At 50.5% G+C, this 70,913-nt stretch overlaps 2 protein-coding genes across 5 annotated transcripts; one reads left to right on the top strand and one right to left on the bottom strand.

Annotated features, from left to right (window-relative positions):
• Positions 1-28,855: 28,855 nt before the first annotated feature.
• LOC121272194 (chromatin complexes subunit BAP18-like) lies at positions 28,856-41,812 on the bottom strand. 4 transcript variants are annotated; one of them, XM_041178715.1, is made up of 6 exons: positions 41,404-41,812; positions 39,051-39,145; positions 35,024-35,125; positions 32,674-32,876; positions 30,786-30,931; positions 28,856-29,186 (listed from the first exon to the last, which is right to left on the bottom strand). In XM_041178715.1, the coding sequence occupies exons 1-6, from the start codon at positions 41,422-41,424 to the stop codon at positions 29,178-29,180; spliced, it is 576 nt and encodes a 191-aa protein (XP_041034649.1). In that variant the 5' UTR covers positions 41,425-41,812; the 3' UTR covers positions 28,856-29,177. The 4 variants fall into 4 exon arrangements, with proteins under 4 accessions (XP_041034649.1, XP_041034650.1, XP_041034648.1 ...); XM_041178716.1 differs by having other exon boundaries at positions 28,856-29,182; positions 30,827-30,931; positions 41,404-41,809; XM_041178714.1 differs by having other exon boundaries at positions 30,827-30,931; positions 41,404-41,801.
• Positions 41,813-46,698: 4,886 nt separating this feature from the next.
• Positions 46,699-56,970, top strand: rnaseka (ribonuclease, RNase K a). The gene is made up of 3 exons (XM_041178709.1): positions 46,699-46,856; positions 52,931-53,010; positions 55,481-56,970. Exons 1-3 carry the CDS (start codon positions 46,779-46,781, stop codon positions 55,623-55,625), a joined length of 303 nt encoding a protein of 100 aa, XP_041034643.1. The 5' UTR covers positions 46,699-46,778; the 3' UTR covers positions 55,626-56,970.
• The last annotated feature ends 13,943 nt before the right edge of the window (positions 56,971-70,913 follow it).

The raw sequence follows: 70,913 nt of genomic DNA, 5'->3' as shown, positions 1-70,913 counted from the left end.
TATCCAGGGCCGACAAATGGTCTCGTATTGATCAAGCAAAATAAAGTTTTATATGATAATGTACACCATGAGCTGGTACCCGTAGTCTTGAATGTATCCGGTGTCGCCCAGCCCCAGGGGTGCCCAACCCACACCCAAGCACTTTTTACGGCTCTGACCAGCCAGTTGATGGCTGAAGCAGTCCAGTTTAATGGGCAGGTGCGATCAGGCCCATAGGGGGACCAAGCTAAGCGCAGCCTGATAAATGATGCTGCCACATTATTCAATACAGGGACATCAATAGTTAATTCCATTGACCTAGCACATGTAGATCAGAAGGTCCGGACCCTGAGCTTTAAGCTTAAGGAGATTTTAGGGTGGGGATAGGGGATCTAGGATACACAATTAGATACGGACCAGGATGTGACACGGTTAATCCAAAGTCTGGCTACCGTGCTCAAAAGCCATATGGGGACTATCAATAAATTAGTTGAAATAGGGAAAAATATTTCAGATGAAGCGAGCAGAAATGATGTTTGCAGCACCTATGGATCGTGGGCACTGGACCAAGCCCGAGAAAATTTAAGACAGTTTAATGAAGTGGGTAGTTCCTTTATGGGTAACTAATGAGCATTTATTGAATCTCTCATGACACAAGAATCATGACTTGACCGGTTGCCAGCTCAGAGGTTTGACACGCGTTTATAGAATGAATGTTGAATGCATAGTGAATAGTAATATGCTAATAGGCATTGTCTTAGTAATACCTGTCATATCTATGTCAACACCCGGCAGGACATTATATACAGTAGAAAATATTGGGGTTATACAGGGAGATTACTATATTAAGTATCACGATATTCTGCCATACGGAGTAGACATAGAAGGAAATATAGTTAGCACCACATTAGAAGGGTGTAGCATAGAAGTCACCGCAGTAGAATATGCACATCCGATATATGAGACGAAGGAAGTGAAGTGTGGATTTAAAGCAGCAGCAAACTGTACTTATCTGGTAGGGGAGAGACCTTCATAGCGTTTCTGCCAGGGAAAGAGCAATGGCTATAACCAGTCGAACTCCTTACCATGGGGTACCTAACACCATCCGAGTCATGGTGAAGGGCAGTGAGCAAGGAACAGGAATGGATAGGACCTTCTTCACCAAGAGGATCCTATTCAAGCTGTGTGGTTTCGAGGCTGCGGAGATCTACTGCCTACAGGATTTCCCCAGCGCTGGATTTTTTGATGTGACTTTCAAGCAAGTGGGAGCTTGTGTCAAACTCCTGAAGGTGTTTGAGGAGAAGAAAGACCTGCCAGAAATGAAGATCCTGACGGCGGAGCCGCTCTTTGCTCTGCCGTTGCAACGAGAACGGGTTGCGACGGTGCATCTGTACAACCCCTACGTCCCTGTCGCTGACGTGCTCACCTTCCTTACCAGGTACTTCGATAAGGTTGGGAGCTGCACCGCGGTTAGAGATGATTTGGGGATCTGGACATGTAAACGCCAGGTTAAGGTAACGCTCAAGACCGACGGTAAGAGAGCCGTCTTCCATCCCCCTTCCAGATTTGCTATCGGGGGAAGCCGTGGCTACCTTGTCTACGCTGGGCAACCCAAACTTTGTCGCGCATGCGGCAAGTCTGGTCATGTGGCGGCCAACTGCAGTGCCGTCCTCTGCAAGAACTGCAAACAGGAAGGGCACCAGACAAAAGACTGTAAACAGGCTAAGTGCTGCAACCTGTGTGGCGAGGCAAGTCACCTCTACAAGACCTGCCCCAAACGTTGCCGTACTAATGCACAGGCAGCCAAAGCCAACGAGGGGGAAGCAGAAGAAATGCCTCATGTCACTCCAACTACCAAGACCTCTAGGGAGAACAACGGGACAAAGGATGACACAGAGAGAGACAAGGTGGAGGAAAAGATTGAGGCAGCAGACGGCCAATCAACAGCACGGCCCCCTGAACCTCCCACTCCTCAGGAGAGCGAATCAACGGAGGAGGAGGAGGCAGCAGTGGGAAAGCAGCAGGGGAAGTGGCAGCTGGTGAAGAGAGCCAAAAGGAAGAAGGGGCTAAAAAGAAACCAAGCCACTTCCCATGCAAGAGTCAAGAGGCGTCTCCTATCCGCCACGGATAACAAGAGCAGCAGCTCTTCGGACGAAGAAGGGCCAGGGCGGCGCCAACAGAAGAAGCGGCAAAACGCTAGGGAGTTGGAGGATGAGACACCCGAGCTCCAGAACATTGGAGACAATGAGGTGACCAGCGCACCCCAACTTTGCCCACAACCCGAAGAGGCCAGTGTACCACAACCCCAGGAATCTGGGAACAGTGAGGCACTCAGCGCACCCCAGCTCCGGGAAGCCGGGAGCAGCAACGCCCCAGAGGGGGAGAGGATTGGAGAAGCTTCTCCAACAGAGGACATTTCAAACCCCGCTCTCTGCACAGACCCCCAGATGCCACCCGAGCAGAACACCGCCAATGGGGAGGTTCAGGACGCTTTCCTCAGCCCATCCAAAGTGAAGCAATTTGAGCACACTACGGGCATGAAGAAGCAGACCAAAGGTCTGGAACTCTCAGAGACAACAGATTTGGTAAGCAACTAACTGCTTTCAAATGGGTGTAAAGATTGTATCCATAAATGTGCGTAGCATTAAATCTACTACGCGATGTGTTGCGACCTTGGATTACCTTGCCAAGGTCAAAGCTGACCTGTTGTTTCTGCAGGAGTGTGCGATACCGCACCTCAGCTCCTACAGGCAATGGTCACGATGGTGGTCCCATGGGCCATCGATCTGGTCGGGAGGAAACGACTCTCGTTCCTCCGGCCTGGGTATTCTGCTGCGGGGAGACAGCTTCACCGTCTCCCAGGTTAAGGAGGTGGTGGGCAGGCGCCTCCTCGTAGCAGATGTAATGTACAAGAATGCTCCACTCCGGTTAATTAACATCTACGCCCCGTCACAAGGGGCTGAGCGGCTGGAGGTTTTTCAGCAGCTCCCACTGCTGCTGGCAACCTTCAGGCCGGTCATTCTGGGCGGTGACTTCAACTGCATCATCGATGCGGCTGGACGATCCGGCAGGGCCGACAGCAGATTGGACGCTACGTCCAGATCCCTGATGGAAACAGTAAAGGATGCCAAGCTGCACGACGTCTTCAGCAACCCTGCAGACGGAGCACAGCGTAGATACACCTGGTCGCGGCCTGACGGGTCTGTCTGTTCCAGGATAGATTTCCTGTTTGTGTCCTGTGCATTCACAGTCAGATCCACCGACGTCAAGCCGGTGTTCTTCTCTGACCACTGCCTCCTACTGGCTGACTGTCACTTAGAGAAGGACCAGAGGGTTGGCAGGGGGGCATGGAAGCTAAACATGAAACTGCTGACCCCAGAGAACATTGAGGAGCTCAAGAGGGATTACAAAGGTTGGAGAACCATGAAACCCCACTTTGAATCACTGACACACTGGTGGGAAGCTATCAAGGGAAACATCAAGAGGTTTTTCATCCTCAAAGGCACCCAGAAAGCTAGAAAGGAACAGAGCGAAATGTCCCGACTCCAGAAAAACATGCAGAACCTGCTCTGGCTGCGGTCGATGGGGGTTGATGTCGAGGAGGAACTCCAAGAGGTGAAGAGCCAGCAAGCCTCGCTCTTTGCTTCGGAGACCTCCAAGATCATCTTCCGTTCCAGAGTCCACTCCGTGGAGCAGGATGAGATGCGCTCATGTTTCTTCTTCCAAAAGGTACACAGAGAGAGCTCTGTGATCAGCAGCCTGAAGGAAGAAGATGGCTCAGTAAAGTCATCACTGTCCGAAAATTTTGAGGATCAGCAAATCCTTTTATGCCGGACTGTATGACGTGAAGCCCACAGACAGCACGGCCTCCCAGTCCTTCCTGTCCTCTATCACGGAGGTCTTAGACAACAGTACAAGGGAGAGACTGGACAAACCGCTAACTCCTGACGAACTGACTGAGGCCCTTGAGTCCTTCGAGAAGAGTAAAACTCCCGGAAGCGACGGCTTGCTGGCCGAGTTGTATTCGGCTCTGTGGGACTGGATCGGCCCAGACCTGCTAGAAGTGTACGAGAGTATGCTCCTGGCCGGCAGTATGTCAGAATCCATGAGAAAGGCATTATCACCCTCATCTACAAGCACAAGGGGGAAAGGGAGGAAATTAGAAATTGGCGACCCATTTCACTGTTGAATGTGGACTATAAGATTCTGTCCAAGGTCATCGCCAATCGGGTCAAATCCACCCTGGAATTGGTGATCCACCCTGACCAGACCTGCGCTGTGCCGGGCAGGAAGATCTCTGACAGCCTCGTGCTGCTCAGGGATACGATTGCCTATGTACAGGACAGGGGTGTGGACACCTGCCTCATCAGCCTGGATCAGGAGAAGGCCTTTGACAGAATATCGCACACCTACATGGTGGATGTGCTCTCCAAAATGGGGTTTGGGGAAGGAATTCGCAATTGGATCCAACTGCTCTACATTAACATCAGTAGTGCAGTCTCAATCAATGGGTGGGAATCAGATAGCTTTCCTATTAAATCTGGAGTCAGGCAGGGCTGCCCTCTCTCGCCTGTTCTTTTCGTGTGTTGCATAGAACCCTTTGCTGAGTCCATCAGGAAGGTCCGGGCATAAGAGGAGTGACGATCCCAGGCAGTGGAGGCACTCAGGTCAAAGTCTCCCTGTACATGGACGATGTCGCCGTTTTCTGCTCGGATCCGCTGTCGGTGCACAGACTTATCCATATCTGCAACCAGTTTGAACTGGCCTCGGAAGCCAAGGTAAATCGTGGGAAGAGTGAGGCCATGTTCTTTGGGAACTGGGCTGACCGATCCTTTGTCCCCTTCACTATCAGGGCTGATGGCCTGAAGGTGCTGGGGATATGGTTCGGAGGGACCAGGGCATGTGTTAGAAACTGGAAGGAGCGAGTGTCTATGGTGAAAAGGAAACTGAGCATGTGGGAGTGACGCTCCCTCTCTATTGCGGGTAAGAACCTGGTCATCAGGTGTGAGGCACTCTCCCTGTTGCTGAACGTGGTGCAGGTCTGGCCCATTCCAAGCTCCTGCGTGATGGCGATCACCCGAGCCATCTTTTGCTTTATCTGGAGGTTGAAAATGGATCGTGTCCGCAGGGACGCGATGTACAAGCCTCTAGATAAAGGGGGAAAAACGTGCCCAACATTGCCCTCATACTGATGGCCACCTTTGTGTGCGGCTGCATCAAGCTGTGCGTAGACCCTCGGTACGCAAACACCAAGTGTCACTACGTGTTGAGGTTCTACCTGTCCCTGGTGTTGCGAAGGATGGGTCTGGCGACTCTGCTGCAGAATGCTCCAAGTAGTTGGACCGTGCCGTACCACCTCCCTCATGGAAAAATTTATGCAGAGAAACACCTTTGACCACAAGTCCATCAGGCAGTGGTCAGCATGTAAAGTCTTAGAGGTCCTGAGGGAAAAGGAGAGGGTGGATCCTGTGGGATGGTTCCCCGAGCAGACTGTCAAAGTTATTTGGCAGAATTCCTCATCGCCAGAGCTTTCCAACAAGCACCAAGACATTGCTTGGCTGGTGGTGAGAAAGGCCCTCCCAATCAGATCCTTCCAACATGCCAGGAGTCTCACCCCCTCTGCACGTTGCCCTCAAGGTGGCTGTGGTGGGGAAGAGACCGTTGTTCACCTCCTTGTGGATTGTACCTTTGTAAAGAAGGTCTGGAGAGAGATGCAGTGGTTTCTGTTGAAGTTCGTCCCGAGCAGTTCTGTGACACAGGACTCTGTGCTCTACGGGCTGTTCCCAGGGAGACACACTGAAACAAACATCAACTGCAGCTGGAGGATCATCAACTCAGTGAAAGACGCTCTTTGGTCTGCCTGAAACTTGTTGGTCTTCCAGTGCAAAAAGTTGTCCTCGACAAAGTGTTGCAGACTGGCACATTCCAAAGTCCAGGACTACGTGCTGAGGGACGCACTAAAGCTTGGGGCAGCCGCTGCAAAGGTGCAATGGGTCTGAGACCTTTCTGCCATAGGGCACCGAGGGGCTGGGAACTGTTGAGAGCCCCTCGGGCTCTACAGCTCAAAATGAATGTGAATACTAATTGTATTATAAATGTATTGAAGCACCTCAGAGTGCAACATGATGTATGTTGATAACTCCAATACTATTGTCTAATTGTCTGCATTGACCATATTGAAATGATTGTAATATTCATTGATAGTATTGATGCACCTTGTGATACATGTTGTAAAAGTTGAATCTGATTGTACTTATGTGATGGTGATTTTGAAATGGTTTGGAATGTTCTTCCAGATATTTTATGAATAAATTATATTTTTCAAAAAAAAAGCAAACTGTACAGTGGAAACTATATGGGCTGCAAAAGAACCGACCCATATTGCATATACAGGGAATGGGAGATATTATATCACATGGCAGAAAAGAATCCAGTATGGGGGTAACCAGATATGCCCCATCCACAATCATTCAGTGTGCCTACACCCACAGGTGCCAGCAAGGGTGGGGTAGGTGGAACTGGTTGAAATATGCAAGAGAAGAACAACTACTATTCAGGTCAGGGAAAGCCTTAAGGATAACCTGACACAATGTTTGAACCAGTTTTCCTACGAAATTCTCCTATTACCAGAGCATCTCACCGCGATTCGGGGACAGGCTCAGCAGATATACAGAACTTACTCTACATTGCAGCAACAGGTTAGACCTTAAAGACGGATATCGAACAAACAGATGCTTCCACCTGGTGGGAGGCTCTGTGGAATTGGGCTCGAACATACAGATACATCCCTGGATTCGGATCATCTCCCATGTCCCAGTAATACTACAGTTAATATTGGTTATGTATCTAAAGTACTTGGTATACCGCACCCGGAGGTCACAAAAACGGTAGCGTTGGGGGGGGTTTTAGTAGGTGGAGAAGGAATCTGGTAAACCAGAGGTTCAGATTAAAGGACCAGATGATATAGATGGTTTGACCAGTACCTGTACCCTTTACTTGCCAAAACTGGATACCTGTTCAGTATCAATGGGCGGTGGTATGTAAAGTGGGGGGAATGGACAATACCACTGTAGTTGGCTACCTTGGGCTAAGCCAAGGGTCAAAAGGGGGGACTGTTAGGGGGAAATATAAGGATACAGTATAGGGATGCAGTAAGAACTTATTGAAGGAAAATCAATACTTAAAATATCCAAGCATGCAAAACCTGTCTGCGTAAGCAGTTAACAGTTAAAGGCCAGGCTGGACGGAGAGAAATCTGAACCTTGCACATTCTCAGGGCTTGTGAGTATCAGCAAGGCCATACTGGACAAAGAAGAATGTAAATATGATAGATTGGACATTTTGGGGAGTCAGACTGGAGCCTTAGGTTGAAAAACAACTAAGATTGAGCCTGTTTACAGCAGATAGGGAAAGAACAGAAGGTCTTTGTTTAGGTAGGAGGGAAGGTCTCTGCCTGGGTGAGAAACAAATAGGGGACATAGGGTGCATGTACTTGTCACCAGACTTGTCTGTTTAATGTAAACCCATATGTTGATAAAATCGGAATCTGGAAGCTGTTCTTGTACGTGACCAATAATGTATAAATATGTTGAATACTTGTAGTTTAGCAGAGTACTGTCTCAAGCTGCATTGAGATGGTGCTTTCCTTGCAATTGCTCGAATAAACGATCGAAACCTGTACCTGAGACTCCTGTGGTCCATTCATCAAAGACACCACAACAGTTACGTTTGAGAAAATAAAATGTTGTTTAAGGGCAAGAAACCAAAGAAGCAAAACATGCTAATGCCAGGGATCAAACAGAAATGTTTGATTTTTGTACTAAAAGTAGTATGAGAATACTTTATTGGGCTGTAAAGTCTCTCGAGACAACCTGAACGATAAGATGGTAACAACTGCATGTGAGAAACAGCATGAGGAATGATTAAGGGTAGGAGATAGAGTTAGGGAAAGAGGACATATTAGGAGAACTAAATTTGATAATACTACTTGTATTATAATTATATTGAAGCACCTCAGAGTGCAACATGAGGTATGTTGATAACTCCAATCCCATTGCACTGTCTGACTGTTTGTAATGACCATACTGAAATGACTGTAATATTCATTGATTGTATTGAAGCAACTCATGATCTATGTGTAAAAGTTGAATCCGATTGCACTTTTTGTGATGGCCATTTAGAAACGTTTTGCAATGTTCTTCCAGATATTTTATGGATAAGGTATATTTTTTAAAGAAAGTAAGACCACGGGATAGATGACAGGCAGAGTTATACAGCTTCCAGAGAGAACCAACACTGGAAGTGAAGATATTGAGCCATTGAAAGATAGGATGAGAAGGTGCACTGTAGAGTTGTGTAGACAGCTTAAGGAATTGAGGCTGGAGGTGAGACAGCAGCAGGAGGTAGCGGAGCAGGAAAGAAGTGAGGGGGAGCAGCTCCTCCCAGGACATGCCAGAGGTGGGGGATAAGATAATGGTTAAGGGGGCACCAGAACGACCAGGATCTACCTCATGATGGCAAGGACCTTACTGGATAATGTTGACTAGTGACGCTTGTGTATGTTTGGGAGCATTGGTCCCTGGTGAAACCTTGTATCTCACTGTCTGTTTCTGTCAGCAGGAGAGCAACCAGCAGCTCACTTTCAGACAAATCCTCAGAGCAACAGCCATCTGGAGGAGAGCAGCAAAATCACCCTCTTAATATTGCCCGCTGTGAACATCAATAAAGCCACATGACTGCACCCAGGACAATAGGTGCATCTACCTAAAGGAGCGAGCGGAGAGCGGATAAGGAAACTGAGCATTTGGATTTCTGGAAGTGTTTGGTGGGGGCAGTGTAGAGGGAGCTTTTCTCTGTATCTAACCCCGTGCTGTACCTGTCCTGGGAGTGTTTGATGGGGACAGTGTAGAGGGAGATTTACTCTGTATCTAACCCTGTGCTGTACCTGTCCCGGGAGTGTTTGATGGGGAGTGTAGAGGGAGCTTTACTCTGTATCTAACCCCGTGCTGTACCTGCCCTGGGAGTGTTTGATGGGGACAGTGTAGAGGGAGCTTTCCTCTGTTTCTAACCCCATGCTGTAGCTACCTTGGGAGTTTTTGATGCAGAGATCATGGGGAGGTGTGGCATAGTGATATTGTCACTGGACTAATATTCCAGAAGATCCAGGATAATTCTCTGGGAACCTGGGGTCCGAATCCCACTATGGCAGATGATGAAATGTGAATTCAATAAAAATCTGGAATTAAAAGTCTGATGACCACAAAATCATTGTTGATTGTCATAAAAACCCATCTGGTTCACTAATGTCCTATAGGGAAGGCCTGGTCTGGTCTACATGTGACTCCAGACACACAGCAAAGTGGTTCGTTCTTAAATGCCATCTGAACATGGCAATTAGGGATGGGTAATAAATATGGCACCCACATCCCTTGAGCAAATAAAAAAAAAAGATTGTGAAGAGAGCTTTCCTGGGAGTGTTTGAGGGGAAAAAGTGTAAAGGGAGCTTCACACTGTATCGGCCTGTGCTGAATCAGTCCAGGGATTGTTTGAAGGAACTGTGTAAATGGAATTTGACTCTGTATCTAACCCTGTGCTGTTACTGTCCTGTGAGTGTTTGATGTGGATAGTTCTACACACAAAGACTGGAATTTTATGGCCCCATCGCAGGGGTTGTTGGGTGGTGATTGTGGTGGGGGTGGTGGAGTGGGGGGTAGGCAGCAGAGGGCAGTAAAATGTGGCGAGCCGTTCAAAACCCCATTGACTTCGGCTGGACCGTAAAATCCCGCTGGCGTAAAATCCCACCCAAAGAGTCGTAGAATCTCGGAACTGTTTTCCCCAAGTGGCAATTGATGGTGAGTCAATTTTTAATTGTTAAATCGAAGATAGACCTGATCTGATGCCTTTCAGAAATCCAAATATTATTCTCTCCCTCTCTGTCGCTTGCTCACTGCCTGTGTATGTGTGTGCGCGCATGTGTGTGTATGTGCATGTGTCTGGTGTGTGTGCGCGTGCACGTGTGTCTGTGCGTGTGTCTGTGCATGTATGTGTGCCCCTGTTGCTCACTCTGACCCTCTGTAAGCCTCCACTTACATCATTTGCTCATTTTAAGTTGGCTCATGGTGGTTATTTTCACATCAAATTCCTGTTTCATCACAGCAAGTCTTCCTTAATTCTATACACTAATTGATGGGACAGTGTAGAGGGAACTTGACTCTCTGTGTTATCCTGTGCTGTACTTATCCTGGGAATGTTTGATGGGTGTAGTGGGAGCTTTACTCTATCTAATGCTCTGCTGCATCTCTCCTGAGAGTGTTTGATGGAGAGATTATAGAGGGAGATTTACACTATATCTAATTCTGTACTGTAAATATCTTGTGATTGTTTGTTTGTGAGATTTTACAAGGTGCATTACTCTGTATCTAACTATGTGCTGTACCTACCCTGCAAGTGTTTGACGGGAACAGTGTCAAGGATGATTTATTCTGTATCTAATCCCTTGCTATTCCATTGCTGGGACTGTTTGATGGGACAGTGTGTGGTGTGCCTGTCCTGGGAGTGTTTGATGCACAGTGTAGAGGGACCTTTACTCTGTATCTAACCTTGTGCTGTACCACACCTGGGGAACTCCACTACAAACCTTCCTCCAGCCCGAAAATTATCCGTTAACCATTAATCTCTGTTTCCTATTGCTCAGCCAATTCTGTATCCATGGGCAGGGCTTTTCCTATGGCGGGCGGGCTGGGTGGGAGTGGGTGGGGAGGGTGCGGAGTAGGTTGCTGCCTGCGATCGGCTCTGCACCGCCATTTTATGCGGGCGGGCCAATTAAGACCTGCCCATCATGCGCATGAAAGAGCGCTTCAATCTCCGAGGCACAGAACTGCCTCGGGGAGATTGAACATATATTAAAATAATGAAAGAAATGATTTAAGAGTTTATTTAAACATGTCCCCTCATGTGGCTGTCTCACATGACTGCGGACATATTTTTATATTTGTGTAAATTTATTTATTTAATAAAAGCTTCAGGAAACCTCATCCTGTGAGTGTTTGAATGTGAATGTGTGTGTGCACGTACGTGCATGAGGAAGTGGGTGTGTTTGAGAGAGAGTAAGTGTGAGTGAGTGCACATGTGTGAGTGAGTGTAAGGGTGTGAGTGAGTGTGTGTAAGGGTATGAGTGTGAGTGAGTGTGTGTGAGAGATAAGAGTGTGTGTAACATTTAAATAGTGAGAGATTGAGTGGGTATGTGATTGTGTGAGAGTGTGTGAGTGAGAATGTACCAGCCCTAGGAGTGTTTGACAGTGACCGTGTAGAGGGAGCTTAACTCGATTTGTAAGCTGCCCTGGAACACACACACAGACACAGACTCACACACACACACATTCTGACCAAGGGACAGAGAGTGACTGATGAATATTTGGATTTCCAAATACGAAAGCTCGGTCTAAACTGTCCCTGGAGAGTTGGATTAGCCAGGGTCACTCACACAACCAGGTCAGGATCAAGGTTGATGTTTTGAGTCCTCATGACCCTTCAACAGAAGTGTTGAAGGGTCATGAGGACTCGAAACATCAACCTTGTTCTTCTCTGTCGATGCTGCCAGACCTGCTGAGATTTACCAGGTAATTCTGTTTTTGTTTTGGATTTCCAGCATCCGCAGTTTTTTGTTTTTACCTCAGGATCAAGACTCACCTTCCACAGTCACTCAGACGCTCCTGTATCACATGCCTTATTGTAATCAGATGCTGTGTTTGGGGGCAGAACAGGCACACGGGATTAGCACAACTGCTCAAGTGGAGGATAAGCACCAGGAATCTATCAGAGAATCCGAACAGACCAGGGAGAATCAAACAAGGAAACTCATGTTGAATTTGTGAGCCTTGCTTTGTGGAACGCTTTAGTATTTGTTGGGAATCTTGACCCAGTGACATTTTGCCCATATTATCAGGATATATATTGTAACATCTTCTTGTAACATTAAGGTTCCCTGCATACTGAGTGTAACAACATTTGCAGCTGTTCAAAATATTGTCTGAATCCAGCTGTGAATTATCTGTAAATTTTACTATTTTCCCACTGACAGGCAGGGGAATAGAGTTCAGTCTCTCAGTGATTTTCCAGATTTAACAATTAAATGTTTTAAATAGAGGGCAGGGGGAGCAGTAATGAGGGGGGAACCTCCCAAATCTAGAGACCCTTGGATATCAAGGAGCAGACAGGACAGGAGAAGGTAAAAAAATGAAGCTTATATCAGACCGTGAGAGCTCACATACACAGATAAAAACAGACACAAAACACGCTCACACACACATACTCACTCTCGCATGATGGTGTAGCCAATCATTAGGAGGGCAAATAGACTGAATATCTTTATTGCCAAAGAATTGGAGTAGAGGAGTAAGGAAGTGTTTGTTGTGGACAGTGTAGCGGGAGCTTTGCTCTGTATCTAACCCCGTGCTGTACCTGTCCTGGGAGTGTTTGATGGGGACAGTGTAGAGGGAGATTTACTCTGTATCTAACCCCGTGCTGTACCTGCCCTGGGAGTGTTTGATGGGGACAGTTCTATACACAAAGAGCGGAATTTTATGGCCCCACCGTGGGGGTGGAGGGCTGTTGGGGACGGGGTCTGTAAAATGCGGCGAGTTGTTCAAAACACCATTGACTTCGGCGGGATTGTAAAATCCCACCCAAAGAGTCGTAGAAGTTTGGAACTGTTTTCCCCAAGTGGCAATTGTTGGAGAGTCAATTTTCAATTGTTAAATCGAAAATTGACCTGATGTGATGCCTTTCAAAAATCCAAATATTATTCTCTCCCTCTCTGTCCCTTGCTCTGTGTGCATGTGTGTGTGTGTGCGTGTGTGTGTCTGTTTTTCTCTCTAACCCTCTGTAAACCTCCACATACATCATTTGGCCATTTTAATTTGGTTCATGGTGGCCATTTTCACATAAAAATCCTGTTTAATGACAGCAAGACTTCCCTAATATTGCACACCAATTGATGGGACAGTGCAGAGGGTACTTGACCAACCATGTGATCCTGTCTGATGGGACCATGAAGAGGAAGATTTATTCTGTTTCTTACATGTGCTGTACCTGTTCTGAGTGTGTTTGAATGGGGGAGTGTGGATGGAGCTTTACTCTGTACTGTCATTGTTCTGGGAGTTTTTGAGAGGAGGTTGAGAAGGGAAACTTACTCTGTTACTCACCCTGTCCTGCTCCTGCTCTGGGACTCTTTGATGGGGGCAGCATAGAGGGAGTGTAACTCTGTATCAAATGTTCTGCTGTACCTCCCCTGAGAGTGGTTGATGGAGAGATTGTAGAGGGAGATTTACTCTATATCTAACGCTGTACTGTAGCTGTACTGTGAGTTTTTGATGGTGAGATTTTAGAGGCAGCTTGACTCTGTATCTAACCCATCATCTCTCTGTCCTGGGAATGTTTGAATGAAACGGTGTAGAGGGATATTTACTCGACGGCAAACCCCATGCTATACCTGCCCCTGGACTGTTTGATTGGGATAGTGTAGAGGGAGCTTTACTCTGTATCTAACCCCGTGTTGTATCTGCCCTGGGAGTGTTTGATGGGGACAGTGTAGAGGGAGCTTTACTCTGTATCTAACCCGGTGCTGTACCTGTTCTTGGAGTGCTTCATGGCGACAGATTAGAGGGAGCTTTACTTGGTATCTAATCCCATGATGTACGAGGCCTGCAAGTTTTTGATTGGAACAGTGCATTGGAACAATTTTTCTGTACACAATTGTACCCCGTGCTGTACCTGTCCTTGGAATGTTTGATAGGGACAGTGTAGAGGGAGCTTTACTCTGTATCTAACCCCGTGCTGTACCTGTCCTGGGAGTGTTTGATGGGGGCAGTGTAGAGGGAGCATTACTCTGTATCTAACCCCGTGCTGTACCTGTCCTGGGAGTGTTTGATGGGGACAGTGTAGAGGGAGCTTTACTCTGTATCTAACCCCGTGCTGTACCTGTCCTGGGAGTGTTTGATGGGGGCAGTGTAGAGGGAGCATTACTCTGTATCTAACCCCGTGCTGTACCTGTCCTGGGAGTGTTTGATAGGGACAGTGTAGAGGGAGATTTACTCTGTATCTAACCCCGTGCTGTACCTGTCCTGGGAGTGTTTGATGGGGGCAGTGTAGAGGGAGCTTTACTCTGTATCTAACCCCGTGCTGTACCTGTCCTGGGAGTGTTTGATGGGGACAGTGTAGAGGGAGCTTTACTCTGTATCTAACCCTGTGCTGTACCTGTCCTGGGAGTGTTTGATGGGGACAGTGTAGAGGGAGATTTACTCTGTATCTAACCCCGTGCTGTACCTGTCCTGGGAGTGTTTGATGGGGACAGTGTAGAGGGAGCATTACTCTGTATCTAACCCCGTGCTGTACCTGCCCTGGGAGTGTTTGATGGGGACAGTGTAGAGGGAGCTTTACTCTGTATCTAACCCTGTGCTGTACCTGTCCTGGGAGTGTTTGATGGGGACAGTGTAGAGGGAGATTTACTCTGTATCTAACCCCATGCTGTACCTGTCCTGGGAGTGTTTGATGGGGACAGTGTAGAGGGAGCTTTACTCTGTATCTAACCCTGTGCTGTACCTGTCCTGGGAGTGTTTGATGGGGACAGTGTAGAGGGAGCTTTACTCTGTATCTAACCCCATGCTGTATCTGTCCAGGGAGTATTTGATGGGGACAGTGTGGAAGGAGCTTTACTCTGTATCTAACCCCGTGCAGTACCTGTCCTGGGAGTGTTTAATGGGGACAGTGTAGAGGGAGCTTTATTCTGTATCTAACCCCGTGCAGTACCTGTCCTGGGAGTGTTTGATGGGGACGGTGTAGAGGGAGCTTTACTCTGTATCTAACCCCGTGCTGTACCTGCCCTGGGAGTGTTTGATGGGGACGGTGTAGAGGGAGCTTTACTCTGTATCCAACCCCGTGCTGTACCTGGCCTGGGAGAGTTTGACGTGAATAGTTCTATACACAAAGAGCGGAATTTTACGGCCCCGTAACGGGGGTGGAGGCTGTTGGGGGCGGGGTCTGTAAAATGTGGCGAGTCGTCCAAAAATCCATTGACTTCGGCTAGACTGTAAAATCCCGCTGGCGTAAAATTTCACCCGAAGAGTCATAGAAGCTTGGAACCACCTTTCCCAAGTGGCAATTGATGGCAAGTCAATGTTTAATTGTTAAATCGAAGATAGACCTGATCTGATGTCTTTCAGAAATCCAAATATTATTCTCTCCCTGTCTGTCCCTTGCTCACTGCATGTGTGTGTGTGTCTCTGTGTGTGTGTCTGAGTTTGTGTGCGTATACACGTGTGTGTGTAGTTTTCTGTGTGTGTGTGTGTGTGTGCATGTTTGTGAGATGCCTGAGAATGTGAGTTTGTGTGTCTTTTTTTTTTATTCATACATGGGATGTGGGCTTCGCTGGCTGGGCCAGCATTTATTGCCCATCCATAGTTGCCCTTGAGAAGGTGGTGGTGAGCTTGAACCGCTGTGGACCATGTGGTGTACGTACACCCACAGTGCTGTTAGGAAGGGAGTTCCAGGATTTTGACTCAGTGACAGTGAAGCAATGGGGATGTATTTCCAAATCAGGATGGTGAGTGACTTGAAAGGAAACTTCTAGGTGGTGGAGTTCCCATCTATCTGCTGCCCTTGTCTTTCTAGGTGGTAGTGGTCGTGGGTTTGGAAGGTGCTGTCGAAGAAGCCTTGATGAATTCGTGCAGTGCATTTTGTAGATGGTACACACTGCTGCTACGTTGTGTCAGTGGTGGAGGGAGTGAATGGTTGTGGATGTGGTGCCAATCAAGCGGGCTGCTTTGTCCTGGACGGTGTCCAGCTTCTTGAGTGTGTTGGAGCTGCACTCATCCAGGCAAGTGGGGAGTATTCTATCACATTCCTGACCTGTGTCTTGTAGATGGTGGACAGGCTTTGGGGAGTCAGGAGGTGAGTTAATCATCGCACTATTCCTAGTCTCTGACCTGCTCTTGTAGCCACAGTATTCATATAGTCCAGTTCAGTTTCTGATCAATGGTAATCCCCAGGATGTTGAAAAGAGCGATTCAGTGATGGTAATGCCATTGACTGTCAAGGGGCGATGGTTAGATTCTCTCTTGTTGGAGATGGTCATTGCCTGGCACTTGTGTGGCACGAATGTTACTTGTCACTTGTCAGCCCAAGCCTGAATATTGTCCAGGTCTTGCTGCATTTGGACATGGACTGCTTCAGTATCTGAGGAGTCGTGAATGGTGCTGCACTTTGTGGAATCATCAGCGAACATCCCCACTTCTGACCTCATGATGGAAGGAAGGTCATTGATGAAGTTGCTGAAGATGGTTAGGCCGAGGACATTACCCTGAGGAACTCCTGCAGTGATGTCCTGAAGCTGAGCTGGCGATAATAGGCCAGGTTGGATTTGTCCTGCTTTTTCTGTACAGGACATAGCTGGGCAGTTTTCCACATAGCCGGGTAGATGTCAGGGTTGTAGCTGTACTGGAACAGCTTGGTTAGGGGTGTGGCATGTTCTAGAGTACAAGCCTTTAGTATTAAATCTGGAATCTTGTCAGGGCCCATAGCCTTTACACTATCCAGTGCCTTCAGCTGTTTCTTGATATCATGTGGAGTGAATCGAATTAGCTGAAGACTTGCATCTGTGATGCTGGGGTCCTCCAGAGGAGGCCGAGATGGGTCACCCAGTCGGCACTTCTGGCTGAAGATTGTAGCAAATGCTTCAGCCTTATCTTTTACACTGATGTGCTGGGCTCCTCCATCATTGAGCATGGGGCTATTTGTGGAGCCTCCTCCTCCAGTGAGTTCTTTAATTTTCCAACACCATTCAGGATTGGATGTGGCAGGACTGCAGAGCTTAGATCTGATCCACTGGTTGTGGGATCGCTTAGCTCCGTCTATCACTTGCTGCTTATGCTATTTGGCACGCAAGTAGCCCTGTGTTGTAGCTCAGCATGTTGACATCTCATTTTTAGGTATGGTGCTACTCCTGGCATGCCCTCCTGCACATTGAACCAAGGTTGGTCCCCTGGCGTGTTGGTAATGGTAGAGTAGGGGTTACGCCGGGCCATGAGGTTACTGATTGTGTTCAAGTACAATTCTGCTGCTGATGATGGCCCACAATGCCTCATGGATGCCCAGTCTTGAGTTGCTAGATCTGTTTGAAATCTATCCCATTTAGTACGGTGGTAGTGCCACACAACACGATGGAGGGTATCCTCAATGTGAAGGTGGAACTTTGTGTGGTAGTCACTCCTACCAATAATGTCGTGGAGCAGATGCATCTGCAGTGGGCAGGTTGGTGAGGATGAGGTCAAGCACGTTTTTCCCTCTTGTTAGTTCCCTCACCACCTGCCACAGACCCAGTCTAGCAGCTATGTCATTTAGGACTCGGTCAGTAATGCTGCTACCGAGACACCCTTGGTGATGGACATTGAAGCCCCACACCCAGAGTACGTTCTGTGCCCTTGCCACCCGCAGTGCTTCCTCCAAGTGATGTTCATCATGGTGGAGCACTGATTCAGCAACAGGAGGTTTCCTTGCCCAAGTTTGACCTGATGCCATGAGACTTCACGGGGTCCAGAGTCGATGTTGAGCGCTCCCAGGGCAACTCCCTCCCAACTGTATTCCACTGTGCCACCACCTCTGCTGGGTCTGTCCTGCTGATGGGATAGGACGTACCCAGGAATGGTGATGGTGGTGTCAGGGACATGATCTGTAAGGTATGATTCCGTGAGGATAACTATGTCAGGCTGTGAGACAGCTCTTCCAATTCTGGCACTAGCCCCCAGCTGTTTTCATTCCTTTTTTGTGATTTTGTAGCGGTTTGATACAATTGAGTGGCTCGGCCATTTCAGAGGGGCATTTAAGAGTCAACCACATTGCTGTGGGTCTGGAGTCACGTGTAGGTCAGACCAGGTAAGGTCGAAGGGCATTAGTGAAGCATATGGGTTTTGACAACAATCGGCAATGGCTTCAATCATTAGATTGTTAATTGCAGATTCCAGCATATGCAGAGCATTACTCTGCATCTCTAGATTACTAGTCCAGCAACAATACCACGAGAGTGTGTTTGTATGTGTTGGTTGCTCTCTCCGACCCGTTGTAAGCCTCCACATACATCACTTCACCTTTTTAACTTGGTTCACGGTGGCCATTTTGACACCAAAGTTCTGTTTCATCACAGCAAGACTTGCTTCATTTTGGACACCAGTTGATGGGACAGTGTAGAGGGAACTTGACCCTCAAAATAACCCTGCTTTGTACCTGTCCTGGGCATGTTTGATGGGGAGATTGTAGAGAGAGCTTTATTCTGTACTGTACATGTCCTGGCCGTGTTTGATGGGGTGATTGTAGTGGGAGCTTTACTCTGTACTATACCTGTGCTGGGAGTGTTTGAGAGGAGATTGTAAAGGGAAATTTACACTGCAACTAACCCTGTGCTGTTCCTGCCCTTGAAGTGTTTGTTGGTGGTTGAGGGAGCTTTCCTCGGTATCTAGCGCTCTGCTGTACCTCTCTGGAGAACGTTTGATGGAGAGATTGTACAGGGAGATTTATCCTATATCAAAACCTGTACTGCAACTGTCTTGTGAGTGTTTGATGGTGAGATGTTACAAGTGTTTTTCTCTGTACCTAACCCTATGCTGTAACTGCACTGGATATGTTTGTTGTGGACAGTGTAGAGGAAATTAGGCTCTGCATGTGACAGAATCACAGAATTATTATGGTGCAGAAGGAGGCCATTCAGCCCATCATGTCTAAACCACCTCTCCATATGACTTAGTGCCATTCCCCTCTGTATCTTAGACTGCTGTACCTGTGCTGGGAATTTTGATGGGGCAGTGGAAACAGAGAGATCTGGGACCAATGTCTTCATACGGAGGAGGTAAATGTCTCATATTTGAATAATGAGCAAAATTGATGCACGTGTGACTAAAGGGACAGTGGCAGAATGTATACAACATTGGCTAAGAGACAGAACACAGTGTAGTCGATAACGGTTGTTTCAGACTGGAGGGAGGTGCAGAGTCCTCTTCCCCAATAGTTCATATCAGGGCCACTGCTTTTTCTGTTATATAAGAATAAACCGGACTTGGGTTCACGTGGCATCACTTCAAAGTTTGCAAATGTCTCTCAACGTGACAATGTAGTGAACAGGGGAGAGAATAGGAGCAGACTTCAGGAGATTATAGTCAGTCTGGGGAAACGGACAGAATTATAGCAGGATAACTTCAGTATTGTGATATGTGTACTGATACATTTTGAATGTTAGACTGAGGAGGGTGTTATAAATTCAATTGTCCAATGTTAAAGTGGGTGCAAAGAACAGAGAAAGCAGCATTTCTGTGTTGTTTTCCATCTCTTCAAGATTCAGTTTTGGGCTGTAGACCTGAAAGTTTCATCCTGAAAAATGTTGGCAATTTCACTGGGGGAATTTGTCAAAAACATTTTCCCTTCAGAAATTCCGGCATTGTGAAAAAGTGAGTTACCTTTGTAGAAAGAGGAGATGGGCGGGTTTGAATGGACATGCCGGTCTTTGTTTGATTAAACTGCAAGTTGATCGATATCCCTTTCAGATAAACTGGTTACAGTAAGTGCCCCAGGACAATGAAAACCTTCCTCACTATCTGGCTAAATACCAATTCTTCAGACACATGAAGGAAGCAAAGAGATTGTAAAATACAAAAGGTGAGATGGCAGCTAACCATTGAATTGAAGGTGTGGGGCTTGTTTGGAAAGTGACACACATTTTTAAATCTGGAAACCTGGGCTGATCCCGAAAGCAGGAATTTAACAAATGCCACACTGGGCTGTTGTGATTTAAAATGCTGTTTTCTCTGAGAATAAAAAAATGAATCTGCAATTTAAAAAAAATCCACTGGATAGAATGACTCACTCCTGTCTGCTACTACATAACCCATGTCTTTGTCCCTGTGTATGTGTATTTGTGTGTGTGTGTTTGTGTGCATGCCTCAGATTCACTCCATTTACTAATGCTTTAAGATGACATGATAGAATGCCACAAAGGCAGCACTGCAAGAAGTGTAACATTGAATTGCAAAGGGATATTCATATCTGAAGTGAATGGGCAAAACAGTGTTAAGGTGGAATTCAATGTAGGCAAATGTGAAGTCACCCACTTTGAACTGAGAAAGGATTGAACAGATCACTTCCTTAATGTCGCAAAGCCTCAAACAGATCCAAAGAGCCTCGAGGATCCATTGGTTTGAGTGCAGCGTAGCTTTACCAGATTGATACCTGGATTCCAAGGGTTAGAATTTAATAGGATCAGGGTGATTTGATCCAAGTTGTCAAAATATTAAATGGAATATATGGGGTAGATTCGGAGAAACTATTTCCACAGGTTGAGGAATCTTAGACTATGGTGACATGGTCTAAAAATGTAGAGCTTTCAGAAGTGAAGTTAGGAAACACTTCTACACATAAAGGGTTGTAGAAGTTTGAAACTTTATTCACAAATTGTATTTGATGCTGAGTCAATTTTTAGCTTTTAAATTTAAGATAGGCCTGATCCGATGCCTTTCAGAAATCCAAATATTCTTCTGTCCTTTGCTCAGTGTGTGTGTCTGTGTGTCAGTGTTTGTGCCTGTGTGTGTGTGCATGCAAGTGTTGTCTGTGTGTATGCCTGTCTCTATGTGTCCTGTTTGTGTGTGTGCGCGCGGGTGTGTGTGTGCATCTGTTTGTGTGTCTGTGTGTGTGCATGTGTCCCTGTTGCTCTCTTCAACCCTCTGTAAGCCTCCACATACATCATTTCCCCATTTCAAGTTGGTCTCCAAAGGTATGAAGGGATATGGGGCAAATCTGGTGATGTGGAGTGAACTTACAGATCAGCCATGATCTCATTGAATGGCGCAACAGGGTTGAGGGGCTAAATGGCTTCCTTCTTTTCCTTGTTCCCTGACAAATATCCTCCCTTCTCTCTCTGTCACCCTCTTGGTCAGTGTCTCTGTTTGTCTCTCTTTCTGCCCTTTTCTCCCCCTCCTTCTGCACGTTTGTAAAAAGACACAAGCATCAGTCGACCATTTTAGGTTTGTTCGGGGTGGCCATTTTATGTTACCACAGCACTGGGAATCGTATTACAGAGACAGACTGCTCACTAATGCAATCTTAGTGCATGTGACAGAGACATATGCGAGCATGAGAGAGTGAGAGTGTCTACGTGTGTATATGTGAATGTGATTGAGTGGGTGTGGGTGTGTGTGCGTGACAGTGTGTGTCATGTGCGTAACTGTGTGCAATGTGTGTGAATGAATGTTTGTGTGTGAGTGAGTGTGTGTGTGAGTGAGTGTGATAGTGTAAGTGTGAAACTGGGAGTGAGACATGGTTGTGTGAGTGTGTCCATGTGCGAGATTGTGAACATGTGAGTGTGTGCGAGTGTGAGAATGTGTGAAGGTGTGAGAGAGAGTGAGTGTGAGAGTGAGTGTGTGTGAGAATGTGAGTGTTTCAGAGTGTATGTGTGAGAGTGTGCGAGCATGTGAGTGTGTGGGTGTCTGTTAGTGCATTTGAGTGCTTGCCTGTGAGAGTTTGTGAGTGAGTGTACAAGCGTGTGGGAGTGTGAAGGTCTCAGAGCATTTGTGTGATGGTGTGTGTGTCTGAGACTGTGAGTGTGTGAGAAAGTGTGTCATTGTGTGAGAGATTGAGAGTCTATGGTAGTGTGTGTATATATTTGTTGGTACGTGTGTGGCTGTCTGAGTGTGTGAACAAATTTGAGAGAGCGTAAAGGTGTGTGAGTGCTTGAGTGTGAATGTATGGGTGTGTGAGGAAGTGGGTCTGTGTGTGAGAGATAGTAAGTGTGAGTGTGTGCGTAAGGGTTTGAGTGTGTGTGAGAGATAGAGTATGTGTGACATTTGGGTAGTGTGAGATTGAGTGAGTATGTGAGTGTGTGTGTGAGTGAGAATGTACCAGCCCTGGGAGTGTTTGACAATGACTGTGTAGAGGGAGTTTAACTCAATTTGCAACCCTGTGCTGTACCTGCCCTGGAACAAAACACACACACGTAATGACACACTCACACGTGCACACATACACACAAAGACACACTCATGCTCACATGCACCCAGTGGGCAGAACGTGATAGCTGACAGATATAAATTTGTTCCACAGCCTTTGTATTGGAGAGAAACTCTGTAAAATTAGGCTGTGCTCTCCCAGCACATGCTTGTAAATAAAGTGCTTGCTTACTCGAAGCTTAGGGACTCGAGAGTGCTCATTTTCTCACAACAACAGTTGCCCATCCCTAACTGCCCTTGAACTGAGTGTCTTCCTCGGCCATTTCACAGGGCAGTTAAGAGTCAACCACATTGCTGTAGGTCTGGATTCACATGTAGCCCAGACCAGGTAAGAGTGGCCAATTTCCTTCCCTAAAGGGCATTAGTGAACCAGATGGGTTTTGACAACGATTGATGACAGTTTCATGGTCACCATTGTTGAGACCAATTTTCTCTAGGCATTTCTATCAAATTCTGAACTATGCCCTCTAAGTGAGCTATGACAAATGTAACCCCTGAAGGGAGCTTAAGTGAGGAATAACGATTAATCATTTCACACAAAGTGCACTCCGGTTTCAATCTTTTTCACCTACAACTTTGGAGGGAGTCTAGAGGAAAGCCTGAGACCTACTCAGCACAGGATAACTGGAGGCTGGCATCTTGTTAGGCCACCTGCACTTGACTGCAGCTCCGAGAAGCCCCCTTGGTTGGCATTATGGCCTTTGTCTCAAAGTGAGGGGGGAGTGGGGTGCCTGCAGACTGCAAATGGGAGGACATGATGCCTCCAGTTGTCCAGAGTCTTGGTCAGGAAACCACCTGGAGTAACTGGGTTCAGCTCTGGGCCCTGCGCCTCAGGCAATATATGCTGGCCTTGGAGCGGGGTGCAGCGCAGGTTCACCAGAACGATACCAAGTCTAATTAGGTTCATTCATGAGGGACACGTTGTAGAAAGTTCTCTTGAAGCCCCTTGAGTTTGGAAAATGAGAGACTTGGAGGAGTCCCAAAGGAGCGAAAGAGGAATGAAGAAAGAAGGACCTTGCATTCATCTGACGCCTTTCACATCCTCGGGATGTCCCGAAGCTTTTCATAGCGACGCCGCAGCCAATTTGTGCACAGCAAGCTCCCACAAATAGCAATGTGGTCATGACTTGAGAATATGTCTTTGTGTTGCTGATTGAGGGATGGATACAGAGCAGCACACCTCAGATACATCCCCTGCTCTCCTTCCAAATAACCCCATTGGATCATTCACACTGACCCCAGAGGGGACATGGGGCCCTCAGTTCAATGTCACATCCAAAAGATGGCATTTCAGCTGTGCGGTGCTCCCTCAGTCGGTGCTGCACTGGAGCGGCACTCCCTCAGTCGGTGCTGCATTGGAGTGGCACTTCCTCAGTCAGTGTGGCACTGGAGCGGCACTCCCTCACTCGGTGCTGCACTGGAGCGGCACTCCCTCACTCGGTGCTGCACTGGAGTGGCACTCCCTCATTCGATGCGGCACTGGAGCAGCACTCCCTCACTCGGTGCTGTGCTGGAGTGGCACTCCCTCAGTCAGTACTGTGCTGGAGCGGCACTCCCTCAGTTAGTGCTGCGCTGGAGCGGCACTCCCTCAGTCAGTACTGTGCTGGAGCGGCACTCCCTCAGTCAGTGCTGCGCTGGAGTGGCGCTCCCTCATTCGGTGCTGCACTGGAGCGGCACTCCCTCAGTCGGTGCTGCATTGGAGTGGCACTTCCTCAGTCAGTGTGGCACTGGAGCGGCACTCCCTCACTCGGTGCTGCACTGGAGCGGCACTCCCTCAGTCGGTGCTGCACTGGAGCAGCACTCCCTCATTCGATGCTGCACTGGAGCAGCATTCCCTCACTCGGTGCTGCGCTGGAGTGGCACTCCCTCAGTCAGTACTGTGCTGGAGCGGCACTCCCTCAGTCAGTGCTGCACTGGAGCGGCACTCCCTCAGTCAGTACTGCGCTGGAGCGGCACTCCCTCAGTCAGTACTGTGCTGGAGCGGCACTCCCTCAGTCAGTGCTGCACTGGAGTGGCGCTCCCTCACTCGGTGCTGCACTGGAGCGGCACTCCCTCATTCGATGCTGCACTGGAGCAGCACTCCCTCATTCGATGCTGCACTGGAGCAGCACTCCCTCACTCGGTGCTGCACTGGAGCGGCATTCCCTCAGTCGGTGCTGCACTGGAGCGGCACTACCTCAGTCAGTGCTGCAGTGGAGTGGCGCTCCCTCACTCGGTGCTGCACTGGAGCAGCACTCCCTCAGTCAGTGCTGCACTGGAGTGGCGCTCCCTCACTCGGTGCTGCACTGGAGCAGCACTCCCTCAGTTCCTACTGCACTGGAGCAGCACTTCCTCAGTCGGTGCTACACAGGAGTGGCACTCCATCACTCAGTGCTGCAATGAAGCAGCACTCCCTCAGTTGGTGCTGCAATGGAGCTGTAGTCTTGATTATTGCATTCTATTGCTCGAGCGGGACTTGAACTTTGAATATTGTGGCTCTGAGACAAGAGAGTCACCAACTGAGGTACTGGTGACCCTAATCAGCAGACGGGAAGGAGTTGCTGGCCTGGTGGTAATATCACTGGGCTAGTAATGTCCAACCCAATGCTCTCGCTGCACGGGTTCGGATCTCAATGTGGTAGGAAGTTGGTGTTGTTTATATGACGCTCTACCAAATGACAGACAGGGAGCCACCCTCTACCCATTTCCCCTCAGGGCCTTGCGAGCATTACACACAGACCCCTGCCTGGCCGACATGCGCTACCAGGTGTTATCCTGCGCCAACTTTACCACGAGGGACAGGTGGCTCGGCTCGGACCAACTGACCGGAGAATCCGGCAGAACCGTGACCGGTCCCATCCTCGGCATCCCCGGGGACAGCGAGAACCTCCGCACACAGGCAGACACGGCGGGTGTGTCGCGAGGGGGGGGGGGGGGGGGGGGGGGGGGGGGGGGGGGGGTCTACGCACAACGAATCCTCCATTAGCTCTTAACCCCGTCTGGTTCCAAGGGGAACAATCTCAACTATTCCAACCTCTCCTCGTAACAGAAGTCCCTCCCTCTGCGGCAACTCCCTGATAAACCACTCCTCTCTACCTTTTGAAAGGTTTTTATTGTTCTAAACATCCTCCCTGAGCCGTATTTGCCCAGAGTGCTCTGGCTGAGCGAGTTATAAAGTCCGAGCACGTGGACAGTGATTCCGCCTCGTTCACTGGGCAGTCACCGTCGCTAAAGCGAAAAGGTCACCCCCGACAAAGCGGGAGACCTCGCCGGGCGATAGCGGCTGCTCGGAAGGAGCGGTGGCTGTGGACTGATGATGTCCCCTCATCTCCAAACAATGTTGTTCTCCCCCTGCGGCCCAGGGTTGGCTGAGATTTGGAGGCGTCGGCTGGGCAGGTTCGATTGGTCGGGGCCCAATCCCCGGGGGAACCAGTCCCACCGTAAAGGAAGGAAATGGTTCTCTCGCCGGCACCCCACCTTAGGGTCACCACCAACCCCTCCCAGACTTGGTTCCGAAAGTGAGGGGGTGAGGGTGAGGGGGAGGGGGTGGTGAGGGGAGGGGGGAAAGAGTGGGCGAGGTGGGGGTGAGGGGTGAGTGAGGAGGAGTGGGGAGGGAAGGGGGTGTTGGCTAGTTGCCTGTATTAGCCACAGGGAGCTCAGTGCTGCCTGACAGGAGGGAGGGAGAGCGAGGGCCTCACCTCACAGGAGTTAACAGCCACCTTCATTCAAATGATTCATCAGCAGGAGCGAAGCCGCTTCGTGTGCAGAATGTTCCAGAATTCGAGCAGGGATTTTTTTATATTTAATCCTACCCCCCACCGGCTAAGCCTCTCGCTCTTGATTATCATGTTTACACCCCGTGTGGGTCAGTCAGGGTTTCACTAGACAGGTTCCTGCAGGAGAGACGGGAAAACACTTGAGGCTGACACTCCGGTGCAGCACCGCAGCAGGGCCACACTGCCAGAGGTGCCGTCTTTTGGGACACACGATGTCAGACCGAGGCCCTGCTTGGGTGGCAGTCCAGGAAGACCACAGCCTTGTCGGGGCGAAGAGCGGCGGTGGGGGGGCGTTTCCCACAGGCCCGGGGTCAACATTGATTCCTCCCCCCAACCCACCAATCGACGCCCAAAACAGGCAATTTTTGCCCTTTATTTCTGGGTGGGATCTTGCTGTGCACAAATTGGCGGCCATCCCTCCAGTGTCGCCGCTGTGACCACATTTCAGTAACTGCCTCTGGCTATAAAGCGACTTTGGGACATCCTGTGGCGGCCAAAGGCACTATATAAACGCAAACTTCCTTTCAGTGGGAGATGGACTCCAAGCCCATGGCCAAAGCCTTTGGGTTTTGACAGAGGGAGACATGAGCAGGAGGAGGTCATGGAGACCCCCTGAGTCAATTCTGCTCTACCTCCTAGACCCCAAATTCCCCCCGAGACCCCAATTACCCCCAGACCCAAATGTCCACCCTGAGACCCCAAATCTGCCCCTGGAGACCCCAATTCCCCCCAGACCTAGGGGACGGGGAGAAGAGGGGGGGGTGGGGGAGAAGTGGGGGACAGAGTGACCCGGTTACAGGATTTTGTTAATTTAGTTTATTTGGTGAACTCTATCAGAGTTAACACTTACAGCACATTCAGGGAAACTAGATAAGGGTCGATAGAGAGAAACTAGTTCTGCCGATGGGGAGTTTTGGTGGGGGGTGAAAAGGACAAAATCAGAGCCCGACCCCTCGGGGATGAAATTAGGGAACCTTTCCACCTCCAAAGAACAACTGACTTTATCCAAACAAATAAGATCCTGGAGGGGACTTGACAAGGGCAGAAAGGGTGAAAGGGTGGTTCCCCTGGTGGGAGAGACTAGAACGAGGGGATGCAGTTTAAAAATAAAGGGTCTCCCATTTAAGACGGAGACGAGCCCCCACCCAGAGAGCAGTGGAGGCTGGGTCATTGAACATATTCAAGGCCGAGTGAGACAGATTTTCGCTTGATTATGGGGGCGGTTGGGGGGGGGGTGGACAGGAAAGTGGGGCTCAGGCCCCAATCAGTTCAGCCACAATCTCGGCAGAATGGCGGTACAGGCTCGAGGGGCCGAATGGCCCTACTCCAGTTCCTCATTCCCTGTGTTTGACACTGGATGGATGGTGAACTGAGGGATGTTTTCATCCAGTAAAGATATTAAAGGGCACAGGGCGAAGGTGGGAGTGGTGGATCACAGGTTGGTCTGGCCGGGCGGCTGGGGACAGGCGCGAGGGGGTTAAAATGACCTCCTCCTGCCCCGAGGTAACTGGGGGGAGCAAATGGCTGCTTGGGAAGGGGACACGGAGACTGAAAACTGTGCTTCTGTCTCGGGTTGAACGGTGAGGGGGGGCAGACCGCCCCCCAGCAACATTCAAAAGGAGGTCACGGGGGGTGGGGGTTGGGGGGCTTAGGGATGGGCTGACCTTTCCCCTGCCCAGTGTCGAGGTCAGAAAAACAGGGAAGTTCACCTGATTTTCCCGAATGTCCGCGTTGAACTTTGAACCCTCGGCCATGTCTGCTCCCTGCTCGTGATCGGTGGGCGCAAAGCCATTCGCAAGAGCTGTGGAAAGACGTTACAGAAACGTGACATCTCCTCTCACAGTTGCCGTCGTTGGTCAGTAAACTTCCAGAGCGGTGAGTGTCGGCGTGGCCTCCCCACACAGAGCACCTTCTCTCAGGCTGATTACCGCAGGTGACTGAAGTATACTGTTTGCTGTTCTTTTCCACTTTCTTTCCTGTCTGAGCTGCTAATGGCCTCGCCAGCGATGCATACCTTCCACGAACGGAAAAAAGAGAAGGATTCCCAGTTGCAACTATTGTGTCTTTGAGCAGAAATGAGATGAAGCTGTGGGCATCTTAATGCAAATCCCATACTGTGAGAAACCATTATAAATCACTGGTTAGTACTCAGGTGGAGTGAAATGGCGTCTTACGGTTCAGTCAGGGAATGATACCAGTGTACAGATACCTCCCTGAGGGAGAGGGGCAGACACTCAGTCAGCGTACATATATCACCCGAAGAAAGAGGGACTGAGAGGCATCAGTCAGATTCCGAGAAAGGGAAAGGGAGAGGCCCGTTAGTGTATGGGTATCTCACGGAAGTAGAGGCAACTGAGACACCTCAGTCAGTGTACATATAGCTCCTGAGAGAGAGAGAGGGAGAGAGAGAGACAGAGAAGGAGGGAGACAGACAGAGAGGAGAGAGAGAGACAGATAGACAGGGAGGAGAGAGCGAGAGAGAGAGAGAGAGAGAGAGAGAGAGAGACAGAGACTGTGAAAGAGAGAGATACAGAGAGTGAGAGGGGAGAGAGAGGGAGAGGGGAGAGGGGAGAGAGAGGGAGAGGGGGAAAGAGAGGGAGAGAGAGAGAAAAAGAGAGAGACAGAATGAGAGGGGGAGAGGGGGGGAGAGAGATAAAGAGAGGGAGAGAGACAGAGGTTGAGAGAGGGAGAAAGGGAGAGAGGGAGAGGCAGAGACACAGAGAGACTGCGAACTGAGAGACACCATTCAGCACACATATAGCTCCCTGACGAAGAGGCTGAGGCCTATCAGTCTGCAACCACTGCCCTGAATTGCACAGACCGAGAGATATGAATCAGGCTGCAAAATTCTTAGTTCATGTTAGAAAGTCATCCCTCTTTTATTCAACCCTGGTTCAAGCTGGGAGCTCCCTCAAATCCATCTCTCGAAAAGTGAGTGCATTATCCAGGCGGACACTCCAGTGCTGTACCGAGGGACATCTGCCCTGTCAGAGGGGATGTCTTTAAAATGGGAGGAAATAGAGAGGGAAATGAAGGCGGACACTGAATGAGGCCTGATATTGTACAGATGGAAACAGAAAGATGTCGAGTAGTTTGTCATTTATTGAGAAAAGCGTGGAAACCTGCTACACGTCTAAAACAAAACCTCGTGTAACAGCCCAGTTGGAAGCTGGTTACAAAGTCACTAGTGCTGTTCCCCAAGCTGGCATCCCCGCCGGGTGAGTTGGCGATGGGCATCGTTGGGCAGCCGGTCGGCCTCCCAGAGAGCTGGCACTGGTCTGAAAGCGGCACATCTCCAGGGAGACAGGGATGTCAGAGCAGCGAGAGAGAGTGTGAGAGGAGGTGAAGATTCAACGAGACAAGAGGGGGGTGTCTGAGGTGTTCATGATGAGACTGGAATCGAGGCTCAGACTGTCTGAAACAGAGACAGACAGAGAAAAGAGAGGCAGATCAGCAAAGGGACATTAAATGGGCGAAAGGCTTAATCAATGCAGAGCAAAGCTCCCTCGACACAGCCCAAACAATGTGACTGAACCAACTACAGAATGTTAAACTCCCGGACTCAGCACTGAACTACAGCTCCCCATTAATACCACCTCTGTACAACTTGCCAAGCCTTCGTCGACAGCACCTTCCAAACCCACTACCTCTACTGCCTAGAAAGGAAAAGGGGCAGCAGACGCAGGATAACACCCTCCAATCCGCACCCCACCCTGACTTGGAAATAATATCAAGTCCTGGAGCGGGATTTGAACCCAGAGCTTCTGACTGAGGGGCAGGGACACTACCCAATGCGCCACAAGACCTGAGCCCGGCTGAGATCCACTGGAACGCAGGAGGCCGTTCAGCCCTTCAAGCCTGTTCTATCACTTAGACCATGGCTGATCTGTATCGTAACCCTCCCGACCTTGATTCCGTAACCTGTCATGCGCTTCCCACACAAAAAATCTATCAGTCTCAGATTTGAAATTCTCAATTGACCACCTACCCTCCTCCCAGCTCCGCCCCTCAGCTTTTTTGGGGAGGGGTGGTGGTGGGAGGGGGAAGTGTTCTAGATTTCCACCGCCCCCTTGTGCGAGGAAATGCTTCCTGACATCACCCCTGAATGGCACCGGCTCGAATTTTAAGGTCCTGTCCCCCCTTGCTTTGGATTCCCTCCACCCCCCGCCCCCACCAGAGGAAATAGTTTTCCTCCACCCCGTGATATTCTACCACTAATTCTTCCCGGGAAAGAGCCGGATGTTAAGTCCCGGCCAATAGTACTTCACTGTTCCATGTTATTCTTTCACAGCCGAATAGCAAGATCCCGGGTAAACCCACCACGGCCCTGAAGCCTCCCGTCCCCCATGGGGTGAGGAAGCCGACTGGGCCAGCAAGACGTTCGCTCCCCAAGGCCCGGCTCCACACCCAACCCACGCCCCCTCCCCAAACACTCCCGTAAGAACATAGGAGCGGGAGGCTGCCATTCAGCCCCTCGAGCCTCCTCTGCATTCAACAGGATCAGGGCTGATCTGATTGGGGCCCTAACTCCACTTTCTGCACCCCCCCCAACCCCCCACCAGCCCCCCACCCCGGCAATCCCTGACTCCCTCGTCGATCAAAAATCTGTCTAACTCAGCCTTGAACATCTTCAGTGGCCCAGCCTCCACTGCTCGCTCGCAGCAGAGGTGGGGAGAATTCCAAAATTCCCTCCGAGAGGAGAAGTTCTTCCTCATCTCCGTCTGGAGCGGGAGATCCCTTGCTCTAGGTCGGGAATTTGAGGGATCAAACAGCATCGGGGTAGAGGGGTGGGGGTTTTAGGTGGTTATCCTTTTATCCATTCAGTATAGAAATGAGAACATCGCTAAAGACCCCTCGCTTCGAAACTGTGCCCCCCCTCCCACCCACCGGTTTCTACCGCCGCTCCCCACCCCAACTCCCTCCCTCTTCTCATCCATCCACCCCCCCCACCACCCCACCAACCCGCCGACAATCCCCTCCTCATCTCTACCCAGCCCCTGTGCCAATCCCTCACCTCCCTCCGCAGCCCACCCCAGGGAGCAGAGTGACATGTACCCTGGTCGAAGTTGAGTTTCTTGGCTGGCGATCCGTCTCCGAGGCCTTCGATGTCCACCAGGTCGCTGTTGACGTCCGAGTCGTTGAGGGCGCTGAGTGTCACGTCTGCGGAGAGAGACAGACGGAAATCACGACACCCTCCGCGGCACAGGGATCAGCCAGCCACCCTGTGCCACCATACACCTCTGCCCTCTGTGACCCCCATCGCCACCCCGCCGCCCCCCCCCCCCCACAATGCTCACCGACCTATCCTGGCTCCTGATCAAGCAACACCTTGACTCTGAAATTCTCACCCTCCTTTTCAAACGCCTCTGTGGCCTCGCCCTCCTCCCTCCCTACCTCGGTGATCCCCTCCAGTCCCTCAAGCTTCTGAGATGTTTGTACTCGTCTGATTCTGGTTCTCAAGCATTTCCCATTTTAATTTCTCCATCGCTGGGGGCTGTGCCTTCAGCTGCCTCGGTTCGATGCTCTGGAATTCTCTCCCAAAGCCTCTCTCTCTCTCCCCAGCGCCCTCCTCCTTTTCAGATGTTCCTCAGAGCCCACCTCCTGGACCATGTGTTTAGCCATCTCCTGACACGGGAGGAGGTTGCAGTCACAGGCTGGATGCTATTAATTCTTCGAGGTGCTGGCAATTCTAACGGGATGGGACAAGGTGGAGAGAAACCGTTTCCAGGGATTGAGGGGGATCTATATTCACGAGGCAAAAACAAACAAGATCTTGCACAGAGTGAACAGGAGAGATTTTTATACACAGAAGATGATGACTCTGGGGAGTTTGTGATTGGAGATATGCCCACGGCAACATTTAACCGTGTAGAAATACAGAGTGGTTACAGCCTGGAAACAGGCCATTCGGCCCAGCTGCTCCATGCATGCCTCCTCCCACTGCTCTTCACCCCAACCCAACAGCATCACTTTCTATTCATTTCCCCCTCCTGTAATCAGAGACACAGAATGACCACAGCACCAAAGGAGGCCATTCGGGCCATCATGTCTGCCCTGGCTCTCTGAAAGAGCAATTCACCGAGCGCCAATGCCCCCCCACCCCCCGCCTTCTCCCCAAAGCCCTGCTTTTCAGAGAACAATCCAATTCCTTCTCGAATCCCTCGATTGAACCTGCCTCCCTCCCATGCTCTCAGGCAGCGCATTCCAAACCCCAGCCACTCGCTGCGTGAAAAAGTTCCTCCTCCTGTCCTCCTGTCTCCCTCTAGCTCTCGATCCTCCCACCAGTGGGAACAGTTTCTCCCCATCCACCCTGTCCAGGCCCCTCCTGATTTTGAACACCGCTGTGAAACCTCCTCTCGACCCCAAGTTCTCCAACCTTATCCACGTAATGGGCATTCCTCATCCCTGGAGCCGTTCTCGGGAAACTTTTCTGCAGCCTCTTTAATACCTTCAGCTCTTTCCTGACATGCGGCGCCCAGCAATGTGCACGATGCTCCAGCGGAGACGGAACCAGCGCTCTGAGCAGGCATTCGACAGAGTGTTTCATACACTCACAGAACTTCCCCATAAGACCAGGTTTGTGGGGGGGGTGGTGGTGGTGGTGGTGGGGGGGGAGCGTAGGAACAGGGGACGGGAACATGGAGGATGAGCCGAGTGGCCTGTGCCTGTCTTATTGATCTCTGCGTAAGGCACAGACTATGACAGAGGGAAGGTGGAGTGAGTTGGGGGTGGGGGGGCAAAGTACTTCCCCTTTAAGACCCCACTTCCCCTTTATTTACCCAGGGGGTGGAAGCTAATGGGGATTTTCCTTAGACCGCCAGCCCCCCGGAGCAGCAATCACCATCCCCCGAACACCTCCCACATTCCCATCTCCGCGCCCACCCCACCCACCCCGACCTTACCGGACGTCTTCTGCTTCTTAACGGCTGTTGAGTCAGTGGGAGGTGTGTTCCCCACGGTGGCTGCTGGTGTTGGCGCGGCTGGTACTGAGACCCCGGTTCCTGCTGCTGTTGCTTTCTTCTGCGTTTTCTTGGGAGACTCCGAGGGGAGGGGGACGCTGCTGTCCTCATAGACCTTGCGTTTCACCGTGGTCTTGATCTGGGCACTGGGGACGGGGGAGTGAAATGTTAGGACCAGCACGGCTACGGACAACATGTTCCCCACCAGAAATACCCGCTGCCTTCGCAGGACCATGGCACCCCCCCCCGCTGCATTCCCCTAGCGCCTGGCACGGCCTCAGGACATGCCGACGCCCTGCACAGCCGCTGAAGCACTTTCCCCGAACGTGTCGACACTGTTGCGACGTCGGACCCACGGCAGCCAGTCTGCGCACAGCAAGATCCCACACACAGCGGTGCGATAATGGCCAAATCGTTTGTGTTCGCGATGGACGCTGGCTGCTGAGATTTCCCCTGCTCTTTCTCGAAATACATAGGATGTGCCGCTCAGAAACAGGTCACTGCATCCAACCAGCTCAGTTATGTTCGTTTATGTTCCAGTTGAGGATCCTCCCATCTTTCTTCCATCTACCATTGTAACCCTCTACTCCTTTATCACTCATTATCTTGTCTGGCTTTGCCTTAAACGTATTGACCCCATTCACCTCAACCACTCCCTGTGGGAGCGAGTTCCACATTCCTCCCCTTCACTCTCTGGGTAAAGAGGTTTCTCCTGAATTCCCGATTGGACTTATTCCTGACTGTCCTATATTGATAAGTCTCTAGCTATGGCACCCCCACTCAAGAGGAAACATTCATCCTCTCCATGTCCACTCTATCGAAACCTTTCATCGTTTTAAACATTTCTATTAGGCGTTCCCTAACCCCCGTCTCCAACCCCTCACCTCAGCCTTGACTCCGCGGGAGGCAAGGACTCTCTCGATGGTAAAGCACTTTGGGACACCCTGAGGTCATGAAAGGCGCCATTTAAATGTACACCTTCTTTCGCTGCACCATCAAGCTCTTTCTAACCTGTGCTCACGTTCTGGCTCCTTGTCAATCCATTCTACCCGTCTATTTCTACCCTATTTCGGAAAGGCTATTTTCCCCCTATCGCCTCCTGGCTCTGTGCTATATCAGGGCAGTGGCTGTATAACTACGTACAGTCTCAATAATGTGATAATGTCCCCCCGCTGTGAACCACCTTAGCATGCTCGGTGACGGTGAAGGTGCTATATAAATGCAAGTTCCCCAGCCTACCAAAGGCAGAGAGAAGACACCGTACTCTCCAGTAAGGGTGGCGACAGTGACAAGTGTTCTTCTGCGACCACTAGGGTCCGCTTAGGGTCACTGGTAGACGATGGGGCACCCGGTAGGTCAGAAAGAAGTGCAGGCAGGCTCTGAGAACCCTGGGGGAAACAGTCTCGTGTTCAGAGACAAGTCCATCCGCCCCCTGGGCTCCTCGATGTGACGCCTCATCCCAATGCTGTCACATGGGCCAGGTTAATGACTGCGTGTGTGGGCTCATCGACCTGAAAGCAGTGTTTCTGCAGCTCGCTGTTGCCAGTGCACACGTCCGCCCGCTAGGAGATCACTGGCATCCATCAGAATCCAGGCTGGTGTCTTCCTAGCCCGGTGATGCCGAGGTGAGTTTTACCGTGAGCATTATCTTAATGGAGACCTGGTATCTCCCCACCAACCTGGGGTTGTGTGACAAACCATCGGTAGGCACCATTATAAAAGAATCTCATTCTAACAAAGCATCTGCGTGTCCAGTCTGGGTTGTGAGGCTGAATGGCAGCCCAGGGCATTGCGCCGGGCTTCCCTGACCCTCTCCCAATCTCGTGGGATCTTTTACGGCCCCACGAGAGGGCGGATGAGGCCTCAGCTTAATGGCTCACCCAGAAGACTGCTCCCTCAGCACTGCACCTGGAGCGCCCGCCTACAAGCCTTGGAGTTCGATGTGTGGGAAACACGGGCGACCTCAACCCGGTTCTCGTGATGCCAATCTCAATGTGGGATACTCCTAGCTACTGTTGCTATGGCGAAGGATACCAACTAGGGTTTAGTATTTCAGAGGTCACAGTGTGGCCTTCCACTTGCTGTCTGTGCCTATTCTGTTTATTAATACTCCTCCCTGGGCTGCTCTCGTGGTTTAACAGGTTAAGCTAGCTGATTCATAGTGAATCCGTAAGCTCACTGTGAGATACCTCTGTCCCTGACTACCCTCTCCCTCCAGCTTTGGTTCCCCCCACCCTGTGCTCGAACCCTTGCCCCTCCCTCTCCACCCTGGTTCCCCCAGCCCCTCGCTTACACTGTGCGGTCTTTGATGACGGTGCTGATTTTGTTTAGATCCTCTCCGAAGCGCTTTACGGCCGAGCGCAGCATCTCAATCTCTGTGTCTGTCCACTTGGCACTGCCGGGAAGAGAGAGAGAGAGAGAGAGATAGAACGAGAGGAAAAACAAAATATGGGAGACAGGGAAATGCATAGTGAGCTGTCCAATTTCACACGGGTACCAAACCGTAAGTGGGCTAGCGCTGAGGGAAAACTTAAGTGATAGGCCAAGGTGGAGGTCACTGCCAAGACGTAGGGCCAGTGCTCTGGACTGAGATGGATGCCAGTCTGGAGTGTGGGCTCAGTAAAAGTATCACCAGTGCCATTTCAACACCCCATCCCTGCTCTCATGCCCACATGTCCGTCCTTGGCCTGCTGCAATGTTCCAGTGAAGCTCAACGCAAACTGGAGGAACAGCACCTCATCTTCTGACTAGGCACTTTACAGTCTTCCGGACTTAACATTGAGTTCAACAACTTCAGACCATGAACTCTCTCCTCCATCCTCACCCTCTTTATATCCCCTTTTTCCAATATTCATTCTCAATTTTTATTTTTTAAATTTTTATTCACTTATTTTTATTTAAATTCATTGTTTTATCCTATTTTGAATCTTTGTTCCCACCACCGTCTCCTCCCCCCCAACCCACCCTGCTAGGGGCATCTGCCACTTGTTCATGTTGTTCTTTCCAGCGTGCTTACCCTTGTCCTTCTATTATCACATTCTGCTTTCTGACCTTAATGCCACCATCAGCACCTCCTTTAGCCAGTACCACTACCATTAACACCCCTTTGTCCTTTTGTCCATGACATCTCTGATAATCTCTCTTTTGCCCTCGCCTATCACTGGCCTTCTATCCAGCTTCACCTGCTCCACCCCACATAGAAAAGTATAAATTTCATTACATTTTTAGTTCTCTTTAGCTTGGAGAAGAGTCATATGGACTCGAAACGTGAACTCTGTTTTTTCTCCCCACAGATGCTGTTAGACTTGCTGAGTTTTTCCAGCATTTTCTGGTTTTGTTTCAGATTTCCAGCATCTGCTGTATTTTGCTTTTATCACCATTGTGGCCCTGATTCCTTGAATGCGCCAGGTTCAATCGTTCATGTTAAAGAAAGAAGGAACTTGCATTTATATAGCGCCTTTCACGACACCAGGATATTCCAAAGTGCTTTACAGCCAATGAAGTACTTTTTGAAGTGTAATCATTATTGTAATGTAGGAAATGCAGCAGCCAATTTGCGTACAGCAAGCTCCCACAAACAGCAGCATGACAATGACCCAGATCCCCTGTTATTTAACGATGTTGATGGAGGAATAGTTATTGGCCAGAACACTGCTCTTCTTTCAAACAGATCTTTTACATCCAGCTGAGATACAGATTTAACTTTGTATCAGAAAGATGGTACATCCGACAGAGCAGCACTCCCTCAGTACTGACCCTCTGACTAAGCAGCACACCCTCAGTACTGCCCGTCTGACATTGCAGCACTCCCTCAGTACTTGGTCTTCAAAAGCACAGCTCTCTCTCTCTCCTTCGCCACTGATGCTCGAATGGCACAGTGCTCCTTCACTGCTGAGCCATGACAGTGCAGCACTTCATCAGTACAGAGCGTTGGAGAGGGAAGTACTGCCTCAGTACCGACCCTCCAACAGGGCAGCACTCCCTCAAGTACTGACCCTCCGACAGTGCAATGGACCCTCAGTATTGACCCTTCTTCAGGGAAGCACTCCCTCAGTACAGGCCCTTCGACATTGCAGCACTCCCTCAGTATAGACCCTCCAACACTGCAGCACTCCCTCAGTGTAGGCCCTCCGACATTGCAGCACTCCCTCAGTACAGGCCCTCCGACATTGCAGCACTCCCTCAGTACAGGCCCTCCGACATTGCAGCACTCCCTCAGTACAGGCCCTCCGACACTCCCTCAGTACTGACCCTCTGACACTGCAGCACTCCCTCAGTACTGACCCTCTGACACTGCAGCACTCCCTCAGTACTGACCCTCTGACACTGCAGCACTCCCTCAGTACTGACCCTCTGACACTGCAGCACTCCCTCAGTACTGACCCTCTGACACTGCAGCACTCCCTCAGTACTGACCCTCTGACACTGCAGCACTCCCTCAGTCCCGGCACTGCAGTGTCAGTCTAGATTTTTGTGCTCAACTCTCTGAAGTGGGTCTTGAACACACTGCCTTCCACAAAGTGCAGAGCTGATGAGGCACCAGATTAGGGACTACAGCTGACTTCAACATGCCTAGCTTTAAGTAAGGCAGCTTCTCACTCCCAATCACCACTCGGTAACGTGAACGTCTGTTTGTCATTTAAGAATTAAGAATCAGTATCTGCTCCCTCCACAACCCCCAGTTCTTCCCAACAAATATCTTGTTGATACTCACTGCCAAGACATGTAGGTGAAGGTGACATGGGGGCGAGATATTTAACGGCAAGCGACCGACTACGGAAGTGCAAATCAGCAGGAGTGGTGCGGGGGGGGGGGGGTGGGGAGGAGGTGGTTGAGGGCAGGGCGTGGGGACAGCTTTGTGGGGATGGAGGGGGTAAGATAAGGAGGAACATTGGAGAGGGAGAGTGTGCTGGAGAGAGCATGCTGGAGCGGGGAGTGAGAGAGGAATGGCGAGCGGGAGGCTGGCATGGGAGGGGCATGAGTAAGTTCACACAAGTGAGAGGGCAATGCTTGGCCACAAGTACAGAACGACGGTGCTGGACAAAGATATCCGTCACTGCCCACAATTCGAGCTCAGGGTCAGTATTGCTCAACGCGGAGTGAAGCTTCCTCCAACTCCAGCTCTTCGTGCCTCCCCCCCACCGCCATCCTCTTCATTCACCTCGCCAGTGTGCACCAGCCCATGCAAAGTGCCCCTTACTGTGCCAGCCCAGGCCCAGCTGAGTCAGGCTGCCCATGGCGCGCCCATTAACCCCGGCAGTTTCTCGCCGGCAGCCTGTGCCTGCCAGGTACTGGGCCAAGACTGCGCCACTCGTTTCACGCGGGGCCCTGACAGCCGGCAGAGGGGGAAGATGGCGCCGAGGCTGACTGCTAATGGCAGGCGGCTGAGTTAACCGTCAACGGGAGGTGTGCCAGCGACTTTGGCTAGATCTTATGCCCGGGGGCAAGGGATGGGTTGGCATTCCATGCCCATGAGTGGAACAGAAAGGGTTAATCTACGGCGTGTTGACAAGGTAGTTGGGCTGATGAGCCTTCCTTACCTGTACTTATTGTAGTGAAGACACTGTGGCCCTGATGACTTTGAACCCTGGAGGCAGCAGAGGCTCTTGCCATTCTCAAACTATCCATTATCCAGTGCCTCAGTGGGGCAGGGTGCAGCGGGGCGGGGGGGGTTTGTAATTCACCCCTTAAAGCCCTTTCCCACTTTCCCAATCTCACGGATTGTCGTCTCATCAAGATACCACATGAGTAACTTGTGCCCACATTTTAGGGGTGCTGGGAGGAGGGAAAAGTAGGAAGGAGGAGGCCATTCGGCCCATTGAGCCTGCTCTGCCATTCCATGAGGCTATGGCTGATCTGTATCTTACCTCCATTTACCTGGGAGCAGGTGGGATGGAACAGTGTGAGGGGCCATGGGCCCACTTGCCTCTTCCCTCGAACTGTCTGCAGCATCATGGTGAGGGGACCCCTGATACGATAGGGATCACGTAGCACAAGTGTTGCTGAAGGAGCCCAGGCCACAGGGTGGGCACCACATTGGCGCTCATTCCTCAGGCAGGCGGCCAAGGAGCTGGTGGCTCTGTGGCCTACTGGGGGGGAGAAGGGGAGGGGGAGAAGGGGGAAGAGGAGGGGGGAGAAGGGGAGGGGGAGAAGGGGGAAGAGGAGGGGGGAGAAGGGGAGGGGGAGAAGGGGGAAGAGGAGGGGGGAGAAGGGGAGGGGGAGGGAATGGAAGGGGAAGGAAGGTTGGGGGGGGGGCATGGTGGTGAGCCTTAAAAGGGGAGAGAGGGACACAGACACACAGACTACAAACGTCTACTTACCCAGCCGGCGAGGAGTCCGCCACCGGGTGCAGCTGCATGGTCAGCTCTCCGAGCTTGGTGAATGCAGCCCCAGCTGCTGAGAAGATCTCGCCCACCTGCAAGGTCAAAGGGCGGGAGAGTGCCCCCCGTGAGCCGCAAACGGAAACAAACACACCTTCCCCCAGCTCTCTCGCAAACCCCCACCCACAGCCACAGGGTTTCCCTGGCTCCCTCTCCACCCACTGCCTGAGCTGGAGCTGCAGGCAGGCCGGGTACCCAGGCTCGAGTCCACCGTACCAGGCCTACATCTTGCAGCCCCCCCCCCATCTCGCAAACCCCTCTGTCCTACCAGTATGTAGATAGTTGAGTGGACAGAGGCAGCAAAATCCTCACTATGCTTTAGGTCAGGTTTCCAGGACACTATTACCCGCAGTGCAAGCCCGGGACACTTGCAAATGGCCTCCTCTCCCCATTCCTCTCATACCGCGACCTCCCACCCACCTGCACCCTTCCGACCCCTTCTCTTCCTCCCCCTCTGCCTTCTCCTCCCTTTCCCTGGCCAGTGGCTCCAGCTGCCTCTGGGCGTCCTCGGTCACAATCTCCTTAACTGAGTGATGTTCAGAGCCAAGATTCTGCAAAGTTCCCTCTGGGAGGGGAGGTGATGTGGAGAGACTCATCATAAAGATATTCTTAAATGTATTCTTTAATGGGATGTGGGCATCACTGGCTAAGCCAGCATTTGTTGCCCATCCCTAATTGCCCTTGAACTGACTGGGCTCGCTTGGCCATTTCAGAGGGGCAGTTAAGAGTCAACCACATTGCTGTGGGCCTGGAATCACATGTGGGCCAGACTGGGTAAGGACGGCAGATTTCCTTCCCTAAAGGGCATTAACGAACCAGACGGTTTTTATGACAATGATCGCCTCCAGCTGGGATTTTACAGCAATTGGCAATGGTTTCATGGTCACCATCACTGAACCTAACTTTCAATTCCTGGCTTTTTTGAATTAAAATTCCACCAGCTACTGCGGTGGGAATTGAACCCATGTCCCCAGAGCATTGGCCTGGGCCTTGGGATCGCTACTCCAGTGATATTACCACAGCAACACTGTCTCCCCTATTTAAGATTTTATGGGGCCACTGAAAGGGCCCTGAGGAAGCCTTAGGACTCGTAACAGAACCTCTCTGAGGAGAAGTCTCTGTCTGCCTCCCTGCAGATCTGCAGGGACATCATACAGACAGATCCATGTCCCAGCACTGTGTGTGTACATGAGAGAGTGTGTGTGAATGTTATGTGTGTGTGTGTGTGTGTGTGTGTGTGTGTGTGTGAGAGAGAGAGATCACAGAGGCAGACTCATGTCCCAGCACTTGTGTGTAAAATCACACAGAGCCAGCATGCCATCACTGCAGCGAGTAACTCACCTCCCGACTCCCCAAAACCTGTCCACCATCTACAAGGCACAAGTCAGGAGTGTGATGGAATACTCCCCACTTGCCGGATGAGTGCAGCTCCCACAACACTGAAGACGCTCGACACCAAAAAAGGTCATAGCAGCCCTGCTTGATTGACATAAAAACAAAAAACTGGGGATGCTGGAAATCCAAAACAAAAACAGAATTACCTGGAAAAACTCAGCAGGTCTGGCAGCATCGGCGGAGAAGAAAAGAGTCGACGTTTCGAGTCTTCATGACCCTTCCAGCTACTGGCCGAGTGAACTGAATTCCCCTCGTCGCCACCTCTGCCTCTTCGTCCAGTGACCTCAAACCCTGGCATCCACCAATCCGATCTCACTCTCTCCCCACCCCCCCCCAAAATCTCCTGGGCGCACACCTCACGATGGCAAGGGTCATGAGGACTCGAAATGTCAACTCTTTTCTTCTCCGCTGATGCTGCCAGACCTGCTGAGTTTTTCCAGGTAATTCTGTTTCTGTTTGATTGACACCCCATTGGCAAACATCCACTCCCTCCACCACCTTTCCACAGTAGCAGCAGTGTGTGTACCATCTACAAGATGCACTGCAGCAATTCACCAAGGCTCCTTAGACAGCACCTTCCAAACCCACAATCACTACCATCTAGAAGGAAAAGGGCAGCAGATAGATAGGAACACAACCACCTGGAAGTTCCCCTCCAAGCCACTCACCGTCCTGACTTGGAAATATATTGCTGTTCCTTCATTGGGTTGAAATCCTGGAGCCCCCTCCCTAACAGCACTGTGGGTGTACCTACACCACATGGACTGCAGCGCTTCAAGAAGGCGGCTCACTACCACCATCACCTCCACCAATTGCGTAATCTGGGAAGCGCAATGAATGCAAGCCTTGCCCGCGGCACTGCAACCCCAAGGACAGATTAAGAGGACACCATGCTTACCTTCGTTGATGCCGAGGTCATCCCGAGGGGTCCTCAGGGATCTCGCTGTACGCAGCCAAGGCGAAACAACTCCCACCACCAAGCAAGCAAACCAGGCCCCGGGGCGAACTTTCTCCGCTTGCAAAGCTGGGCTTTGCCTCCCAGTGCGTTGGCACAGGCCCCGAATCTGAACCTGAGCCTGGCTGGCGTCGGTGCCAGTGACGACGGAACCCAAAATATTTCCTCACCACCACCCCCCCCGCCCCCTCTAAATTCCAGTGGCAGGGTTACCGAGATTACACTTCTTGCAAAAACTTTGCAAAACTGATTTTGTCCAGTGATTCCCACCAGGTTTAGCTAATTGGATGGGGTTTTGGGGGTAGGGATTGTTTGGGGAGGGGGGGGAGGGGAAGGGAGATGGCTCCCAGAAAAATTGCTACTTATTTTTTGTGTATTTCTATCCTCTTGATAGCAATGGGCTGGGGGGAGGGGGGGGGGTGCTCCTGGGCGGGGGGGGTTTATTGATTTAATGTAGGTGCAATGCAAAGATTTTAGGATTAGTTTCCCAGCATAGTTTTTTTTTGCAATGCACTATGATTTCAGATGGGGTTTAATGTACTCAGTGGGTTGCAATGCAGCAGGAGGAGGGTCTCTCTCTCCTTGCCCTCCAGCCTGAGGGGGGGGGGGTCAATTTGCAGCTGCTCCCCTCCCTCTCTCCTCTAGGGATGATTGACAGCTGCACCAACCAGGCCCAGGCCACTCTCAAAGCCTCAGGTTCTCACCCACCCCCGCCGTTCCAAGCCTTACCCTTTACCTTTACCTCTTCCTCTCCGCCCTTTCCCTCCCTTGCCTCCAGCCTCACTTCACTCCCTCACTCACTAGGCCCCGCGTCTCCAGCAAGCAACCAGCCCGCCCCTTCTCATTGGGCAGCCCCCTTCCATTCTCGGCGTGGATTAGTCGCTGCCCCTGTCATTCCATCTCCGGTTCCGCCCTCCCCCTGGCCGCGCCAACAGCCAGCTTCCTTTTCATTGGTCTGCTGCGTTAGGGTATTCCTCTCTCCATTGGTTAAAGGACACGTCAATCCAATGTGAAACCCGCCCACCTGCCCCGGATCGTTTTCATTGGATGTGCCTCTCCCCAATTTCCCGCCCACCCCCCCCTCCCCCAGTCTTTGATTGGTTAGGTGAAACGTCGACGCGACCTCATTCTCACGTCCATCAACGGTCAACGCCCCCCCGACCTAGTCTCATTTCCGATTGGGCAGCCTTCATCCAGATTTATCTCTTGATTGGCTGAGATGCGCGTCCATAAAGGGGCGGGTCTCCTGCTCTCGCTCATGTGGGGAGTCATCTAAGGTCCCGCCCTTCAGGTTGCCCAATGGAATGAAAGTATCCCCTTGATTGGCAGGGATGTCCTCAACGCCGATTGGTCAATAACTGATGTCTGTCAAAAACACAAGTTAATCCCGCCTCCCGCCTGAGGCCGCCGCGGGAAGGGCGTCACCACAGCGTCACCTGGCGCCCGGAGGCCGGTCACAGCAGGCAGGCTTCAGGGGTGAACAAGCCCAACAGGCCCCAGTGTCAAAGGCCAACCCATCATTGACATAATATTTCAATATTAGGATTGCCAACCCTCCAGGATTGGCCTGGAGTTTCCAGAAATTGAAGATCAGTCTCCAGGACACTGCTGTGTGCTAACCCTGGAGAAAAATAATGCAGACATGATAAAAAATATTTATTTTGCCATTTTCTTTGAACATTCTTCTTTACCAGATAAAAACAAATTGAAAATGCAGGGAAAAAGTTGCTTGGCTGACAGTCAGGCTGATCGAGGTGTACAAACTTATGAGGGGCATAGATAGGGTAGACAGGAAGAAACATTTTCCCTTAGTGGGGGGAGGGGTGAATAACCAGGTGGCATCGATTTAAGGTAAGGGGCAGGAGGTTTACAGGGGATTTGAGGAAAAGTTTTTTCACCCCGAGGATGGGGTGGGGTATCTGGAACTCACTGCCTGAGGGGGTGGTAGAGGCGGGAACCCTTACAACATTTAAGAAGTATGTAGATGAACACTTGAAATACCATAATAAAAACAAAAAAACTGCGGATGCTGGAAATCCAAAACAAAAACAAAAACAGAATTACCTGGAAAAACTCAGCAGGTCTGGCAGCATCGGCGGAGAAGAAAAGAGTTGACGTTTCGAGTCCTCATGACCCTTTGACAGAATTTGAGTTCGAGTCCAAGAAAGAGTTGAAATATAAGCTGGTTGTGAAACACCATAGCATACAGGGCTACGGGGCAAGTGCTGGAAAATGGGCTTAGAGTACATACGGGCTTGGTCTCTTGCCGTGCTGCAAAACTCTATGACTCTATGACAGTCACTCAAGTGAAGACCAATTGGGCAATGAGTCTTTTTGCTTTTGAGTTGGCGTAGGAAGGCAGAGCGTTACAAGGACGGATGTGTTGGCCGACTAATGGCTAGACCATGGGGGCAGTTAAGTCATGTGATGAAACCTCCAGGAATCCATTTAATCACAGTTGGCAACCTCAAGACATACGAACATAAGAAATGGGAGCAGGAGTAGGCCATTCCGCTCCTTGAGCCTGCTCCACCTTTCAATAAGATCATGGCCGATCTGATTGTGCCCTCAGCTCCACTTTCCTTCCTCACCCCTGTACCCTTACCTATCAAAAGTCTCTGGAGGCATTGTGACTGGCAGAACAAGTGGATGACATGCCACTGAAGTTGTCTGAGATCGTTCCCACAACATTTAAGAAGTATTTAGGTGAACAATTGAAATGCCATAGCATACAAGGTTATGGACCAAATGCTGGAAAATGGGATTAGAGTAGATGGGTGACCAGCATGGACACGATGGGCAGAAGGGCCTCTTTCCGTGCTGTAAAACTCTATGACTTCTCTGAGACTCAAAGAACAGTGTCTGCAGTGACTGTGATCTGCCAGCACATGGTGGTGTTGTATCATTTTAATCATGGTGAAAAAGGTTTGGGGAGATAGGCTTTGACCCTTTTTTAAATCATTAATTGACCCTTTCTTAATTAATTCATTCACCCACCACCCCCCACCCCAGAAATAAAAGATCACCTATTGCAGCAGTCCCTGCTGAGCATTCCTGTACTACAAAGTTCAGTACAATCCAAAGTTATTTCTGTACATTCAAGAAGGAAATAGGGAGAGTACAGGGCCAACATAAAAATAAAAATAGTAAAAATAAAGGGTGGGACCAATAAAGCCAGGAAACCCTGGGTGTCGAATGATGTACAGGATTTGATAAAAGAGAAAAAGGGAGGCTTATGGCAGATACTGAGGGCTCAAAACAGCAGAAGCCCTAGAGGAGTAATGAATGTGTAGGGGGGAACTTAAAAAGGAAATTAGGAGAGCACCAGGTAAAATAAAGGAAAATCCAAAGTTACTTTACAAGTACATTGAGAGTAAGAGGATAACTAGGGAAAGAGTAGGGCCCATTAAGGACCATAGTGGTAATTAAAAAAAATACACTTGGAGAGGCAGGGATTAATCAAGGACAGTCAGCATGGGTTTGTTAAGGGAGGTCACGTCTGACCAATTTGATTGAATTTTTTGAATAGGTGACCAGGTGTGTAGAGGGCAATGCATTTGACGTAGTCTACTTGGACTTCAACAAGGCATGGGAGATTGATAACGAAGGTAAGAGCCCATGGGATCCAAGGCAATTTGGCAAATTGGATCCAGAACTGGCTGAGTGGCAAGAAGCAGAGGGTGATGGTCGAGGGGTGTTTTTGTGACTGGATGCTTGTGTCCAGTGGGGTTCCACAGGGATCGGTGTTGGGTCCCTTGCAGTTTGTGGTATATATAAACAATTTAGACTTGAATGTATGAGGGTTGATCAGTAAGTTCGCGGATATCACGAAAATTGGTGGGGTGGTAAATAATGAGGAGGATAGCCTTAGATTACAGGAGGATATAATCGGGCTGGTCAGATGGACTGATCAGTGGCAAATGGAATTTAATCCGGATAAGTGTGAGGTGATGCACTTGGGCAGGACAAACAAGGCATGGGAATACATAATGAATGGTACGACCCTGGGAAGTACTGAGGATCAGAGGGACCTTGGTATGCATGTCCACCGGTCCCTTGAGGTAGCAGGACAGGTAGATAAGGTGGTTAAGAAGGCTTATGGGATACTTGCCTTTATTAGCTGAGGAATAGAATATAAGAGCAGGGAAGTTATGCTGGAACTGTAGCCTAACCAGCATTTTATAGAGTATTACATGCAGTTCTGGAATCCGCATTATAAGAAGGATGTGATTGCACTGAAGAAAGTGCAGAGGAGATTTACCAGGATGTTGCCTGGGCTGGAGAGTTTTAGTTATGAGGAGAGATTGGATAGACTGGGGTTATTTTCCTTGGAGCAGGAGATTGAGAGGGGACATGATTGAGGTGTATAGAATTATGAGGGGCATAGATAAGGTAGACAGGAAGGAACTTTTCCCCTTGGTGGAGGGATCAATAACCAGGGGGCATAGATTTAAGGTAAGGGGTAGGAGATTTAGAGTGGATGTGAGGAAGAATTTTTTCACCCAGAGGGTGGTGGGAATCTGGAACTCACTGCCTGAAAGGGTGGTAGAGGCAGAAACCCTCATAACACTTAAGAAGTATTTGGATGTGCACTTGCAATGCCATGGCATAGAAGGCTATGGGCCTAGTGCTGGAAATTGGGATTAGAATAGATAGGTTCTTGTTTGACTGGCGCAGACTTGATGGGCCGAAGGGCCTTTTTCTGTGCTGTGGACCTCTATGACTCACTGTTGTAAAATCTTAACACAGGAATAGAAAGGGGGGTGGAATCGTTAAACAATTGAAATTAATGAAAATGCTCATGCTTAGGAGCAGCAGAATTTTGATCTATAGACAACAATTATTTCTTTTAAATAAAAAAAAACCCACACAAACAGAACAACAAATACAAGGGCAGTTACAGAAACTAATGGCAGGGAAAACACAATCCCACTTTTTCCAACCCTTGCCTGGCCCAAACCACCTTTAAATATCACATGACAGCCTCCTCGATCATGTGACCTGGCTGGCTGCTCAGACTGTACCACCTTAGGAGGCAGGGAGGGGAGACAAGACACAATTCAACATGAATTCAGAGAATTAACAAAAGGCTCCCTCTTGGAATGAAGTGAATGGATATTAAAGTGTTGCTGCTCTTGATGCTCTGTTAGGTTGGAGAGGGCTGTGTTTTTGCCTGGTTGTTTATTTGGGTGCAGGTTCGCCATGGTTCACCCCCCTCTCCTATTTCTCAGTGGATGGGGCCCGAGCTGGATACATTTCCCAATCAGTTGGAGTTTGTCACATTTCTTTCCAGGAAGAGGAGTGAGGGGCTGGAGCTAATGGCTTCCTTACTCTGTTGTGGACCCAAGCTGGCAGCTTGTGGAATTGTCCTCAGTATCTGGGGAGTGATCATGCTGGTGAGTCCCTTGCATCCCCAGTCTAGGCCCTGTCTTGGCCTTCCCAGCCCCCTATCCCACTATCCTCCCCTACCCTGTTCCCCTACCCCACTATCCTCCCCTGCCCTGTTCTCCTACCTCACTATCCTCCCCTACCCTGTTCCCCTACCCCACTATCCTCCCCTGCCCTGTTCTCCTACCTCACTATCCTCCCCTACCCTGTTCCCCTACCCCACTGTCCACCCCTACCCTGTTCCCCTACCTCACTATCCTCCCCTACCCTGTTCCCCTACCTCACTAACCTCCCCTACCCTGTTCCCCTACCTCACTAACCTCCCCTGCCCTGTTCTCCTACCTCACTATCCTCCCCTACCCTGTTCCCCTACCTCACTATCCTCCCCTACCCTGTTCCCCTAACCCACTATCCTCCCCTGCCCTGTTCTCCTACCTCACTATCCTCCCCTACCCTGTTCCCCTACCCCACTATCCTCCCCTGCCCTGTTCCCCTACCTCACTATCCTCCCCTACCCTGTTCCCCTACCCCACTGTCCACCCCTACCCTGTTCCCCTACCTCACTATCCTCCCCTACCCTGTTCCCCTACCTCACTAACCTCCCCTACCCTGTTCCCCTACCTCACTAACCTCCCCTACCCTGTTCCCCTACCTCACTAACCTCCCCTACCCTGTTCCCCTACCTCACTATCCTCCCCTACCCTGTTCCCCTACCTCACTATCCTCCCCTACCCTGTTCCCCTACCTCACTATCCTCCCCTACCCTGTTCCCCTACCCCACAATCCTCCCCTACCTCACTATCCTCCCCTACCCTGTTCCCCTGCCCCACACTCCTCCCCTGCCCCACACTCCTCCCCTGCCCCACACTCCTCCCCTGCCCCGCTCTCCTCCCCTGCCCCGCTCTCCTCCCCTGCCCCGCTCTCCTCCCCTGCCCCGCTCTCCTCCCCTGCCCCGCTCTCCTCCCCTGCCCCGCTCTCCTCCCCTGCCCCGCTCTCCTCCCCTGCCCCGCTCTCCTCCCCTGCCCCGCTCTCCTCCCCTGCCCCGCTCTCCTCCCCTGCCCCGCTCTCCTCCCCTGCCCCGCTCTCCTCCCCTGCCCCGCTCTCCTCCCCTGCCCCGCTCTCCTCCCCTGCCCCGCTCTCCTCCCCTGCCCCGCTCTCCTCCCCTGCCCCGCTCTCCTCCCCTGCCCCGCTCTCCTCCCCTGCCCCGCTCTCCTCCCCTGCCCCGCTCTCCTCCCCTGCCCCGCTCTCCTCCCCTGCCCCGCTCTCCTCCCCTGCCCCGCTCTCCTCCCCTGCCCCGCTCTCCTCCCCTGCCCCGCTCTCCTCCCCTGCCCCGCTCTCCTCCCCTGCCCCGCTCTCCTCCCCTGCCCCGCTCTCCTCCCCTGCCCCGCTCTCCTCCCCTGCCCCGCTCTCCTCCCCTGCCCCGCTCTCCTCCCCTGCCCCGCTCTCCTCCCCTGCCCCGCTCTCCTCCCCTGCCCCGCTCTCCTCCCCTGCCCCGCTCTCCTCCCCTGCCCCGCTCTCCTCCCCTGCCCCGCTCTCCTCCCCTGCCCCGCTCTCCTCCCCTGCCCCGCTCTCCTCCCCTGCCCCGCTCTCCTCCCCTGCCCCGCTCTCCTCCCCTGCCCCGCTCTCCTCCCCTGCCCCGCTCTCCTCCCCTGCCCCGCTCTCCTCCCCTGCCCCGCTCTCCTCCCCTGCCCCGCTCTCCTCCCCTGCCCCGCTCTCCTCCCCTGCCCCGCTCTCCTCCCCTGCCCCGCTCTCCTCCCCTGCCCCGCTCTCCTCCCCTGCCCCGCTCTCCTCCCCTGCCCCGCTCTCCTCCCCTGCCCCGCTCTCCTCCCCTGCCCCGCTCTCCTCCCCTGCCCCGCTCTCCTCCCCTGCCCCGCTCTCCTCCCCTGCCCCGCTCTCCTCCCCTGCCCCGCTCTCCTCCCCTGCCCCGTCAGAAGCATTTTCCCAGGGTGGAAGAGTCAATTACTAGGGGACATAGATTTAAGCTGAGAGGAGAAAACTATAGAGGTGATGTGCGGGGCAAGTTTTTTACGCAGAGGGTAGTGAGTGTTTGGAATTCACTGCCAGAGGAGGTGGTGGAAGCAGGTACGATAGTGGTCTTTAAGAGGCAGCTTGACACATACATGAATAGGATGGGAATAGAGGGATACGGACCCCAGAAGTGCAAAATGTTTTAGTTGACGGGCAATATGATCGGCACAGGCTTGGAGGGCCGAAGGGCCTGTTCCTGTGCTGTACTTTTCTTTGTTCTTTATACCCTACCCCACTATCCTCCCCTACCCTGTTCCCCTGCCCCCTTACTCTGCTCTGCCCCACTATCCTACCCTACCTTGCCTTGTCTGTCCCTTTACTTTCTCTGCCCTGATCCCTTACCCTACCCTGCCCCCTGCTCGCCTGCCCTGCCTGCCTGCTCCTCCTGGGCCTGATTCCTTGCTTTCTTCCCTCACCAGTGGGTGGTGAATCGATGATTCAGGCTCAAGAAGCTCAACTTGGGCACGGGGCTGGTCACGGCAAAGGCCGCACGGGTTTAAAACAAAAGCCACAGTGGGGGCCGAGCGAGATCGCCAAGGCCTGGGAGCCGGTGCCCGTTGCGGGGGATAAGACATAGGAGCCGAAATTAGGCCATTCGGCCCATCGAGTCTGCTCCGCCATTCAGTCATGGCTGATAAGTTTCTCAACCCCATTCTCTTGTCTTCTCCCCGATTGGTGGACTGATTTGTTTTTATTTATTTGGAGGCCTGTTTATGCCCCTTGGAGTTTGCATTCCTGAGCCTGCCCATCGTCAGGGCAGATTGTGCGTCTCACATGGAACTTTCTGTGCCTACAGCTGGCTGGGTGTGCGATGCTGAAGTGTTGTTTGAGTGACCTGCGGTTCTTTGATGTTAAATAGTTGGACTGATTGTGACACCAAGCTCATATCAGTGATTGTGAAGCGCTTTGGGAGGCTCTGAACTGGTGAAAGGTGATATATAAATGCAGGATTCCTTTCTTTCGCCCATCCTCTGCTGATGGAATCCTTTTCTAATCGTGCCCTGTGATGTTTTTCTCTCCTTTCCCACCCTCTGGATTGGCAAAGCTGTTTGACTGTGGGGAGCATCACTGTTGAGCTCAATCCTGCCCTTGCTTCCTGCCCAGACACGATTGGGGGTGGGAGGGTGGGGGTGTCACTGGGCGATGAGCAGGGCTGACTGGCCCCTGTGTCACTTGCTTGCCTTCAACCGTTGCTTACCAGACTTGGCTGGCCAGGACCTGTTTCGGGTGGGTTCTCCGGATGAAGCTGGTGAGCTGTTCTGCAGTGAATCTCGAAGTGCTGATGTGTTCAATTGGCAGTCTCTGTGTATTTCGTCCCCCACCGCTTAGACCAGTTTGGGATTACCTATCCGAATGTGTATGGGAGGAGCCCTTTGCTGTCAAATTTTTGTCTGATGCATTTTTTTAAATTTGTGATGTGGGCGTCGCTGGCTGGGCCCAGCATTTATTGCCCATCTCTAATTACCCCTTGAGAAGGTGGTGGTGAGCTGCTTTCTTGAGCTGCTGCAGCCCATGTGGTGTAGGTACACCCACAGTGCTGTTAGGGAGGGAGTTCCAGGATTTTGACCCAGCGACAGTGAAGGAACGACGATATATTTCCAAGTCAGGATTGTGAGTGGGTTGGAGGGGAACTTCCAGGTGGTGGTGTTCCCCATGTGTCTGCTGCCCTTGTCCTTCTAGATGGTAGAGGCCATGGGTTTGGAAGGTGTGATTTACACCCTTGTCCCTTCCCTGACCCCGAGCCCCACCCCACCCCACCCCCGCTCTCCCTCCCTCCGAGAGAGTTTCTCTTTGTAATGTTAGTTTCTGTTCCTCACTCTCGATGTTTCTCAAGCTGTGCTTTTTGCACTAACGGCCGGGAGATGGTCACTTCCGGCCACAGCCGCTGGAGGCTCGGCGACTGCTTGGAAGGAGGCCGGAGGAGGAGGGGGGAGCAGGAGCGGAAAGAGGGCCCAGAGGGACGCCGAGGCTGGTGCACCTTCTTGGTGCCATCTGTTCACCTCCCGGTGTGGAGACGGCTGTGCCCTGGGCTCATCGCCACCGGCCCAAAGCATCGTCTGGTGAGATGGCAGGTGCTGGGTGCACCCCCCCCACCCCCCCGCCGCCGAGGCTCCGACTGGGATGGCATGTGGGGTCAAAGTTGACCTCCCTCAGCTCTCCCTGTTTAATTGGGGGTGACCCCCTTGCTCTCCTCCCCACCCCTAGACACCAAAAATCCCACCGTTTGGTTGGCAGGGTGGATGTGGGGAGGGTGTTTCCTCTTGAGGGAGGATCTAGAACTAGGGATCGCTGTTTAAAAGTAAGGGGAGAGAGAGAGAGAGAGAGAGACGAGGAGACGTTTCTTTTCTCTTGAGGGCTGTGAGTCTTTGGGACACTCTGCCTCAAAAGGCAGTGGACGCAGAGTCCTTGGATATTTTTAAGGCAGAGCTAGATAGGGCCTGGGCTACCGGGGGAGGGCGGGTAGGCAGGAATGTGGAGTGGAGGTTACACTTGGGTCAGCCATGATCTCATTGGATGGTGGCGCAGGAGCTCGAGGGGCCGAGTGGCCTACTCCCGCTCCTAATTGGCTTACTGTAAATTCGCCGCGCGCGCAGATCGGCTTCATTCCGACAGCCGGGTCACCATTGTAGCTCCCGGCCTTCAACCGGTGCTTTCCTCTTGAGGGGCCATCTCCTCATCCGCCCACCCATCCTCGAGTTGAATCTTCATCGAGGAAGTTAAAATCAGGACACCTCACAAACCCTCCGCTGGCTCTGGGATGTCCGTGAACGGCGCTATAGGAATGCACGTTTGCCTGTCCCTCTGATTGGTGATGGATTGCTATGACACAGGGAGGGGGTGAGGAAGGCGGGGTGGGGGGGGGGGGGGAGGAGGGTTGGCTCTTGGAATCAAGTGGCTGTGTCGGCTGGGCCCTCGCCCTGCGCCTGCTCCACCAAGTGAGGCATCGCGTCGAGGGGTAGTGTGAACGCGTTGTGTGCTGAAGGCTGAGCCCCCTTTTTTTTTTTTTTGTCAGTTCTTTAACCATCTGTAGCTGGGCAGGGCTTGGGGGGGCGTGGGGTTGTGAAGTGCTGGGGAACGAACCCTTTAAGTCTGACCCTGAGCTGCCAGTGTGACTTGTATTTGGCCAGAGAGTGACGAGCAGAGGGGTTTCTGGCTAAGGTTAATCCCGAGGTGCCCTCACTTGGTTCATATCAGGAGCTGAAGGGCAGGAGCAAAGGAGGCTTCAGGAGGCAAGTGACTCCACCCTCTGGTGACTCTTACCCCTCCTCCGTGTGCTGCCAGCCCCCCTCTGGTATCTCACCCCAGTGATCCTGGCTGAGGGCGTGGACACTTGAGCCGCTGGAGTGAGCCATTGTGGCAAGTCATGGGCATGCGTGACGAATGCAGCCCAGGGTCAGTCACTTCAGAGTTTTCTATTCGCTCGAGGGATGTGGGCGTTGCTGGCTAGGCCAGCATTTATTGCCCGTCCCTAATTGCCCTTGAACTGAGTGAGCTGGCTCGGCCATTTCAGAGGGGCAGTTGAGAGTCAACCACATTTGCTATGTGGGTCTGGAGTCACATGTAGGCCAGACCGGGTAAAGACAGCAGATTTCCTTCCCTAAAGGGGGCATTAGTGAATTAGATGAGGTTTTTACAACAATCGTTAATAGTTTCGTGGTCACCATTACTGATTAAGATCAAGATTTTCCAAATTTTTTTTATTATTATTAATTGAATTCCAAATCCCGCCATTGGCTGTGGTGGGATTTGAACCCAGAGCATCATCTTGGGCCTTTGGATCAATAACCCAGTGATGTTAACCCTTTGCTACGATCTCTCCCCCCCCCTGCACTTCCTCAACCCCCATCATCCCCGTGTCTGCTCTTGTGATGTGCCTCCTTCCTGCACCAAGTGGACAGCAAGTCAACTGGTTGTTTTCCTGACTGGATGACCCTTGACCGACTGTGTTTCCTGTGGCGTTGGGGGGGGCGGAGGGGGGGGCGGGGGTTGCGGTTTTGCAGCGCTGCCCCGGGGTGACCCTGTTAACACGTCTGCTTTCGCCGTCATGTTCCAGGCCCTCCTGGGGATCTTCTTTAACATCCACTCCGCCGTCCTAATTGAAGATGTGCCCTTCACCGAGGCGGACTTTAAAGAGTAAGTTTGCGTCGTGGCGGGTGGGGGGGGGGGCCTTGAGGGGGCAGTTGGAGGGGCTGAAGGGTTGGGGCTTGACTGAGGGGCACGCGTCCTGCCCGCGTGGTTGCATAACCCGCCGGTCTTGGGGGCGCGATTGTGAATCACGATTAAATAGTAGAGGGAGGCAGGGGGAGATGGTGGGGTTGGGAGTGCGTAGTGGTAATATGGCGGGTCTAGTAATCCCGAAACCCAAGCTTGTGCCACGTTTTCGAACCCCACCGTGGAGTTTGAATTCAATTCGTGAGAAATGCGGACCTGAAAGGGAGTCTCGGCCATCGTTGGCATCCTAACCCATCTCGATGCCCCTTTTGGGTAGGGAAATTTGCCATCCTTACCCGGTCTGGCCTACACGTGAGTCCAGCCCCCTCAGCTGTTTGGTTGACTCTTAACTGCCCCCCCCCACCCCCACCCCTGAAATGGTCCAGCAAGCCCACTCAGTTCCAGGGGTAATTAGGGATGGGCAACAAGTGCTGGCCTTGCCAGTGATGCCCACATCCCATGAAAGAATTTAAAAAAAAAAAAAGCCAAGGTAGAACTCGGCACACCTGGAGAAAAAAATTCCAACAGGGCGGGAATACACTGTTGGAGGGGGGGATGCTCGGTGTTCGTTGGATCTACACGACCAGCAATGTTTAGGCGCTATACAAATGTAACGTCCCAGGATCCTTCCCGGGAGCGATAGTGAGTCGCTTAACGATCCATCGGGACAGATGAGCTTGGTCAGAGAGTTAGGTTTTGAAGAAGGGCCTTAAAAGGAGGAGAGATTTTAAGGATGGAATTCCAGAGCTTCGGCACCTGAAGGCAAGAGGGCCAAATAGTGGAGCGATTGGGATTGGAGGAGGGGGGAGTGTGGGCTTGGGGGGGGGTGTTGGTGGGGGGTCAGTGCTGAACGGAGAGCAGAGATCTCTGGGAGTTGCAGGGCTGGAGCAGGTTTCAGGGATAGGGAGGGAGGTGTGGTGGGGGGGTGCAGTGTGAGGGCCTATGGAGGGATTTGAAAACAAAGGTGTGAACTTTGAGACTGAGGCCTTGCTTAACCGGACGCCAGTGTAGGTCAGTAAGCCCTGGGGCGATGGACGACGCAGGGTGGGGTAGGACACACAAGAGTTTTGGATGACTTTAAGTTTGTGGAGGGTAAAATGCAGGAATGTTGTTGTTGTTGTTGTAGACCTCCAGCTGTAGTAACCATGTCCAATCCTGGGCACCGCAGCTCAGGGTATATTCGTCTTCGGAGGTACAAAGCAAATTCACCCGACTGATACGAGGCTCTCGATGTTTAAATTATGAGGACAAGTTGTGCAGATTAGGCTTGTTAGTCCCGCGAGGTTGGAAGATTTGAGGGGTGCTCCGCTCGAGGGGTTTGAGACGGTAAAGGTGTTCGGGTCGAGAGAGAGAGAGAGGGATAGACTTGGTTGGGGGGGGTGGTGTGTGTGGTGGAAAAGGCATATGGGACACTTGCCTTTATCAATCGAGGCACCAATTACAAAAGTAGGGAGGTCATGTTGGAGTTGTATAGAACCTTGGTGAGGCCACAGCTGGAGTACTGTGTGCAGCCACATTTATAGGAAGGATGTGATTGCACTGGAGGGGGTGCAGAGGAGATTCACCAGGATGTTGCCTGGGATGAAACATTTAAGTTGTGAAGAGAGGTTGGATAGACTTGGTTGTTTTCGTTGGAGCAGAGAAGACTGAGGGGCGACCTGATCGAGGTGTACAAGATTATGAGGGACATGGACAGGGTGGATAGGGAGCAGCTGTTCCCCTTAGTTCAAGGGTCAGTCACGAGGGGACATAAGTTCAAGGTGAGGGGCAGGAGGTTTAGAGGGGATGTGAGGAAAATCTTTTTAACCCAGAGGGTGGTGAGGGTCTGGAATGCGCTGCCTGGGAGGGTGGTGGAGGCGGGTTGCCTCACATCCTTTAAAAAGTACCTGGATGAGCACTTGGCACGTCATAACATTCAAGGCTATGGGCCAAGTGCTGGTCAATGGGATTAGGTAGGTAGGTCAGGTGTTTCTCACGTGTCAGTACAGACTCGATGGGCCGAAGGGCATCTTCTGCCATGAGATTCTGAGAGCAGCCAGGAGAATGGAAGCAAACCGGGTAAATGGAGGCGAGGTACAGATTGTTTGTGGTCCGAATGAAAGGGGCAATGAAAGGGCTCAACGGGCAGAATGGCCCCCTCCAGTTCCTGTCGAGGTACTTGTTTCAGGGAAGGAGCCCCTGAGGGAGCCCAGGTGACCTTGCAGAATGGCGGTAGTGGACTTGGAAGGGCTGAACGGCCTTCTCCTGTGCCTTGTGTTCTGGGGGGAGGGTGGCGAGCGGAAAGGGATGGGGATCTAGAAAGAAAGGAGGGAGCTGGTGCGGGTGGAGATGTTAAAATGGCAGCTCTATCTGTGCTTAACCAGTTTGCTGTTTGTGCACCTCCCCCCGACAGTACAAAGCCCCCTGAGAGAATCCACCGGCTCTACGAGCAAGTCAGCTACAACTGCTTCATAGCGGCTGGAATCTACATCGTCCTGGGAGGCTTCTCGTTCTGTCAGATCCGTCTTAACAAACGCAAGGAGTACCTGGTGCGCTAGAGCCGCCCGTGTTATTTATTTAACCTCCTGCTGCCCTCCCCTTTTAAACAACTGCTGTCACCTTCCACTCTTAAACGTTTTTTTATTTCCCCCTCTCCCCACCCCACCCCACACCCGGTGAAAATTGTACTTGAAATTTTAAACCATGTGTCGAGACGGTGGGGGGAGACTTGGATGTCTTCAAATAAATGTCACGGTGTGTTTGTTCGCGATCTCTGGTGTGCAGAATGGGGATTGAATCGGAACGTTGGGAGCCTCTTGTCAAGAGATCCCCCCCCCGACCCCCTACCCGCCATTTTGATGTCTCTCGGTAGCACCCGCCAAGTCCTGTTCATCCTAAAATGGCGGCCGGTGGTCCTTACCCGACGGGTGGCGTTTCAAAGCCTAAAAAGCCAGCTGCTTTGGGTGGGGGGGAGGCAGGGTGGTCGGGGTGATGTGATGGGGTGGGGTGGGGGGTGGGTGAAAGGTGTGGAAGCATTTGGATGTGACGTTGAAACTCCTGAAAGGAGTAAAACCTTTCTCCTTCCCAAATGCCTCATTGTGACAGCATTGGCCCAGTTTTGCTACAGGAATTTCGCGAAGCTCTTTCACTCTAGAGTTGGGGTTGAGGGGGGGGGTGGGGAGTGGTGGTGGTGGTGGTGGGGGTGGGGGTGGGGGTAGGTGGGAGTCAGATTCTCTTTTTTTCCCCCAAGAAAGTTGGGGATGGGCACAACCGTCAGACGCAGAGTCACATCTCTGCGGCCTCCTCTAAACGTTATAGGCTCGTTGCCGTGGAAGCGGGCCTACTCGGAGTTGGACCAAATCTGGTAGGCCCAATCAGCTCTGAGTGGGTGCGAAGGAATTCCCTCTTATTTTCCACCCATTCCCACAACCCCCCCCCCCCCCCCGGCCACCCCCTCCCTCACCTTTTGCCCTGAGGACCGAAACCAGCTTTTGTGACGGACAAGGGGTGAGGAGGGGCAGAGAAAACGGAGGCAGACTGTGGTATGAGTTTGTACACGAGTATGCTTGTGTGCAGCCATGTTCTCCCCTTTCTCCCCCGCCACCCCCACCCACCATTTTGATTTCAGGTGATTCCCATTTCCTTTCCAACCCAATCCCTTCCCGACCAATTCTTCACAGCCTCACAATTCCGCGTCTATTGACGTCGGGCCCTGAGTCACGAGGCAGAATCTGTATCTGAGAAACTGTGTGTAGGTGTCCGTGGTCCTGTCTGGATGTATAAATTGATGAGTAGTCCTGTCTTGATGTTAATGGTGTGGAAAACACCGCCTGATCCTGTACAACTGTAAATGATCCATCATAAGAAATCCAGAGAAATGCAATAAAATGAATGAAATTCCGAGTTCTCTATAGCCCAGCGATTTTATTTATTTATTTTTGCCTGTCCTGGCTCTTCAAATTAAATTGGGATGCCCTGTGGATGTGATGTGTGATGGCACATTCATTCGTTTTCACAGAATAGTACTTGGGGAGTTGTACAGCGCCGAACGAGGCCATTCAGCCCACTACCCATGCTGGCCCTTTGAAAGTCATTCTGACACCACCCTCCCCTCCCCCGTTCTTCCCCGTAAGCCTGCAAATGTTTCCTTTCCCAACTATATATCCAATTCGAATCTCGAGCTACTGCTAAAGCTGCTCCTGCCTCACGTTCAGGCAGTGCATTCCAGACCCTGACAGCTTGCTGGGTTTAAAAAGAATTTGCCCCTTGTTTTCCCCATGGTTTATTTTTCGCCATTTATCCTTCTCGCTCGCCCATGGGGACACGAGCTCAGCTCTTTTTTCTCCATGTTTGAACTTAGACTCTAATGAGCTAATGGAACCGAGTGGCCCTGGTGGGACCCAAACTGAACACGGGTCAGCAGGTTCTTGGTGCCTCAGTGCTGCTCGATAGCACCATCGATGACACCTTCCACTGCTTTGCTGGTGTATCTGTCATTACCTGTGGCAGGGGCCCTGTCGCAGTAGCGTTTATGTCAAAGGCAATATCAGACTTTGTGTAATGTGCTAATCCATCTGCAGTGTCAACTTGATAACAACACAGAGAAGGGAAGCTTTACTCTGTATCTAACCCGTGCTGTACCTGTCCTGGGAGTGTTTGATGGGGACAGTGTAGAGGGAGCTTTACTCTGTATCTAACCCCGTGCTGTACCTGTCCTGGGAATGTTTGATGGGGACAGTGTAGAGGGAGCTTTACTCTGTATCTAACCCCGTGCTGTACCTGTCCTGGGAGTGTTTGATGGGGACAGTGTAGAGGGAGCTTTACTCTGTATCTCACCCCGTGCTGTACCTGTCCTGGGAGTGTTTGATGGGGACAGTGTAGAGGGAGTTTTACTCTATATCTAACCCCGTGCTGTACCTGTCCTGGGAGTGTTTGATGGGGACAGTGTCGAGGGAGCTTTACTCTGTATCTAACCCCGTGCTGTACCTGTCCTGGGAGTGTTTGATGGGGACAGTGTAGAGGGAGATTTACTCTGTATCTAACCCCGTGCTGTACCTGTCCTGGGAGTGTTTGATGGGGACAGTGTAGAGGGAGATTTACTCTGTATCTAACCCGGTGCTGTACCTGCCTCAGGCAAAGCCAAGGTGGTGCACAATGAGCATGTTCCCCAGACTAACACTCTTCACCTTCTGGACTATCAAAAACTCAGAAATACACACACGAACATCACACTCCGACAACTCAAGGCTCCGATCTTCAGAGGCAAATTGAAGCAGCGAGATGTGTATTTTTTTAAGTGCGCCACATTAGATTTATTTGATACCTGCACATCACCAGATTGCTTTTAGTATTTCATTTTATTTTGGATTACTGCTACTTCACCAATTTATACCGTATTCGAGGTGTTGCTGTCTCAATGTGTTATGAGATCCTCTTTGAAATCCTTTTGTCTCTTTGATATGGTTGCCAAGAAATGAGCTTCTTTGACCCCCCCCCCCCCCCCGTCACAGTGATCACTCCGGTCCCCTCTCTGTGCTCCAGCGAAGTGGCTTTGCTTGAGTTAAAATGCCTCTGTTATTCAGCGTTTAATCGATATGTTTTCCTTTCAAATAAATGCTGATTGTCGTCCGGGGAGTTTTTTTTTCTCCTGCAAGAATAGACCTGAATGCTGCTGCTTCCTCGGGTAAGGCTGAATGGGTTGGCTCTCACTAGAAAAAATATTGTTCGTGTTAGTGCCCCTCGCTCTTAATAATGCACCACAGGCTCGGGATTAGGGAATGTGCTGAGTCGAGAATCTCAGGAACAGCATCTCGCCCTCGGCTGCCCCATCATAATTTACAAACCTGCCGGACTTTCACGTTAACTTGTCCGTCGCCCTCACGATGTTAGGGATCGAACTTAACCGCACCAGTCCGTTTGTAAAATATCCAAAACAAAAATAGCTGGAAAAACTCAGCAGGTCTGACTGCATCTGTGGAGAGGGACACAGTTAACGTTTCGAGTCCGAATGACTCTTCAACAGATGTAAAATATCCAAGATCTCTGAACTCCTCTAACTCTGGATTCTTGAGTGTCCCCATCTTCCATCGCTCTGTGCCTTCAGCTGCCTGAACTGTGAGCTCTGGGGTTCCTTCCCTAACCCTCTTCATCTCTAAGACAACCCTTAAAACGTCTCTCTCTTTGACCAACTTTTGCACCCCACCCCCCCACCCCCCCCCCAGCCAGTTATTGTCCCATGCGGCGCTGTGTCGAATTTCGCTTAATAAAGTTCCTATGAGATGCCTCGGGATGGTTTTGTTACGTTAAAGGCGCTACAGGAATGCAAATCATTGTTGTATTTAATTATTTCACGGGACGTGGACTTCGCTGGCTGGGCCAGCATTTTTATTGCCCGTCCCTAACTGCCCCTTGAGAAGGTGGTGGTGAGCTGCCTTCTTGAACCACTGCAGTCCATATGGTGTAGGTACGCCCACCATGTTGTTAGAAAGGGAGTTCCAGAATTTTAACCCAGCGACAGTGAAGGGACGGCCGATATATTTCCAAGTCAGGGTGGTGAGTGGCTCAGATGGGGACTTGGAGGGATGTTCCCATATGGCTGCTGCCCCTGTCCTTCTATATGGTGTTGTAAGGGTTAGTTCAGAGTCTGACTAAGAGGTGTGGAGGCTTATATGGACGAACATTGCGTATTTATTGGTTACACTTCACTATATACATCTCCAGTGTATAGCCTTAGCTAGGTACTATCTCTAAGCTGGCTTCTGCTAGACTCTAATGTAAGCAGTCCACTATCATGTCACTCTCTACAACATACTGTGGATCGTACTGTTCCAGTCCCACATTAAACCTTGCTATACCAAACCCAGAAGGAAAAAGTTCAGACCAGTACTCGTATTTCCCAGTTTTTACTGGTGTTCCGTTTTAAGGTATACAAGACCAGTTCGGACCAGTACTCTTATTTCCCAGTTTTTACTGATGTTTCATTGTAAAGTATACAAGACCAGTTCGGACTTATTTCCCAGTTGTTAATTTATCTTTCCTTTCTGGGAAAGGACCCTTATACTACAGGTGGCAGAGGTGATGGGTTTGGAAGGTGCTGTCAAAGGGGCCTTGACGAGTTGCTGCAGGGCATTTTGTAGATGGCACACACACACTGCTGCCGCTGTACGTTGGTGGTGGGGGGAGTGAATGTTGGAAGCTTCTGGATGGAGCGCCAATCAAGAGGGACTGCTTTGTCCTGGATGGTGTCGAGTGTTGTTGGAACCACATTCTTCCAGGCTCAGAACAATACCCACTGAGCCAGGGCTGCCCCTAAGTGGGGAGGGAATGTAGGAGTACAAGGGTGGGTGCACCTTGGGAAAAGGGAACTAGAGTGGGAAGAGGTCAGTGTGGTGTGTGTAAATCCCAGTAAGAACCAGGTGGGCTGAATGGCCTGTTTCTGTGCTGTAGATTCAGTGTTGTGTTTCCATCTTGGTTTAAGGTTCCTTGCTCCCTGAACCAAAACCCTTTGCAAGAACGAAGGAAATTGTTTCTCTGTTGTCAAAATGGAGCATTCTCAATTGACATGAGTTTTGTTTATTCCAGTTCTATAATAGGTGAGCTCATGTATGTCACACAGATCACCTTTTCTTCTGTTGCCTTCCTTGCTTGTGGTTATGACATCTGACGACAGTGAGGTGCAGAGACAGGAGTGCTATCATGCGCTAAAATGACATTTTGTGTCATAAAACAGAACCGAGTACAAAGGATGGCTCTCTTCATCAGAGTCGGCACTTCCAGCCCGTTACCTCTCTTGCCTCGACACCCCATTGCACTCAGAGTAACCCCAACAGCTTTGGCCTTCATTACTTGGCTTTTCACTGTTGGACAGATATGATATCATGGTACCATCCCCCTCCCCCCCCCCCCCCCCCACCCCCCCCCCTCCCTCACCCATCCCAATACATTAAGCCCTCTAGCCCTCACCTCCCCGATACCCCACCCCGCTGACACTCCATGCCCATAAATGCCAACTCATGTCAGCCCATGCCCCTCCAATGGCCTCTCTTACCCTCCAGGTGATAGACCTATACCAGAGGATGGTGGGGCTGAGCTACACGTCCTCCCACTTACCTGCCTTGGCTGGCACATCAACGCTAGTGTCAGCTGCGGCTCACCATTCATGCCACTCCCACCTCTCAGCCAAGGAGGTCATGAGTTCAAGTGCCAACTTCAGTTACTTGAGCACATACAGGTAGGCCACCTCCATCCCCGGAGCAGCACTGCAGGGGTTCTGCACTGCCAAGAGGCACCAACTTTTCAAATGAGGCATGAAGCAAAGGTGCCCACATTAGATCCAGTAGATCCCATGGCATGATTGGAAGAAGAGCAGGGGAGATCACGTTGATGTCCTGGCCAATATTTACCCTGCAAACAACACCTAAAGTGGATGATCTGCTCATCATTGGCACTTGTGGGTCCGAACTTCAGTGCACCATCCATTCCCTTACTGCAGTGTTGAGGGAGTGCTGATTTTCTGAAGATTTGTTGAATGAAGGCCCTCCTGGGTGGATGCTGAACCCCCACTATCAATATCCTGTGGATTACCATTGACCAGAAACTGAACTGGACTAGCCATAAAATACTGTGGCTACAAGAGCAGGTCAGAGGCTGGGAATCCTGTGATGAGTAACTCACCCCCCGACTCCACAAAGCCTGTCCACCATCTACAAGGTACTAGTCAGGAGTGTGATGGAAAACTACCCACTTGCCTGGATGAGTGCATCTCCCACAACACTCAAGAAGCTCGACACCATCCAGGACAAAGCAGCCCCACTTGTTTGGCACCACATCCACAAACATTCACTCCCTCCACCACCAATGCACAGTAGCAGCAGTGTGTACCATCTGCAAGATGCACTGCAGGAACTCACCAAGGCTCCTTTGACAGCACTTTCCAAATCTGTGACCTCTACCACCTAGACGGTGCTACCTGTTGTACCTGTCCTGGGAGTGTTTGATGGAGACAGTGTAGAGGGAGCTTTACTCTGTATCTAACCCTGTGCTGTACCTGTCTTGGGAGTGTTTGATGGAGACAGTGTAGAGGGAGCTTTACTCTGTATCTAACCCCGTGCTGTACCTGTCCTGGGAGTGTTTGACGGGGACAGTGTAGAGGGAGCTTTACTCTGTATCTAACCCCGTGCTGTACCTGTCCTGGGAGTGTTTGATGGGGACAGTGTAGAGGGAGCTTTACTCTGTATCTAACCCCGTGCTGTACCTGTCCTGGGAGTGATTGGTGGGGACAGTATAGTGGGAGCTTTCCTCTTTATTATGCAATGCCCACTTTGAGCAGTGGTGTAAGTACTTTTATAAATTTTCATGAATAAAATAGATTTTAGAAAGAAGAGTCGTCTACAAATCCCTCAGCTCGTGACAGAGCCTCTCCATCTCCTCCTGTCGGATTGGCTTAGCCTCTGCTGGTGCAGTATCGTCTACTCACCAGCAGAGGTTGGCGGTGTATCACTTTTAATCACGAGAGAGAAACACCTTCGAGGAATAGAGACACTTTGAGCCTTTTTTAATTCATTCAGCCAGGGTGGGATTCACTTGAATTTATAAGGTTGAGGGGTGATATAGAGCAAAGATCCCTCCATACAGTCCCCATCCAGGGAAGGTACAGTACAGGGTTTTAGATACAATGTGAAGTTCCCTCTACACTGTCCACATCAAACACTCCCAGGACAGGTACAGCACGGGGTTAGATACAGAGTAAAGCTCCCTCTACACTGTCCACATCAAACACTCCCAGGACAGGTACGGCACGGGGTTAGATACAGAGTAAATCTCCCTCTACACTGTCAACATCAAACACTCCCAGGACAGGTACAGCACGGGGTTAGATACAGAGTAAATCTCCCTCTACACTGTCCCCATCAAACACTCCCAGGACAGGTACTGCATGGGTTAGATACCGAGTAAAACTCCCTCTACACTGTCCCCATCAAACACTCCCAGGACAGGTACAGCACGGGGTTAGATACAGAGTAAAGCTCCCTCAACATTGTCCCCATCGAACACTCCCAGGACAGATACAGCACGGGGTTAGATACAGAGTAAAGCTCCCTCTACACTGTCCCCATCAAACACTCCCAAGACAGGTACAGCATGGGGTTAGATACAGAGTAAAGCTCCCTCTACACTGTCCACATCAAAAACTCCTAGGACAGGTACAGCATGGGGTTAGATACAGAGTAAAGCTCCCTCTACACTGTCCCCATCAAATACTTCCCTACTCCTGTTCTCCAATTCTTTGACAATAAAGATATCCAGTCTGTTTGCCCTCCTAATGATTGGCTGCGCCATCGTGCGAGAGTGAGTATGTGTGTGTGAGCGTGTTTTGTGTCTGTTTTTATCTGTGTATGTGAGCTTTCACTGTCTGATATAAGCTTCCCTGTTTTACCTTCTCCTGTCCTGTCTGCTCCTTGATATCCAAGGGTCTCTAGATTTGGACGGTTCCCCCCTCATTACTGCTCCCCCTGCCCTCGCCTCCATTTAAAACCTTTAATTGTTAAACCTGGAAAATCACTGAGAGACTGAACTCTATTCCCCTGCCTGTCAGTGGGAAAATAGCAACATTTACAGATAATTCACAGCTGGATTCAGACAATACAAACTCCAAGGAATAGTACATTTAGGAAAGCTGCAAGTAAGACATAAGACATAGAAGCAGAAATTAGTCCATTCGGCCCATCGAGTCTGCTCCGCCATTCAATCATGGCTGATAAGTTTCTCAACCCCGTTCTCCCGCCTTCTCCCAGTAACCTTTGATCCCCTTACCAATCAAGAACCTATCTATCTCGGTCTTAAATACACTCAATGACCTGGCCTCCACAGTCTTCTGTGGCAATGAATTCCACAGATTCTCCACTCTCTGGCTAAAGAAGTTTCTCCTCATCTCTGTTCTAAAAGGTCTTCCCTTTACTCTGAGGCTGTGCCTTCGGGTACTAGTCTCTCCTACTAATGGAAACATCTTCCCCACGTCCACTCTATCCAGGCCTTTCAGTATTCTGTAAGTTTCAATCAGATCCCCCTCATCCTTCTAAACTCCATCGAGTATAGACCCAGAGTCCTCAAACGTTCCTCATATGTTAAGCCTTTCATTCCTGGGATCGTTCTCGTGAACCTCCTCTGGACCCTCTTCAGGGCCAGCACATCCTTCCTGAGATACGGGGCCCAAAATTGCTCACAATATTCTAAATGTGGTCTGACCAGAGCCTTATAGAGCCTCAGCAGCACATCCCTGCTTTTATATTCTAGTCCTCTCGAAATAAATGCCAACATTGCATTTGCCTTCCTAACTGCTGACTTAACCTGCAAGTTAACCTTAAGAGAATCCTGGACTAGGAGTCCCAAGTCCCTTTGCACTCAAGATTTCTAAATTCTCTCCCCAATTAGAAAATAGTCTATGCCTCTATTCTTCCTACCAAAGTGCATGACCTCACACTTCCCCATGTTGTATTCCATCTGCCACTTCTTTGCCCATTCTCCTAACCTGTCCAAATCCTTCTGCAGCCTCCCCGCCTCCTCAATACTACCTGTTCCTCCACCTATCTTTGTATCATCTGCAAACTTAGCCAGGATGCCCTCAGTTCCTTCATGTAGATCATTAATGTACAAAGTGAAAAGTTGTGGACCCAACACTGACCCCTGCGGAACTCCACTAATCACCGGCCGCATCCTGAGAAGGACTCCCTTATCCCCGCTCTCTGCCTCCTGCCAGACAGCCAATCTTCTATCCATGCTAGTACCTTGCCTCTAGCACCATGGGCTCTTATGTTGTTGTTACACTTAGTATGCAGGGAACCTTAATGTTACAAGAAGATGTTATAATATATATCCTGATAATAGGGGCAAAATGTCATTGGGTAAAGATTCACAACAAAGTGTTCCACAAAGCAAGGCTCACAAATTTAACACCCGTTTCCTTGTTTGAATCTCCCTGGTCTGTTCGGATTCTCTGATAGATTCCTGATGTTTATCCTCCACATGAGCAGTTGTGCTAATCCCGTGTGCCTGTCCTGCCCCCAAACACGGCATCTGATTATAATAAGGCATGTGATACAGGAGCGTCTGAGTGACTGTGGAAGGTGAGTCTTGATCCTGACCCGGTTGTGTGAGTGACCCTGGCTAATCCGACACTCTGGGGACAGTTTAGACCGAGCTTTCGTATTTGGAAATCCAAATATTCATCAGTCACTCTCTGTCCCTTGGTCAGTGTGTGTGTGTGTGTGTGAGTCTGTGTCCGTGTGTGTGTTCCAGGGCAGCTTACAATTCGAGTTAAGCTCCCTCTACATGGTCACTGTCAAACACTCCTAGGGCTGGTACATTCTCACTCACACACTCTCACACAATCACATACCCACTCAATCTCTCACTATCCAAATGTTACACACACTCTATCTCTCTCACACACACTCACACCCTTACGGACACTCACTCGCATACACGCACATACTCACACTTACTCTCTCTCTCACGTACACCCACTTGCTCACACACACATTCACACTCAAACACACTTGCACTCACACAAACTTGCTCACACACTCAGACAGCCACACACGCACAAACAAATATACACACACACTACCATAGAATCACAAACTCTCACACACCCACACAGTCTCAGACACCATCATACAAATGCTCTGAGACTCTCACACTCCTGCACGCTTGTACACTTTCACACACACACACTAATTCTCACACTCACTCAAACTCTCACACACAAGCACTCATGCACTAACAGACACTCACACACTCACATGCTCACACACTCTCACACGTACACTCTGAAACACACACACACACACTCTTTCGTGCACACACTCTCTCACATTCTCACTCTCACATGCATTCACACATCCTCTCTCAAAATGTCCCACACATTCAGACACTCACACATACTCACAATCTCACCAAAGACACACTCATACATACACACACACATTCTCAGACTCTCACACATGCTTGCATGTGTCTCTGTCACATTTGAAGCACTAAGATTGCTTTAGTGAGCAGTCTGTCTCTGTAATAAGATTCTCAGTGCTGTGGTAACATAAAATGGCCACCCCGAACAAACCTGATGCTTGTGTCTTTTTACAAACGTGCAGAAGGAGGGGGAGAAAGGGATAGAAAGAGAGACAAATAGAGACACTGACCAAGAGGGTGACAGAGAGAGAAGAGAGGATATGTGTCAGGGAGCAGGGAATAGCAGGAGGCCATTTAGCCCCTCACCCGTGTTGTGCCATTCAATGAGATCATGGCTGATCTGTAAGTTCGCTCCACATCACCAGCTTTGCCCCATATCCCTGCATATCTTTGGAGACCAACTTAAAATGGGGAGATGATATATGTAGAGGCTTACAGAGGGTCGAAGAGAGCATTAGGGACACACGCACACACACAGACAGATGCACACACACATACACACACACACACAAACACACACAAACACACACACAGAACATACACAGAAAGAGGCACACATACACACCCACACAGGCACAAACAGTGACACACACACAGATGCACACACACTGAGCAAAGGACAGGAGAATATTTGGAACTTCAAAAGGTGTTAGATCAGGTCTACCTTAGCTTTAAAAATAAAAAATTAACTCAGCATCAATTACAATTTGAGGAGACAATTCCAAACTTCTACCACCCTTCAATCCAAGAGATATTTTAAATTTCAGACTTATTTATTTTATTCTTAGCGAAAACAGTATTTTAATTCACAATAGCCCAGTGTGGCATTTGATAAATTCCTGCTTTTGGGATCAGCCCAGGTTTCCAGATTTAAAAATGTGCATCACTTTCCAAACAAGCCCACACCTTCCATTCAATGGTTAGCTGCCATCTCACCTTTTGTATTTTACAATCTCTTTGCTTCCATTGGTATTTAGCCAGACAGTGTGGAAGCGTTTAATTGTCTCGGGGTACTTACTGTAACCAGTTTATCTGAAAGGGATATCGATGAACTTGCAGTTTAATTGACCAAAGACCGGCATGTCCATTCAAACCCGCCCATCTCCTCTTTCTAGAAAGATAACTCACTTTTCCACAATGCCGGAATTTCTGAAGGGAAAATGTTTTTGACAAATTCCCCCAATGCAATTGCTAATATTTTTCAGGATGAAACTTTCAGTTCTACAGCCCAAACTTGAATGTTGAAGAGATGGAAAACAACACAGGAATGAAACTGCTGCTTTCTCTGTTCTATGCACCCAGTTTAACATTGGACAATTGAATTTATAACACCCCTCCTCAGTCTAACATTCAAAATGGATCACTACACATATCACAATGTTATATTTATCCTGCTATGAGTCTGTCCATTTCCCCAGCCTGACTATAATCTCCTGAAATCTGCTCCTATTCTCTCCCCTGTTCACTACATTGTCACACTGAAAGACATCTGCAAACTGTGAAGTGATGCCCTGTGAACACAGCTCCGGTTTATTCTTATATAACAGAAAAAGCAGTGGCCCTGATATGAACCACTGGGGAAGAGGACTCTGTACCTCCCTCCAGTCTGAAACAACTGTTATCGACTACACTGTGTTCTGTCTCTTAGCCAATGTTATATACATTCTGCCACTGCTCCTTTAGTCCCATGTGCATCAATTTTACTCACTATTCAAATATGAGACATTTACCTCCTCCGTATGAAGACATTGGTCCCAGATCTCTCTGTTTCCACTGCCCCATCAAAATTCCCAGCACAGGTACAGCAGAGATTTGATACAGAGCAAAGCCCTGTCTGTCAAACCATACCATGAAGCTCTCCCAGCCCATGTACCGCACTGGATTAGAAACAGAATAAAGCTCCCTCTCATCAATTCCCCAAAGTCCCATTATCAATTCTCGGACAGGTACAGCAGGGTGTTGGATAAAGGGTAAAGTTCCCACTGCACTGTCACATCAAACACTCCCAGGTCAGATACAGCACAGGGTGAAATGCAGAGAAAGTGTACCTTTAAACTCTCTGAGGGCATGTACAGCATGGGGATAGATACAGAGTAATCCTCTCTCTACACTGTCCCCAACAAACATTCCCAGGACAGGTACACCACGGGGTTAGATACAGAGTAAAGCTCCCTCTACACTGTCCCCATCAAACACTCCCAGGACAGGTACAGCACGGGGTTAGATACAGAGTAAAGCTCCCTCTACACTGTCCCCATCAAACACTCCCAGGACAGGTACAGCACGGGGTTAGATACAGAGTAAAGCTCCCTCTACACTGTCCCCGTCAAACACTCCCAGGACAGGTACAGCACGGGGTTAGATACAGAGTAAATCTCCCTCTACACTGTCCCCATCAAACACTCCCAGGACAGGTACAGCACGGGGTTAGATACAGAGTAAAGCTCCCTCTACACTGTCCCCATCAAACACTCCCAGGACAGGTACAGCACGGGGTTAGATACAGAGTAAAGCTCCCTCTACACTGCCCCCATCAAACACTCCCAGGACAGGTACAGCATGGGGTTAGATACAGAGTAAAGCTCCCTCTACACTGTCCCCATCAAACACTTCCTTACTCCTGTTCTCCAATTCTTTGACAATAAAGACATTCAGTCCATTTGCCCTCCTAATGATTGGCTGCACCATCGTGTGAGAGTGAGTATGTGTGTGTGAGCGTGTTTTGTGTCTGTTTTTATCTGTGTATGTGAGCTGTCTGATATAAGCTTCCCTTTTTTACCTTCTCCTGTCCTGTCTGCTCCTTGACATCCAAGGGTCTCTAGATTTGGACGGTTCCCCCCTCATTACTGCTCCCCCTGCCCTCGCCTCCATTTAAAACATTTAATTGTTAAATCTGGAAAATCACTGAGAGACTGAACTCTATTCCCCTGCCTGTCAGTGGGAAAATAGTAAAATTTACAGATAATTCACAGCTGGATTCAGACAATACAAACTCCAAGGAGTAGTATATTTTGAACAGCTGTAAATGTTGTTACACTCAGTATGCAGGGAACCTTAATGTTACAAGAAGATGTTACAATATATATCCTGATAATAGGGGCAAAATGTCACTGGGTCAAGATTCCCAACAAATACTAAAGCGTTCCACAAAGCAAAGCTCACAAATTCAACATGAGTTTCCTTGTTTGATTCTCCCTGGTCTGTTCGGATTCTCTGATAGATTCCTGGTGCTTATCCTCCACATGAGCAGTTGTGCTAATCCCGTGTGCCTGTTCTGCTCCCAAAAAGATTGCAGCAAATGCTTGAGCCTAATCTTTTGCACTGATGTGCCGGTCTCCTCCATCATTGAGGATGGGGATATTTGTGGAGCCTCCTCCTCCAGTGAGATGTTTAATTGTCCAGCACCATTCACGACTGGATGTGGCAGGACTGCAGAGCTTAGATCTGATCGGTTGGTTGTGGGATCACTTAGTTGTGTCTATCACTTGCTGCTTATGCTGTTAGACACGCAAGTAGTCCTGTGTTATAGCTTCACCAGGTTGACACCTCATTTTTAGATATGGCTGGTGCTGCTCCTAGCATGTGCTCCTAGCACAGTGGTAATGCCACACAACACGATGGAGGGTATCCTCAGTGTGAAGGTGGAACTTTGTCTCCACAACAACTGTACGAAGGTCACTCCTACCGATACTGTCATGGGCAGAGGCATCTGCAGCAGGCAGCTGGTGAGGATGAGGTCAAGTATGTTTTTCCCTCTTGTTGGTTCCCTCACCACCTGCTGCAGACCCAGTCCAGCAGCTATGTCCTTTAGGACTCGGCCAGCTCGGTCAGTAGTGGTGCTACTGAGACACTCTTGGTGATGGACATTGAAGTCCCCCCACCCAGAGTACATTCTGCACCCTTGCCACCCTCAGTGCTTCCTCCAAGTGGTGTTCAACATGGAGGAAGCACTGATTCATCAGCTGAGGGAGGGCGGTACATGGTAATCAGCAGGAGGTTTCCTTGCCCATGTTTGACCTGATGCCCTGAGACTTCATGGGGTCTGGAGGACCCCCAGGGCCACTCCCTCCCAACGATATACCACTGTGTCCCCACCTCTGCTGGTTCTGTCCTGCAGGTGGGACAGGACATACCCAGGGATGGTGATGGTGGTGTCTGGGACATTATCTGTAAGGTATGATTCCATGAGGATGACTATGTCAGGCTGTTGTTTGACTAGTCTGTGAGACAGCTCTCCCAATTTTGGCACTAGCCCCCCAGATGTTAGTAAGGAGGACTTATGCAGGGTCGACAGGGCTGAGTTTGGCGTTGTCGTTTCTGGTGCCTAGGTTGATGCTGGGTGGTCCATCTAGTTTCATTCCTTTTTTGTGATTTTGTAGCGGTATGATACAATTGAGTGGCTCGGCCATTTCAGAGGGGCATTTAAGAGTCAACCACATTGCTGTGGGTCTGGAGTCACGTGTAGGCCAGCCCAGTTAAGGTCGAAGGGTATTATGGGTTTTTATAACAATCGGCATTTCATCATTAGACTTTTAATTCCAGATTTTTATTGAATTCGAATTCCACCATCTGCCGTGGGGGGATTCGAACCCAGGTCCCCAGAGCTTTACCCTGGGCCTCCGGAATACTAGTCCAAGCACTACCCCATCACGTGGATATGTCTGTGTGTGTGTGTGTGTGTGTGTGTGTATGTTGGTTGGTCTCTCCGACCCGTTGTAAGCCTCCACATACATCATTTCACCATTTTAACTTGGTTCACAGTGACCATTTTGACACCAAAGTTCTGTTTCATCACAGCAAGACTTGCTTCATTTTGGACACCAGTTGATGGGACAGTGTAGAGGGAACTTGACCCTCAAAATAACCCTGCTTTGTACCTG

This window comes from Carcharodon carcharias, chromosome 33, assembly GCF_017639515.1.
Source record: "Carcharodon carcharias isolate sCarCar2 chromosome 33, sCarCar2.pri, whole genome shotgun sequence".
In the NCBI taxonomy this organism is placed as follows: Eukaryota; Metazoa; Chordata; class Chondrichthyes; order Lamniformes; family Lamnidae; genus Carcharodon; species Carcharodon carcharias.
The sequence above is the reverse complement of the archived record's forward strand: the minus strand, read 5'-3'. Positions and strand labels throughout refer to the sequence as shown.

Bases quoted from the DNA above. Each gene is read 5' to 3' on its own strand.
- rnaseka (XM_041178709.1), top strand. From the start codon at position 46,779: ATGGCTTCCTTACTCTGTTGTGGACCCAAGCTGGCAGCTTGTGGAATT. The intron at 46,857-52,930 runs GTGAGTCCCTTG...GTCATGTTCCAG, and splicing joins TCTGGGGAGTGATCATGCTG to GCCCTCCTGGGGATCTTCTT. The intron at 53,011-55,480 runs GTAAGTTTGCGT...TCCCCCCGACAG, and splicing joins ACCGAGGCGGACTTTAAAGA to TACAAAGCCCCCTGAGAGAA.
- LOC121272194 (XM_041178714.1), bottom strand. From the start codon at position 41,424: ATGACCTCGGCATCAACGAAG. The intron at 35,126-39,050 runs GTAAGTAGACGT...TCTTCCCGGCAG, and splicing joins GCGGACTCCTCGCCGGCTGG to TGCCAAGTGGACAGACACAG. The intron at 32,877-35,023 runs GTAAGCGAGGGG...CCCCGTCCCCAG, and splicing joins GTCATCAAAGACCGCACAGT to TGCCCAGATCAAGACCACGG.